General features: G+C 33.0%; 2 protein-coding genes across 2 annotated transcripts; both read right to left on the bottom strand.

Moving 5' to 3' along the window:
• Positions 1–278: 278 nt before the first annotated feature.
• LOC124372508 (homocysteine S-methyltransferase 1-like) lies at positions 279–15,837 on the bottom strand. The gene is made up of 5 exons (XM_046830909.1): positions 15,707–15,837; positions 13,100–13,263; positions 5,023–5,172; positions 2,138–2,410; positions 279–403 (listed from the first exon to the last, which is right to left on the bottom strand). Exons 2-4 carry the CDS (start codon positions 13,254–13,256, stop codon positions 2,340–2,342), a joined length of 378 nt encoding a protein of 125 aa, XP_046686865.1. The 5' UTR covers positions 13,257–13,263; positions 15,707–15,837; the 3' UTR covers positions 279–403; positions 2,138–2,339.
• Positions 15,838–29,137: 13,300 nt separating this feature from the next.
• LOC124372509 (homocysteine S-methyltransferase YbgG-like) lies at positions 29,138–58,496 on the bottom strand. Its single transcript, XM_046830910.1, has 6 exons — positions 58,424–58,496; positions 57,531–57,695; positions 53,935–54,084; positions 44,010–44,281; positions 34,358–34,572; positions 29,138–29,424 (listed from the first exon to the last, which is right to left on the bottom strand). The coding sequence occupies exons 2-6, from the start codon at positions 57,682–57,684 to the stop codon at positions 29,268–29,270; spliced, it is 948 nt and encodes a 315-aa protein (XP_046686866.1). The 5' UTR covers positions 57,685–57,695; positions 58,424–58,496; the 3' UTR covers positions 29,138–29,267.
• Between the last annotated feature and the right edge of the window lie 1,627 nt (positions 58,497–60,123).

Here is a 60,123-nt window from a genome sequence, read left to right as displayed (position 1 = left end):
TTTTTGAAACTTTTCTCCAATTCACAAACTGTGGCCCCATTTATGACCCCAATTATTTTAACTTTACAGCATTAGTAACACAAGCAATAATTAATGAAATTGTACGCAAGTATTCTGGAAGAAGTTTGTATGCTAAGGGACTACAATAGATAATAACGATCTCATTCCACTATTCTGAAAAACTTACTCTTTGGTAGTTGTGTTGAATATTTCAGTCGTGTTTGCCTTCACAAACAGAGGGATGTTTGGATTTGGCCTCTTTGATTTCGAGCGCAGCAGAGGTACCGAGAAAACGTGGATGCTGACAGTTGACCCCGATGGCGAGAATCTGATCAGCTGCCAACTCCCAACACCGCTGAGCCACCTCTGACATTTTCTCCCCGTGGGAAATAGTTTTCTCGTTCTGTAACAACCATGAAATTAAATTTTTTAATGGTTTTTAGGAGTTTTAAAGTAGCCATCAGCATAAAATAAGCTACTTGTATGGTCCATTTAAGAAACGGTTTCATTTAGCTTCTTACTCTAATTTACACCATATTTTTCTTAATATGGTGTTCTGAGGGGGAGGAGGGAGGTAGCAGACCCTCCTAGAAGCAAAAGATTATTAAATGGTTTATAAGGTGATGATATGAAATAAGATTTGGAATGGCATCTGTGAATAATAATTTATTTACCACACTGAAATTATGCTGTAATAATATTTAATTATTTTAAAATTTGTGTTACAACCAGACTGCTCCCCCTCACCCTAGTTTTGATTTTGTGTATGCCCATGCCATTCAGCCTATAAAACCAATGGCAACTGTTGAAACAAACTTCGGAAGGAACCACTTCTTAAAAATAAATATTTGGCATGTAAACACAGAATCATCAAATAAGCTACTCGGTAAGCCCTACTATAATGGTACTGGAATACAAATAACCTCTTGCACCGTTTAATAATAAAACAGTATATTGTTAAACAGTATATAAAACAGCTATAACATAAAATTGATCCTTAAAAATGGGAAGAAATAGGATCAAAACTTTAAATAGTGTAAATTTTAACTTTTATTTATTAATCCATTCCTAAATGGTAGCTGTTTGAGGAGAGTGTGTTTGAGAAAGGACTGCCTAGTTTAAATTTACCCTGGAGTCTACACAGATTATTCTAGTCCTATGGTGTTTGATTCGTCAACTTTCCAACTTTTGTTAATAACAGGCCTGCTTTGACATTGAGAATAACAGAGCCAATGCCAAGTTCACGTTATTCTGTGCAGTGCAATGAATACTCTGCAATAGAAGGCATAATGTTATATTTGGCTTGTGAAAATTGAGTCTGTTATAATAATACAATCTAGTATGGTGGTGAACCACCTACATTTAAAACTACGCTTAATTGGCTAAGGTCTTCCAAGGTAACCTATAGTGTTTTAAAAGCAAAATCGCCATGTCAATCGAGAACTTCTGAAGCTACTTTTAAAACGATCTACGTATTGTTTGTCTGGACCCCCTCCCCCAAATATTTTCCTCGCTACGTTCTTGCCTATGACTAACTAATCCCTCCTAATGCCTCCTAATTATCTTTTAAAGAAAATTTGTGTACATCAGAAGAAAACCGATCAATCACTTTCCAGGAGACCGGAAGAGATATAGGGAAGAAGCACAGATCTCATAAGGCTGCCAGAGAACAAAATAAGGAACTTTTCCATTGTTGAATTTTTAGTTTCTTACCTTTAAAAAAAAAAATAGTGTTTCTACATAGATCACAGCTTTGTTCAGGTTATTTTAACCTTAATCGTCAGCACACAGTAAAATCCTTCATACTCACAGCCATTGTTGAGATGTGCCCCTTACGGCCCAACAATTGATATCATACGACTAAATGAGGCTACCTGAGAAAAAATAAAAAACTTTGCCACTGTTCAATTTTTAGTTTTGTATGTGTAAAATATAATATTCAACACAGATCACAGCTCTATTCAGATTATTCTAGCCTTAGCTGTAATAGCTTCCATATGCTCTTACACTAATTTACACCTTTGAACTTTTACCATTTACCATTTTAACCATTATATTAATCAACCTTCTTTTTTCTACATAGAAAAGAAGTATCAGACTAAGAACAATTGGACCATGAAGAATACAAAACTGTTACCTGAGCAGAAAATGACAAAATAAATTTCATTCCAGGATGCTCCTTAACTACTTCAATAATTGCTTCTGCTTCTTTAAGAGAAGGGATAGTTGCAATTATCAAGCAGTCAGAACCTCCTTCTATCAGGGCTTCAATCTTGGGACGATGCCAGTCTGCCAACTCTGTAATCGTCATATCATCGGCGTAGAATCCTCCTGCATATTCACAGCCGTTGTTGAGGTGTGCCCCATATGGCCCAAACAAGCCCCATGGTTGATACAGAGCTTTTGTGACCTGTATGACACATCAAGACTATAAATCAAATCATGGCTAGCAAACTGTCTATAGCTCTATGTGGTCAGTGACATTTAAATCAATCATTTAAAACTGTTCAACATGTCATTAAGAATTAATGTATGGAAAAATTACAGAACTATTTGGTTACATCAAATAAATACAACTTTGCTTTTGTTCATGGTTTTGCAGAATAATCAAGTGTTCTTTAATACATTGACTTCGTTGGATGCACACTACTAGGTCACTACTTCCACTGACCTAAAGTCGGTTCATGGCTCATGTTGAAATAAAGGTGTTAACATGTAATGTAGCTAGAGATGTGTCATAGTATAAAACAATAACTGGGGTGGACGCACACTACTAATTAGCCTTTAACATGTAAAAAATGCATGAAGCTGTAATGATTCTAAATTAAGTAAAACAAATCAAATTAATTGACTGGCAGTAATCATATTTCAAAGAAAAGGAACAGCATACATGACAGAGCCTAAAAATAGCTAGATGTCCCAGAGTTGAAGTGTGAGTGTGTGTATTCTAAATAAGGTAATGTAAATTTTCATTGGTCAAGCAAAACCTGCAACAGTCTCGCAAAATGAACTGCGAAGACGAAGTGTATAAAAAAGATTTTAACGAGTGTATGGGAGAACCAATATGTCTATTTTGAACTAAGGTTTTGGTTGAAGTACCATGTTTTAAATTTACCTTTAATAATGAAAGTAACTATTCATAAATTGTATTCAATTAAAATTCATTTACCAAAAAATGTAGTGGAATTGGTATAGAAATGCAGCAAACAGTAGTGAATGTCAGAGTTTGTTTGTCAGATTTTGGCCAAAGTACTGTCATCTTGATTTATTTTATGATACTTCTAATGTTTTTGAAGTGAATTTTATATGGGAACCTTATTGTGAAAAGGAAAATCAGTCACAACTAATTAAAGCATCGCATTAAACTTCAATAACTATTATTAGTCATTCAGGAGAGAATTTCAGTTCAAAAACACAAAATAAAATTACATAATTTTGATAAAATTCTGCAAAAGTATTATGATAAGAGCAAAAATATTTATTGCTCTTTTGAGGTATTTAGGATTTAAAAAACATTACTGATGTAATATTAGTTTCAAATATGACGTTACACAAACATTTTGAACTGACAATAAAACAATAGACTGATCATTTATAAGTTGTGATTATAGATTATGATTTAATCAAATCTCTTCAACACTTTAGATTGTGCTTTAATCAAATCTCTTCACCACTTTAAAGTTAAGTGGGACTTTTCAAATTTTCACGAAGTACCTAGCCTAATTTACAGCATTAATTCTTTGTACCAATATACAAGAAATTATTTAAATGTATTTGAATTTGGAACTGCAGCTACCAAATAAAAATTTGACACACCTCATATGGAGCAACAACGTGACTTCCACATTAAGTTGTATTGAAATAACAATTTAATCAATTTGAACCTGATATACATCAAAGCTTTGACTCCCCAAAATATCCGAGTAGAATAGAAATGCATAGATAAAATATCAGTGAATTCAAATTACACCTATCTGTGTGCAGTGTAATTGTGATGCCTTGCTCATCCACTCTATGATGTATTTAAACAGGAACCAACACTCAGATCAATGCAGTTAATTTAGTAGCTAATAAATCATATTAGACACTTTTTATAAGATAAGGTAAGTCAAAATTAATTTTGAAAATTAAATTTAATATCAGGTACAAAATGATAAGATATAGAACAAACATACTAAAAATCAAAATTCTTTTGATCTCAACTAAAGCACTGGATTGGTTAGTGTCCTACTTGAACAATAGGAATCAAATTTGTAGGCATTTCAAATATTTTAGAATAAAACCATTGTTGGTCTCTTTGAAGATAACTAATATATTTGGAGTGGCCACTAGGTTCAATATTGACCCCCTTGCTTTTCCTGTGTTGCATTTAAAGCATTGTCTAATAAGTTCCTGTTATCCCGAAGAATGATATTTGACTCCATACTGATTTCAGTTTCAATTCATCTCTTCAGCTAAGGGGTTTGTGAAGAAGTAGCAGATTTCAGCTACTACACACTTCTACCTTAGGACAGGTTTTGGGATGGTAAATAATCACTTTACCTCGGGGAAAACGTTTTTAAATATTTGCTATCTTACATAAAAAGAGAATAAATGACTACAAAATTGAAAACATATATAATTGATAAAGCTTACATTCTTTTTAGTACATTTATGAGGTATAATTGGATTAGATTTCAAAAATTTCAAGTTTAATTACTTAAATAAGCAGCATTATATTGTTTATAGCAAGTTTTAATGTAGTAATTTGCATACATATTATATATTGAATTTTAAATATATTATAATTATCATTATTTGATCATACACGGTGCAGGGATTGAATAAAGATATTTTGAATTTGGAATAACTTAATTTTTTCTGAAGTAATTAACCAATGTTGTTTAATCTAGTGTCAAGGATTTTACTGAGTTGTATCCAAATGTTCACTACTTCTTAGACAATATCAATGCATGTTTCACATACTTCATAACGTCTTTAACTAGCTGAACTAACCCTAAAAACAAACAACTAAAGTCTTACCTTTGAATTTCTCGATATCTATTGCTTCCTTGCAGATTGTAACAGCTGATTTGATCATTTCCAGGGTCTTTTCTCGATCGAATCCAAGGTGTTTCTTGAAACCATCTATAGTAACTTGGTACGTGTTCGTCTGAATCATATCCGATCCACCTTACAAAAGTGCATATTTATGTGCAAGAAAATTACAGTATTAATACAAATAAAATAGCATAACCAGATTACTATTAAATTAATGACAGCAGTGTTAAAAATTACAACCAATGTTGAGCTTTTTAATGTTTCTTACAATTTTTTTCTTACATTTATAAAATAACATCAAACATTATACCCAAGGAGGTAGCCAACTAGGGGGTCCAAGGATTCGAGACCTCTTCAAGTTTTCATTTATTTCAATTACTTTTTTGAGTTAACGATTATTATTATTATTATTTAAATAATTCAGTATTACTGACACGTACTGCTGAAAGATCGTTTTCAACGAAGAAATGGGTCAAGAACTTTTAAGGAACAAAATGGGGCCTTACTCTCTGCCTACTATGGGAAAATATCAGTTGTCTGGACCACCCCCCTAATTTTTTTCCTCCCGATCTTGATTATACCTTGTAACACTTATTGATAAAGGAATAACCAATATTTAGGATTCAAAATTACTTATTGGCCAAAATACGACTTTGCAATAATTGTACCATATATGCAGATAAGGAATAACACAGAGCTACATAAATATGTTTGGTCTATGCATAACAAGTCTGTCACTTGGTAATTATTGTATTTACACTAATCACACTTTACATGTAACAATACAACAGAACAGACTAAAGAAAGCATAATGTCATAAAATAAAATTAATCAGTTGTAAAAATTATTTATGTTCTAAAAACAAGAGTTAAAACCTCTGATGAGTTAATCCGTTGTTCAACAATGGCCTGTTTTACTGTAAACAGAACCATTGACTATGAAACATTCTGAGAAGATATTATATCTTCCCTACGGGACAGACGTGAACAGCCAGTGTACCCGGTTTTACGTGGTTCGCGTACCCGCCTCCAGAGTCGCAATTCGTCGCTTGCCGATCACTAATAGCGAACGTGTGTTTCTAGCGTTAGCCGCTATGTGGCACATACGTCGAGAGATTTCAAAATGGAAAACAACTTATAGAATTGAAAAGTTTATCTTTCCAGAATGATTCATAATCAAGGACAGAACGTAATTCACTGTTTTTGTCGCTAGATGGTGTGGGCATACTGTATGGCTTACTTGATGTATGCAGTGTGCTTAAAGGATAACGTTCACCGAGAATTGCATCACCAGTGTAGAATTGCAATGTAGGTTTGTGTATGACTTTTTGCTTCAAGGTTTCCCATACCGAAGAAAACAAAACAAGCATTCAAAAACGAGTGTGCGTTATATAGGAGTGTGTTATCCGCGACTTTGCAGGAAATTTAGTAGGATTTGCACGTGTATGAGCACTTCAGGTTCGAGTGAATTAATTATAGCCAACGCCAATTTTAGTTTGCCTTGTTGCCACGATCAAGGAAAAAGGTGTATATTAATGACCATTATAATTAAATCAGGTCTTTACATCTTTGTGCCTTAGTTGATTTTGCCTTGTTTCCCCAATTAAGAAAGTACTTTCGGTAACTGTATTAGGTATTTCTGGTGTCAAAAATTGAGTTTGCTTATTTGCCGCCGATCAAGAAGATAAATATACATAAGCAGGTCTTAAGTATTTAAATTTATAGTAACAGTTAGATGGTAACTTTGTCTTTGATTTGTTATGTATGGACTATTGTTTTTATTCCAGCTGTTTTATATTTTGATTTTACACTGTTGTATTTATAAAAATTGTCCTATCATAAATGTACTGTAAATATAATTTTATTATTTAGTTAAATTCAATACGTGTGCTTATTTTCAGTTACAACAGTTTTTGGCGGATGGAATAGAACGACCCACTGTGATTTGTTGAAATAGCTGAAACATGTAGTAAGATGATTAAGTATCTTATCATAGTCACTTAACCTTGTCGATTCGCTTTTAGTGCCATTTCCTACTGGAACATATATTGTTTCCCCCTACTTTCTGTCATTTATGGCTAGAACTGTCAGTCATTTTAAAAAGGCTTAAAGAGACTTAACTGGAAGTCCAATGCATATCAATATTTTAGTATTTTAATAGCACGTTATCAATGAAATAATACGTCTTATTTCAAACTTGATTATCCATACATTAATATACTAAAAAGTCACCCTAAAATAAAAGTGTTATATTTTTGGACTGTGAATCTTTATAACCTCCCCCCTTTTTGATACCAACGTCCGAAATTTGGACGTTCACAAAATATCTTTTTTCTTTTTTGAAGTGACTACTTCTCTTTGAGGGTTATGGATGTATGTTTTGCACGGGGAAAACTTTCGTTTCGCGTCACGGAACGTCATGCATTTTTGTTATCCACATGATTTCAAAGTAGAATGAGGATTACGGGTGAGGTGGTCACCCCTCCACCCCCCTAACCCGCCACTGTGTTAAAGTAGACGTATACAAGGCACATCTTCATATTAGAGTTGTCAAAGATAGTAGTTCAATTCAAACAATTTTCACTCACAGTGAAACCATATCATATGAACCGATTTAGCTTTGAAATAAAAACCGCACCTGCTGAACCTTTGTACAGACTTTCCAAATCCGGACCCATTTTTATTATATAATCGTGCACGGAAATACTCTTGAATAATTCACAGGAAATCTACGGGGATTGTCAAATACTTCGAGCAACATCTGAAAAAAGAAAGCGTTCATTTTTCACAGTGCATTTTTATTGTCCTTAAGTACTGGTCGTCGGCTGATTCCTTCATCGGTATCCACCCTTATATATTGAGTCACATGGATTGAGCTGAACCGCAGCCTTGTCATCCCTTACAGGCCTAGTGAGCTATTTCCCCTTTTTGTGAACGTTTCCGGTTGTACATTTCCAGTTTCATAGACACTGCTAGTAAGTCTTTGGAAAACCTTCCGCCGAATGATGATCACGGTCCGGGTTAGCGTTGTGTGTACGGAGCAGCAGCAGCTGTGCAGTTCTGTAGACATTCACCTAAAACCATTAACATCGAAAAAAACTTCCTCATTGATGCATGGCATGTTCTATAGACAATAATAGTCTACACGTCTTCTCGGACACGGCACAAAACTAACTGAAAGATATAAAATCTGATTTTCTTCTTTTATCATTTCTCCCAAACCTGTTCAAAAAGATTCAGTGATTTTGAATATAAGCTTTATCCATGCGGGTAGAAAAGTAACTGAATGAACAAACACGACCGTGTTTAGATTATTAAAACATAGCCTTTTAAACATAGGCCTTGCTATCAAACAAACCTGTCACAAGTCACTAATAGATAAATTGTAATCAACGTTTAAATTGATAGGGATTTGCACTTCTAGTATACTGTACCTCTCATTATACGGAGTGTCCTTAAATACAAGTGGTAGACACTTCTGAATACCACAAAGCAAAGGTAGAACACAACGGCGTACTAAATGCAAAAAACGTCGTGAAAATTAGTATTTTTGGCGCCATTTCTCAACCATCTAAGATAAAGCCTAACTTTAAATACAACAAAATTTAGTTTTTAAAACAGCTATTGATAGGTGTAAGGAAATTCACACCTTGCTATGTGACTTTTTAGGTTTTACGAGTTTGAAAATATCCTAAACTTTAACTATTAAAAAAATTTAAATGTGGTGAAACGTGAAAATTGAAACAAATTTTTAGAAAAAAACACTTTTTGTTAACCTTGGATAGAGATTTGGATTTTCTAAAAACTTTTAGCGAGTTAGCATTAAAACATATCTGAAACCGTACACATTTGATATTTTGGAGCAATGTGTATACAAGAAATAAAATAAATTAAAACTTTTTAAAATTATTATTAACACGTTCACGTCAGCGTTTTTCCGGACTTTTTTATTTGCCGTCGAATGTTTCAATAATTATGGCATAATTTCAATAAAAATACCTTAGAAAATAATCTAAATAGATGGGAGTTGACACTTTTTGACCAAATTAGGTTTTCAAGACTCATATGCATATTATTGCATAGGCTATATATTGCTTATATGCATATAATTAGCAAAATACAATAAATACAACAAATAATACAACAAAAACTAAAATAGAACCCGCCAACATTCTATTTACGTTATACATATCTCAATTATGGATACTGAGATTATATGTACCTGATATGTCTAGTTATGTTTTAACAATTGTAGGGTTCCATCATACTACATCATAAATAATGCTTTCACTAAGAAAGTTATGACCTTCTATTTTGAAAATTGCGTGTGAATCCGCGGGTAACTGCTAGTTTTGTATAAAAAAATAAATGACCAATAAATTAAAATAAGTAATAAAAAATAAGCATTTTTGTTCATTTTTAACAAAACATTAAGGGGAGTTGAACGGTCCATAAGGCCCAATGTTAAAATAAGGTAACTTTATGTACCTTTTTCTCAGAACTCATAACAGTTAGGAAGTTGAAATTTTTACACAAGGTGTAGGATATAATATTGTATTTATACCTCTAAAATATTTGTACAATAATTGATACAACTAAAGAAAAAAATTTTTATATTTGTGTTATTTTTTTCTAAATATTTATGTATTGATTAAAATTTGATAAAACTAGAGCTACATACTTCTAAAAGGCTACTTTATAACCAGTAAAAATTTCATGTGTGTAGCATTTTTATAGTTTTCTGAGAAAAAGGTACATATATATTAAAAACCGGTAATTTTCAAAAACAGCGGAAAACAAAAAATCAAAATAATTATAAGTTTATATTACCTTTAGAAACCTCCAGGACAGTAGCTACCATCCATTTCCTCTTCCTCACCTAATAACTGTCTCCTTTTCTTTATTCTTGCTTCCTTAGTCATTGACTCTGCTTTCAGATCTGCCTTCCTCATCCAGACTTCATCGAGGCTCTTCAATGTGCTTACGGTGTATTTGCCACAGTCTTTTATTCCTAACTCCTTTAAAACCTTGATCCTTCCAATGTTACCTTCATTGAATGTTAGAACAGCATCATGAACACCTAATACAAGAGTCTCTCTTCCAACAAACACATTTTTGGGATTCGGTTCCACACTACATTGTTGAAAGATTTGTTCACGTTCTGGGTTTTACCGTGAAGACATTTTTTTAGTAGATCTAATCTTGACAAATCTCTGTATGTAGGTTTTATTGCTGTCAATACAGTTTGAGGTAGAGAATGTTTGTGATTGTAGGTAATTTCTTCTTCATTTACTTCTGCTAACCTGTATTTGCACCAGGTGTTAGGAGGCGGAGGGCAAAGTTGATGCGAAATTTGTTATGTAGTCTTATATTTGAAAAATCATAGAAGCTCAACGGAAAGCCATTTTTATGTAGGGATTGCCGTAAATTGTTCAGAAAGAATCAAATAATAAAATAAAAAATAAAAGCGAAAAAAACATTTTTTTACCGATTTTTGCGTTCAACTCCCCTTAAGAGGACCAACCACTTCTCAAGTGTGTTTTTTTCAGGAAGCAACTGACATCGGTAGATGATTAAAAAATATATATGCCAGTATATTTAAAGTTATATTGAGTAATCTATATATAAATGAATGTTTGTCTGTATGTCCTTTATAGTCTCAGAAATTATTTGACCGATCATTAATAACATTCGTATGTACATGTATTTTTCCACGTACAAGGTTTATACGCTATGCCCATTGATAAAACTCACCACCATGCGGCGCTGCAAAATATAAAAGTTATCAAAACGCCTGCATATTATAAACTGCAACTACGTGACAGTTACGTATATTAAATAGCCAAACACTATTTGAAGGCACTAAGTTTTGATGCATATTTGTCTTTAAAGTAAATTTCTGGTTGAACTTAAAGCTTGAGTGTTAGGTCACTTTATAATAAAGTACATGTATGTGTGTACGTGGCAACCAACGAACTATACTACTGGAACGCGCACTGCCCATAAGCCACATGTTGTGTTTTCCGGTCACACACAGCTGTGCGTTTCGGGTGTATCCACGGACTTGCAGGCGCTTAAAGTGGGCAAGAACTCAATGAGTTGTGCGGCGATCAACGGGACGATACGGTATCACGCCTTTTCATGCCGAAACACAAATTATTGTTGTTATTTGCGTTGTTGGCAACTCTTCCTGTTTAGTACGTCAAGACGTCTGATCTGAGCAACTCAACTAGTTTGTTTTATTTTTATTTGTCAATGTTAGTAATATTTGTTATTTCGTGACATGGTGAAGAGTTGCTCTGCATGCAACTGCACGTCCAGATGGACTAAAGGCAGCCACATTTCTTTTCACAAGTAAGTTCTTACTATATCAGCCATGTCAATATCTATTTGCAACTTCCAAAATAGTAATTATCACCAATATTATTTTCTTTATTGCCAAATTATTAACTGGGTCACCCAAATAATTTAAAAGTATGGTAAGGCTGTTAATGAGTAAATTAATACGCTATCGTTTTTTAATCATGAACAATAATTATATAGTTGAGTAAAACATGCTTATCACTCAATTATTTCATCCGCATTGATCCAAAATATCAATGCTGATCGTTATAAACCACTGATAAATGCATAAATTTATAAATAATTGCTAAAAACAATATCTACTGACCTACTCTACTTTATTATTATTGGATGTTTGTGATTTTCAGCTACCTGTATTTTATTATTTCTTAATTTGTTTGTTTTAGCTTTCCATTGAATGATGACAATTTATTTAAAAAGTTGATTACTCTGACAAAGAGAAAAACTTTAAGCCAATAAAACATACTCTTTTATGCAGTAAACATTTTACCGAACATGATTACCATTTAATTTTGCCTGACACACTAAGAAAATGTCTAAAAAATGAAGCAGTTCCAACATTTTTCTATTTTCCATCTCATATGCAACGGCCATTGGAGTTTGTACATTTTATGGAGTTTACTTTGAAATAAAATAATGCCAATAAAAAAATACTTTTTTCATCTGGAAAATATTTTAATGTCTGTAATCTTCGTTTCCCGGCTTTATAAGTAAAATACCAAGTCAAAATCTCAGTTATTTTGATATTGTACAAAAATCTGTTTTTTTTTTAAACTAAAAATAAAAATCTACACTAAAAATCAGTTATTTTGTAATAATAAAATTACTGGGGAATCTAACAATATTATTAAGTCTACTTCTAGACTTAATAATATTGTTAGATTAAAAGTGTTAGATAATAGTGTTAGATTGTTAGTGTTATTGTGTGTTAGTGTTAGTTATTGTTGTGCGTTTTAAAGTGATGTTAGATCATTACTATAATGCTGCTAGCCATGGGCGGAGCGAGTTCTTGCCCATTTCCAGCGCCTGCAGACTCGGAACGCAGTCCAGGATTTCGGCTCGGTTTCTCCGGCCCAGTGCGCGTTCCATTAGTATAATTCGTTGGTGGCAACAAGACTAACTCAACAACTGGATTGAAAATACAATTCACTTGAACCAAAAGTGCTGATACAAAGACAAAGCTTAAGAACAGCGTGTGAAGCCGCGGGAAATGGCTAGTAGTATGTAAAGCATGATAATTTCTGAGTTTCGTGTTATTTCATGTGTTACAACAACTATGATGTACGTTAACATGACAGGTACAAAGAGGACTTTTTTACATATAAAAGTCTTGTTCAAACAACTATTCCTGGATTTTATTGGTTTTCATTACTATGTGAGCAGTTTTTAGATTGTTACTTAAATAAAACACAAACAACATTTTTTTGGAAATGTGAATTAAAAATCTCTTTCCTTTACATTGTTTTGCATAACTGTCAACAGAGCCATATACCCTTGCGTATATGGTGCCTCATATACGTAATAGTACCTCATTAATTACGTGTATGTTGCTACATGCGTTCCATTCATGCTCTAGTGAAAATAGAAAAAATAAGCAGCTGTATTGTATTATTACAAAATACAAAAATATTGAGTTACATTTTAAAATCAACATCGATCACTCAAACATTACCATTTTAGTTTTATAAAATAATTACATTGGATGTAGTCTTGGTGCGCTTTACGACATGCTTCAGGGTTCTCTACCAGGTAGCGGCAGATCCACAGCGGGTGACCTTCAAAGCCAGAGCCCACGTATTTCCTCAGCTGCGTCTCAAAACCACCATCGACCAACACAAAGTCTGTTTCTGTCATAACTAATCTGCAACAAATGTTACGAGTCAATCTTTGATTAAATAAACCAAAGGAAATAACCAATGCACATTTCACTGTAAAACAGTTGTAGGCTATTGTTTAGGCTTTTCGCACGGAACACAAGACTCAAGATTACAGATGTCCGGCCGCCGGCAGAAAGAGGGGCGTCTTTTTCAAGAACATCGGGCTATCCCTTAGAGCACATCCCTTCTGTATTTTCCGTGACCCAAGAGGCAAGAACTGTAATATTTACTGATTTATTCAGTCGTCTCGTTGTTATATTCAAATAAAAGATGTTCCGGCAGTTCAGCTCTTTTAAATCACTCACAGAATGACAGCGCGTAGGTGAGGTCAATGTTTCGTAGATGGGTAGTACAGCCTCGGCCGCAATACTTAAAAATCTTAAAATAAAGCAAACCTTTATTTGTATTTTCATATATATAAACAAAATAAAAAACAAATCATGTGATTTTAATTACATATTTTATTGGAACATAAACCCTTTTCAAGTCATGCAATCTTTAATCCACTTCGATTTAATTAATTTGTTATTGTGCTAATTGATTGATTTTCATTGACGGTTTTAAATTCTGATTAGATTAAATTAAATTTCAAGATTTCTTGATACTTCAACCACAACTATCCATATTGAATGCCCCAGTTTTAAAGGTTTTAGATGAATTACTTAATGTCTTCTTTCATATGATAATATATAACTTCTTGTGTGATAAGGTTATTTTCCTTAATCTCCAACTTTGCATACACGTTTGACAGCAGCTTCTGATTCGCCATTGCTTTGTGGGCATTTAGAACTTGTTGTAGAGTGTTTAAAACCATAATTTCCAGAAAATAGTGTACAATTAGAATACTCGAGCACCTGGATTTGTGAACCAGAATCAGATTAGTATATCATGATAGCAAAAGAACATTTTGCATTTAAGTATACTAGTCTTTACTGATGTTAGTGATTTTAATTATGCCATTTCAAAATATCTTGAATAATAATCTGAACTGTAAGTAACCACATTTCACATGTTTTTAAAGCATCCCTGGCAAGAACATTTCATAATATCTTTGGAAATTGTGAGGGAATCAGGGGCTTTCACGTTATTTTTAAATTGAAATTGCAGGTCTTCCAGATAAGATAGAGAACTGAAATTTGTGTCTTTTTAAAACTAATGACATTTAATATGATTTCATTTCGTATGAAATATATTTAAAAATACACAAGTTTTGATTCTCTATTTTGTCTAGAAGAGCTGCAATTTAAATTTTAAAATGACAAAAATTTCACGGTTTTTAATTTTAAAAATACAGTTTTTTGGAAACCAATTGAAATATACTGTAGATCTGAATTTGGTATTCTTTGAAGTCTAACATTAATGCACCTATGTATATGTACAAAATTTCATATTCGAACAATTACTTCGTCTTTTTAGCTTCAAAAGTATGTATGAATATACATAATATGAAATAGCAATTTCAAACGTTGTGAACATTTTGTTTGTATTTTTGACTGACTTTTTTGACTTGTATTTTCACTTTTAAGTAGATAGGTACTATTTTTTATACGGTATGTACTAGAATAAACCAAAGATTTTTCATTATAGCCACAGTTTCATACTGAATAAGAAAATAATACATGCTTTAATATGTTATATTTTGCCTTATTTTTATTACTTCTTTGAATTTTAAGAAGAAAGCTTCAAACATTTATAATATGACGGAATTCTATACAGTGAAATTATGAGAGGAAAAGGCTCTCAAGCCAAAAGACAGCTTTAGCTTGAGTACAAATATTTTCACATTTTGCAGATTTCCCAATTCTTTATGCTTTTATGTCCCCAAACTAAACTGAATTTTAGTAGAACGTTAAAATTAGTAGCCTACTTATTTAATGGAAATTACTATTATTGGTTACATACTATTTTAATTTAAACTTTATTTATGAATGAACTGCTTAAATATTTACTAGGGACAGTCCTGCCACTACACAACTAAATTTTTAAAACATAACCGTATTTAATAAGATGTTACACAAAAGCTTATAACACCATAATAATATGTATTGCATCGTTCTCTTAAGAAATAATGTATTATACACGTACAATGTTATAATAGTACTTATGTATTTTTACTATATTTTTAAAGTACGTTTAAAAGACAGTCATAAATGGCCAACCAACTAGGGAAATCTTTAACGAGTGATTTTATAATTGTTCATTGATCATAAGTATGTTTACTGAGCTAAACTTCAAATGTAAAACGTTTGTACCGGAAAATAAAAAAAAACCTTAATATTTTCCATTAAAGAGTTGAATTAGCTAGTTTGTCAGTTAATCGCTAACTCATATGACTAGTCTGCCACGACTGAGTTAGTTTTAATTGCTGTACAGAGAAAGGCATAAACAAAATGTGATAATAACAAGTAAACTAATTTTGTTTCATACCAGGTTATTGGTCTTTACCACGTCAAATGTCACTGCCTCTCACACAGCACTAGGAAACACAACTGTGCGGCGGTGTTGAAGGTCAAAAAACAACAACACGGACCACGAATGTTAAGTAAACAGCGAACTGAGTTAGTTCTAGTGATGCGAGAATCGAATACTTAAAAGAATCGAAGACTGTGTATTCAACAGTACCCTTGCGTTCGAATATGTATTCGAATACTTTTTTCTAACAGACAAGTCTAAACTTTCTTTCCTCCCGTAATTCATTGTTTCTTTGTTATTTGGAATTGCCCTACCAAAAAGGTGGGGAAATCCTTTGCCTTGCTGTGCGTCCTGCAAACATGTCATATCCATGATTTATGAACTAAAACAATATGTGTGCTACTTGACTTCCCGTCTAAAATATTCTTTTCTACTGCAGGTAATGTCGTCACCAATGATCGTAGAAATATATTGAAGTCAAAAACCTGAATAATATTTTGTTTTTACACAACATAAAATAAACATTAATTTTTGTCTTTATTGTTTACAAATGTATTTATCAATTGAAACTTTGTACAATTACACATTTTGTCAAGTTTGAAAATTTTTAATTGTTAATTCCAAATTACGAATCTCCCCTTAAATATTCTTTTTATAGTTTTGTACACACACACACATGTATATATATATATATATATATATATATATATATATATATATATATATATATATATATATATATATACATATAAAAGCCTCCAATGAATATATGTATATGAATACAAATACAGCTATTGAAGATTTTATTTGAATATTATTAGTCCAAACGATTGAATACTGTAGGTTTGAATTCGATTCTTCTTCGAATATGTGAACACCCAGGCTGTATTCGAATAGACTACTATTCGATTCTCCCGTTACTAGTTAGTTCAACAAGTGATGGGCTTAATCAGTACGAACCTGTAACCGTTACTTCTGATACCGTTACTCGGCGATATTGAGTACAAATACTGGATACTTGATATCGGTATTTCCGTACTGGTAACGTTTTAAATACTGGATACTTGAAATCAGTTTCGAACACACACTTTGATGTAATTAATACTATTCAAAGTACAACGCAATTATGTAAATTATGCATAAACATAATTTATTATTATTTAAAAGTTTATATTTTTTGAGATGTAATTAATGAATTGTACGATAAATTGAACTTCTGCTTCTTTGAATAGAGTAAAATGGATTGTTACACTATGTATTCTTTAAGGTTATGAACATAAAACTCTATTTTATAAGCAATTAAAATTTCTTTTGTGCATTTTTCGTACATAACACAGTTTTGAATTACCAAAAATTAAATAAACTCTCATTTTAATTAAAAGCATAAAATATCTAATCTGTTTAACTCAATGTATTATTTAAACTGTTTAGTTGTCTTTGAAAACATATATATATATATTACTCAATAACTAATTCAAGAATATCAAACTGACACCGAGGTTAAAAAGTGATTTAGATTGTGAAGTAGCAATATTTTGCAGTTGGAGCGTTATGATCGCGGTATTTGTTTTGTACTTGTCAGCTTCAAAACAGTATTTCAGTATTCGGTATCAGTGAGGACTAGTAAAGTAATCAGCACGAGAAAATATTTATATCTTGTAATTATATGGAGTACTAGATACAAAGTATCTGTTATCAGTATATTTGGTTCTCAGTAACCGTTACATATACTGGAGAAAAATTATGGTTGCCTGTAAAGTCGGTTTTACGGGCGAAGATTTTACGTGACAACGTCTTTTTCTCGGTAGAATATTTATTGATATGAATATTATTAAATTGCACAATAGGAACAAGGAATTGAATGAAAATAAGAATTGCACAAATTTTAACTATAGAAATATATTTTGCTTACTAAAACATTGTACATAATTTGAAATTAATTAAAATTTTTTATTGTAAATGGTAAAGTTGAATAAAAACATTTACTAAAATTGGAATTTGAAATTCTTGCTAAACACAGTTAAATTCTAACTCCGCGCGTGGTGATTGGTCGGTTTAGTTCGTTTGTTTGGTCGCACTGTTATGACAGGTTAGAGGTTATAATTTGTTATTTTAAATGTTTTACTAGCAATACGCGCTGTTTCTTCTCAATCGACTGAATTACGATTGATTGCAGAGTGATTTAAACTAATAATTTACTTAACACTATCAACATTTGAAGAGGTGGCCGTAACAACGTTGTAACTTCCATTTTTCAACAAATTGATTTAGTGGAGGAACAACGTTGTAAGTGTCTAAATGCAGGCTTCCACTACAAAAAAAACCTCCCTACTTTATATTTTAAAGGTTATTTCAGCTGTTGAATGTTGGTCACCCTGCAGGAGTTTTGAAGACGCTCGGGGAACAACGTTGTAACTTGCAAAGATGGCTGACTCCAATACAGCCCATTTGTCATCTAATGCAATAAAACATCTAAACAGGGCAAAAAAAACTAGAGTTAATATTTCTAAATGGAAATCTAATGTGAGGAAGAGGAAAAGAGATAGTGGAGAGGCATATATTTCATCCCGAAAAAAACGAGTGAGTGCTTTACTTCCACCAACTGAGGTAAGTGTCAACAACGTTGTAACTTCCTAGGCTAAACGAATTTACTGCTTTGATTACAAAACTGTTTTGTCGTTATAACAGTAATAAACTATTGTATATTTTACTTTTATTATTATACTAGCTGTCTCCCTTGGCTTCACTCTCTACTTAATATTGAAATTTCCAAGATAACTTTATACCATGACATGGAAACGGTATGTCTTCATTAATACTAGGTTATGTAATGTAAACAAACGCTGTACCTTCCTTGGCTACTTAATTTTCATACTGGATGTATCTTGTTTTAATGAAGTAGGCACAATTAAATATTTATATCTATTTAGGCTGATCAAAAACATGTTTATTCCTGAATATATTAAATGTAATATAATTTTAAGTTGATGTTAGAAACAAGATGAAGTTAGCTTAGGGTAGCTTGTAAAATACCTTGCATTTTAACAATGCCTTCATTGATTATTGTCCATTCATTATTAGCCTATTGTTAGTTTTGTTTTGTTTCAGGGTCCTATATGCAAATGCCGTGGGAACTGTTATGCTCACAACTTATCCACACAAAAAAAACTGGAACTATTCCACCAGTTCCGCGAGAAAACCTATGATGAACAAACTTCATATTTGGCATCAAACTGTATAATACTAGATGAACCAAGAAAACGAGTTCAACATGAAGATATATCACGGAGGCAATGCACTGTAAGGTATTATATACCTTCAGAAATCGGAGGAGAAAAGGTAAAAGTTTGTCAAAAAAATGTATGCAATATTTTTTGTGTTACTCCACGAAGAATTCAAGTACGAGAAAATGAAAAACAATGAAGATCTGACTGACCAACGAGGCACACATAGTAATAGGCCTAACGCCATTTCTGATGAAGTTATAATGAAAATTCAGGAACATATCGCATCCTTTCCTCACCAAGAAAGCCATTATAGTAGAAAGAAAACCTCTAAAGAGTATTTATCGCCTGATTTAAATTTGAACAAGATGTATGACATGTTTACCGAGAAATATCCTGATGTAAAACTGTCCAAAAAACATACACTGATGTTTTTTATCGTGATTTTAAGCTGAAGTTTGGGCTGCCCCGCAGTGACACGTGCAAAACATGTGATTCATTTTTTCTGGAAATGAGTCACACAGCAGATAAAGAAAAACTGAAATCTTTAGAGTTTTACAGTAAAATGCATCATATGAAAGCTGAAGCTGGTTATGAAAATCTTAGATTAGATCAAGAAGCTGCCAAAAATAATGATAATCTTGTTGTACTATGCACTGATCTTCAGCAAGTGTTATTTTGTCCAACTTTAACACATTCTTCAATGTTCTATCAGAGGCAGTATTCTACATACAACTATGCAATCCACGATTTAGGTACAGGCCAGGCCACAATGATGTTGTGGCATGAATCTATTGGAGCAAGAGGGCCTACTGAAATAGCTTCATGTTTTCTAAAATATGTCACTACAAAGTTCAGTCGTCTTGAATGCCACCTTGAAAGTAGGAGGCTATTGTTTGGTCTGATCGTTGTGTTGGGCAAAACAATAACTGGACAATGTTAATCATGTTCCAGCTTTTATTAACCTGTACATATTTTACAGAAATTAATCAGAAATTTCTTGTAAGTGGCCATAGTTTTCTTCCCTGCGATAGGGATTTTAGTTTAATAGAAAGACAGAAGAAAACTGCTATTGTACACTGCCCTATGGAGTGGAAAGAAGTTCTTCTTGCTGCTAGGCCTAGTAATCCCTTTGACATAGTTTGCATGGATCTGTCAGATTTCAAAGATTTCTCCCCTGCAGAAAAAATTATGAAGAAAACTGGAGGTTTGAAAGTAACCAAATTTCTATGGCTTAAGATAACTGCTGATGATCTAACCACTGGGATGGCTCGAAAATCTCACAATATTTTGCAGCCTTGGGAACATTATCCTCTTACGGAACCTCAACTAGATGACTGTGAAGAAGCTAGTTCTAGCCAGAAGAGTCTGAAAAACGTAAAAAGAACTTTGTAGGTCCATTAGTAAATAAATCTCCACATTTTAAAGATTTAAATATGTTAAAACCAGCCTATGACTCTCCCTTACCAATTAAAAAAGGAAAGAAAAGTGATCTCCTTGACATGTGTAAATATTTACCGCCTGATAAGAGAGTCTTTTATGAAAATCTAATCACTGATAACTAATGTTTTCTTATATTTACACAACATGGTTAATTTTTTAAACAATATTAACAAAATATTAATTTAAAGTAAATTTTGTTTGTAATTTTTAAAACTGACCATTGTTAAATTATTTTAGTAGTACTATAAGTATTTGAAACTAAGATAACCAAGCTTTGTTGTGAAGAGCCAGAAGTAATCTGTGAACTAAGACTATCATATTATTATTTTACATTAATTTTTCTTCTACGTAGGATAAGATATTAAATAAGAAGTATAGTATTAATAAAACTAGATCTGTTGTAAAGGCTGTATGGAATAAACTAAAAATGTTCAATGCCTCTTGTATTATCTAAACTCAAACTCATTATTTTTGTTTCTAAGTCTGCATGTAACAGTGGAACAAGGTTGTAACTTTTGATTGAACTGCAACAACGTTGTAACTTCCATGATGTTACAACGTTGTTGCCTGTAAAAAATTCCATTGTTACTTAAAAGTGTTGTTTAATGTTTTAAATGGCAATAAGCATGTTTTTTTATGTACAAAGCAATTTGTTTGAATTTTGTAAAAACAAAAATAACATTGTTGCAACAAATAATAGGTTGTAGTCTTTGTTGCTCTCTCCTGAAAAGTTATGAGTTTGGAAGTTACAACATTGTTATGGCCACCTCTTCATTTGTCAATAGTATGACATAACCTATAAACTCAGTTTCTCAACTTTTGTGTCAATCTAACAATTAATCAATCAATCATAGTTTACGATAATGAAATATCAGTGTACAATTATTTACCTTTATTGTTGTAGTTGTTGTAAATGACGAATCTAAGCACTCCACATTTTCACGAATAAACATAGTTATCTGCTTTATCCCGTGCGGCGGACCCACAGTTATCTGCTTTATCCCGTGCGGCGGACCCACTGGACGGGCATCGTAACGCTACCGGGCGTTACACTTTTTCATGAGTGACTCCGAGCCGCAACCTAATTTAAGACGTTGTCACGTCAAAAGTAATCGTTGCAAAGTACTGATTACTGAAATAACGTCACACCTCTAATGTGAACCAGTGTGTAGCAAGCAGTGTTGCAAGCGATTGTGAAGTGTCGTTCGGGCTGATCACGATCTATTCGAATTACGAATCCGGATCACAGTGCTGAAAAGATTAGTTCACTTTATTTCTTCCACCTTTTTACTGCCAAATGAATTCTATATTTCGTTTAAAAAAAGTTAATAAGAAAATTGCTTGAATGTACTATAGTAAAGAACACTTTAAGAAGTATATTGATTAAAATATACAGCCAAACAAAGCATAAAACTTCACTTCGTAGCAGAAATAACTGTTTAGAGTCAAAGCTTATCAAGATGTAGTTGTGTTCCGTTTTCTTTGGCAGCACCATATCGCGCGCTATTACCTATGTTCACTGCCAGATAGCAGCACCGCACTGATCTCACAAGCATAGTTCCTTTATATCGGTGGCCTGCTATCCAACTCCTCGAATACGAAATATAAACTTTTCTTCTTGTTGCAATTTTTATTGAAACGTGAGGCATGAAAAATCATAATTATAACGGTGTGTATAAATGATCAGCCATTAAAGGTATGTTTATTTGTCATACTTGTATTATCTTATACAGAGTATTCAGTAAAAGTGTTCCAATACTTTCGGGTATTGTTCTACACATAAAAATGACCAAAAATGATCATATGAAGGTATGTCATAAAACCTTGAGTTTTCCGTCTATCTGTCTGTATGAGTTAAAAATTATATCTTTTGAACCAGTTCAGAAAAACTTATGAAACTTGAGAACTGTATTAACCTTTTGTTGACCTTTTTTAAAATAAAATATTAACAAAATCCTTTTACATGTCTCAAAATGGCGTCTGTTTAAAATTGTTAAAGTCAAATAACAAAAAACCCGGTATAGTTATAAAAAAAACTTTAAAGATACGCCTGCACAAGCCGGGAGAAAGAAACAATTGAAACATCTCAACTGGGACATGTTTGCTATAAAGACAAAATCTTACTCAGTTGTTCCGGGCTTATGCAAGCATACCCATAAAGTGTCCGTGTTCGCTTATGTGGTGACGGATTTCTTCAAAAAAGGTACCGTTGGAGTTGGTAATAAAATGACTAAATAGTTGGTATCCTATGCATTTTTTAAAACTACACCCACTACTTTTTTCATAATTGACTTTGCAGTCCTGAGAGGTACTCGCTTGAACAATTGTTCAGCCATGTTTTCATTCAAACAACTTCATACACTTACAATCTTGTCTTTTCGAGGCTTTAATGCTTGTGAAACTTGGATGTAATTGAGGTTGACTTCTATTGTGGGCGTACTATCTGCATGAACACCTCAGGGTACACTTTACAGGACTGATCAGCATTCAGCAGAAAACAGTGAGGGTGGAGGGGCCCCTCCAGCCAACTACAGGCAACCTGTGTTCTCGAGATTACATTTATTACCTAGCCAATCTATTAAAATGTATCACTGTGTTTTCAGCAGAAAATCTGAGTTAAACACCTTCCATTAGTTCATTACAAAATGAATATATTTCAGTTAATTACATTTTCAAGCTAGAGGTTGCAACGATGCAGCCTAATTACATTCATTAAAACCTTGGGTTTTTACAATTTGACAATGACCTATGCTCCCGGAAGTTGATCAGGTTTTTAATTTTTGTTTAATTACTTATTCTTGGTTGAAAAGTGGTGGGATTCTTCATACCCTAACACATGAGGCAAGCCAGTGCATTCCCGAAACACAAGCACAATCATGGGCGCACACCTGGGAACTGCCTGATCTACTTCTTGTCTTCTAACAAATTCCGATCAGACTGAGGTGAACTGGCGGGTTTCTTTTCTGTCATTTATCACCCCTTCAGTTCGTTTCAGTCTACCCTCAGCTATCGCGAAAATCTTCTCCCAAAAATCTAACTTCTACTATACTTTTCTACAACTGATTTATTCTCTCTTTCCAAGCCAAGGTGGAACAGCATATGCCGAGGGCTGCGTGGTCAAGCGAGAGAGCTTGATCTCAAATATAGCCCTTGAATTCCCTAAACTCGTTGGTGCTGCAAGGAAAAGAATGGCATGGTTTCGAAAAAGATGTGGATATTCTCAAAACGAAGCCAGGGATCTGTCCTTCAAACCAATCGTGGAAGAGCAAAATATAGAGAGGGCAAGCCAAAAAGACTTCACTCTGATGGCTCAACCCCGGAAGCTCAAGAAATAAAGGACAAAGGGTATTTATTATGAAAGGAGCAATCTGCACCTCCCCACAAACCGTCGTACAAACAAATAACCGAGGGCATAAGGCTGGGAATACTACACTCCGAATTTCCGGAAAACCTACTCACATCTTAACAAATGGAAACAATAGAGAACTTCATTTTGGAAGCGATCATGGAGAGAAGGAGAATCAAATTCTCTAAGCTTCTATGGTATAAAAAGGAGACAAGGGATTCTGATTTTCATCTGTAAAACCAGGAAACTGTGGAATGGATTAAGGGCAAGAAAAATACCCTAAAACCTTGGTAGGGAGCCAGTCTGAGGATTGTGCCAGAGGGAGAAATTTCTTGTACAAGAATCGCGACTTACTACTTCCCAAAACGACTCTGCCGAAAAGATAATGAAGTTCTTAAAGGCAAAAAACAAAGAGCTAACGGTTGGGGAATGGAACATACGTGCGTGAGTAAAAAGGGTAAGTCAGTGCTGTGACTCTGGTTATCGACTGTGCCACAGCAAACAAGCTTGAAAAAGAGGGTCTTTGGACCAACTAGTTTGGGAAAATTCAGCTAAAACTGAAAATCAGTGGAACACTAAGACCCCAAAATATATTGTGATTCTTGTGAGTGGCAAGTTCAACACAACAATCACGGAACTGACCAATGCTGCTCTGAACATGGTGGGAAACTGGTGTGGTAAGGTTGGCCTCACCGTCAACCCCACCAAGGCTGCCGTGGTTGCCTTTACCAGGAGGCGACAGATGGAGGGCATTGGTCCCTTTCTATTTAAAGGCTCACCCGTTGAGCTGAAGCCTGAGGTCAAGTACCTGGGCGTGATCCTAGATAGGGTTCTAAACTGGGGACCTCATCTAGAAAGGGTCATTGCCAGGGGTAAGTGGTCTCTAATGCAATGCAGACGTGTGATAGGTGGGCCCTGGGGACTGAAGCCGAGGCTCTTGTACTGGCTTTATGTTTCCGTGGTCAGACCTGCACTAATGTACGGAGCTGTCGTATGGTGGCCAAAAACGGAAGCCAAGACGGTGGTAGCACGTCTGGCAGGTATCCAAAGGATGGCCTGCCTCGCTATCACAGGGGCTTTACCTAGTGCGCCAGGCGCGGCTCTGGACTGTTGTCTTAATCTCGCCCCCCTGGACATTGTCATTCGAGCTATGGCCAGGAAGAGTGCCTTCTGTCTTCAGCAGACGGGACTCTGGTCGGGCTGCAGCGGTGGGCACTGCAGAATTGGCACTCTGATACAGGAGGATGTTTTGCACATGATCTCTGATCAGATGCCACAAAAGTTTTCCTTTGACAAACCCTTTAGGATTATTTTACCCTCAAGGGATGATTGGTCAGAGGGGAAGCAATCTCTTCCACCAGCGGAGCTCGAATGGTACACAGACGGCTCCAAAACAAAAAGCGGCACAGGCGCTGGAATTCTGGGAGTGAGACCATGTAGGGAGCTGGTGGTTCCTATGGGTCCGTATCCGACAGTCTTTCAAGCGGAGGTCGCAGCCATTATGGAATGTGCTCGTGAGAATCTTCGTCTGCGATATAGGGGCAAGACGATTAACATTTTCACGGACAGTCAGGCAGCGCTGATGGCGCTGGATTCTTGCGCAATCAAATCCAAACTGGTTTGGGATTGCTATCAGACCGTTTCCTCCCTTGCCAGAATCAACAATGTAACCGTTTGTTGGGTTCCTGGGAACGAAAGAGCTGATGCCCTGGCCAACCAGGGCTCAGCAACAATTATGACGGGCCCTCAACCATTCTGCGGTGTTCCAAGGTGTGAATCCTCTAGGGTTGTCTCGAAATGGATTCGCGCGGAGCATGGGAGAAGGTGGAGGTTGCATCCGGGTTTGAGAGTGAGTAGAATGGTATTACAGTCACCTTCCTCCAAGGTGGCTTCGGACCTTCTCTCATTAAACAGATCAATGTCTTCTAAGGTCATTGGTCTCATTACGGGGCATGGTCACCTGAGGAAACATCTACACAGAGTTGGCATCCTTCAGGAGGATCCGCTCTGTGGAAGGTGTAATGAGCAGGAGGAGACTGCTGAGCACCTGCTCTTTGATTGCCCTGCAATAGCAAGAGAGCGGTATGCCATCTTTGGTAGCTTGAGCAGGGGTGGCGAGTTTTCCCAGGAGGACTTGATAGGTTGTTTTCGGCGGTTTGTTGAACTGCTGAAGTTGTAGACTGGTAGGCCTCATGGTGTTTCCGGGGTGCGCAAAAGGCCCTTGAGGCTTAAGTGCATGGCAGTAGGCCGCCCCAAGGAAAAAAAAGACCCCAAAAAAGTTTTTGAGACCTCAGGAAAGTCTAAGACCCTTGCCAAAGAACAGGCCAACGCGGAAGATATGCAAGTGGAAGAGACCACAAATGTATCAGGCGATTCTGTAAATACCCTACCTGAGAAAGTCTACTACAAAAGACAGTGAAGTGCAAAATGGTACACTAACATCTTCCTTTTCCTTAAGAAGGGACCTACCCTGAAAGGACCATCGGTTTCGGCCAGGGGGAGGAAAGGAAGCACTGTTCCCAAATAATCCAAAAAGATGGATAGGGGTGGACCACTTTGGGGAGGTGGTGAAAAGGTGTAAGTATACGCCTCATACAGGTAAACCTCCACCATGCTAAGAGTGCAACTAACATCTTGGGAAGGAGGTTTCTCACAACAGACCTGGATATCACCCTAATCCAGGAACCTTGGATCAATAAAGGTTACATCAGGGGCCTAACGACTCAGATCTTATATATGATCGATGAAATTAAAACCTAAGAGTGTGTGTTTTACTTTCAAACCATATCATTGGTTTTCCTGTTATTCTAATTACAAAAGACCTACTGGCAGTTGCAGTGAAAGTAGTCTCATAACAAGGAGAAAAGAGGTAATTCTTTCCTCAGCATATGTTCCTAATCTTTCAACACACTAGTTTCCTGCAGAAATACAAAAGCTACTGCGGTACTGCGGAGAAAGAGTCAGAGAGATTTTGTTTTGTTCTGTTAGTCCTAATAGGACTTTAGTGCTGCTTCCGGAGTAACGGGATATTCTGGATGGATAAGGGTTGGGGTAGGGGCAGACTCTAGGCAAGATCAATGAAGAACGGTTTGGGTATTAATTTCGGTCATGTGTTCTGGGAAGCAGGGGCTAGCTCTGTACCAGCCTCAGCTAAATCAAAGTAATGCCATCAGTCAAAACAATAATAGTAGCAAAGCTTTAGAATTTTTAAACCAATACCTGTCTAGTCATTCTAATTTAGATTTAAAGTTTAAGTGGCATCACATTACAGAATTTGATATTTTGAAATGTGTATCACAGTTAAGTTCATCTCAAAGTGAGGACATATATGGTTTTTCAAACAAGGTTGTAAAAGAAATTATTTATGTTATATTGGAGCCACTATTATATCTGTACAACATGATGCTTCAGCAAAACGTATTTCCAAATGTTATGAAAGTAATTAAAGTGATACCTATTTATAAGAAAGGAGATAAACTGAATCCAGCCAATTATCGCCCAATATCTTTGGTACCTATTTTTAGTAAGATTTTTGAACATTGTATAAAAGAGCAGCTGTATGGATATATATCACAGAATGGTCTTATCTGTGATGAGCAGTTTGGGTTTATACGTGGCCGTAATACTATCAAGGCTGTAGAATCAGTAGTCAGTAAAGTCTTAAATAGTTTTGAATGTAAAACCATATGTTATGCTACACTAATAGATCTATCAAAAGCATTTGACTGCATTCCACATGACTTGCTGTTGAAAAAACTAAATCAATATGGTGTTAAGGATGGGAACTGAGACTTTTTTCATCATACCTCACTGGTAGAAGGCAGACGGTGGTACAGGCTAATGACCAATCTGATTTCTGTAATGTAAAAATTGGTGTACCACAAGGATCAGTATTGGGACCTTTCTTGTTCATTATAGCGGTGAATGACTTTGCAAATAGCATGCCTTGCAATTCAGTTCTATATGCAGATGATGCAACACTACTGAGCAGGAACAAACAGCTAGACCTTCTTATGTTGGATCAGAGCAGAGCATTAGAAAGAGCAAAAGAATGGTTCAAAGTCAACTCTCTTGTAGTAAATAATGACAAAACTGAACACATATGTTTCTCCTTAGATTTTAATGTAAGCAATAATTTTAAACCTGTTAAGCAGTTAGGTATATATTTAGATAGTAGGCTAAGCTGGGACTTTCATATTCAAACTATTTGTAAAAAATTAGCTAGAGTAATTTATTTATTACGTAAATTAAAAAGCTGTGTAAGTTCAGAGATGCTGTTGACAGCTTACTATGCATTCTTTCATCCTCATCTACTGTATGGAGTGGTGTTATGGGGTAATAGTAGTGCAGCCAAGCAAGTGTTTTTATGGCAAAAAAAGGCACTAAGAGTAGTTAAGGGTATACCAGAAAGAGAGTCTTGCTACCCAGTTTTTAAAGAATTACATATAATGACTCTGCCTTGTCTATTTATTTATGATTGTTTGTTAAGAGTTAAGGCAAACCTAAGTAAATATCAGCTAAGACAGGATGTACATAGTTACCCAACTCGATATAATGGAAAGTTAGATGTTTTAAGTGTTAGATTAGAGAAAACAAAGAAAAGTCATATATTTATTGAAATAGAATTGTTTGATAAACTACCAAGAATAGCTTGGTCAGTCAGCATGGTGAAATTTAAAAATGTACTGAGGACCTGGTTTAAAGAGAAAGCTTTTTATTCTATAGAACAATATTTGGCAAGTGATACTAGTGATATGAGATTTTAAATTAGGATAATACATTCATTACTGTTGATTTGTTGTAGTTTATTTTAAATTGTTGACTAATTTTACCAATTTTATCTCGATTATTTTAATTCACTAGTTATAGGCTTTTTGTTAGTGTTTTGTTATTCACTGTTAATCTTGTTAATATTTTCTGTTAATTCTTGTTGTTAGTTTCTTGTTACTCTATTTAAATTTGTTAATTAATTATTAAAAATTAAGAAATTGAAAGAAGCTTAAGGAAACTGAAATAAGAAGTTCTTAGTTTAAATATTTTTTAAGCCATTCATATTACTGACGATGTTTATTGCATGTAAATCATGTTTAACAACAAATAAAGATCTTGAATCTTGAATCTTTCTTTCTAGTATAAGTGGACAGGGCTGGCACGCCTTTGAGTCAAGACTACTAAGTTCCTTTATACTTAGGAAGCCTCACATCTCCAACAGTCATCCCCCGCAGTAGATTAGACCTAACTATTTAACTTGCTGTATTCAGTGTAGGTTTAACTGGAAGGTATAAACCAGCTAAAAGCGAAGGATGTGTGTTGTTGCCTCAGTAATCTGCCGGTTTGTACGTTCAAAGAGTAATTATCATTTGTCAATGTGGGTTAGAATTATGTTGTAGATTTTGGAGGTTGATGGTCTTAAGCGAGAATAACTATAAAACATCAGGTATATAGATATATTTAAAAATAGATTCAGTATAACCTATGTACAGAACATGAAAACAGTAAATATTTGTGCACTTGGCACCTTTCTCTAATTTAGATTAAAAATTCTCTTCTGTCCATTTTCTATTCACTTATTTTTGATTGTGAATTTTCTGATCTCCTCTCTGAAGCTACTGATGTCATCAACTGTAGTTCTACAACAACCTCCGATATACTTCACTCCCAGTTCTAACCAATCTCTGCAGTATTCTTGCAAGGTTTTCTCATTCTCTGTCAGTTCCCACCTGTACAGTTAAAGAAAAATAAATTACAATACACAAATAAAACACTGTTTTATCGTATGGATTAAAATAAATTGTAACATTGCTATAAAGAGGTTATAATAAAGGTTTGGTTTGATGTCTAAAATCTAATATTAGATGGGTAACACAATAATATATAAATAAATTTGTAAACAAATTGAATATACTCATATAAGATTGCAAAATGTGATATCTTAACATATGTAGCCAAACTACCCCAACATACAGACAGCCAAAATCATACCAGACACGGTACCATTGCAGTGAGTTCACAACAGCCATTGAGTGGTTCCAGTTAACAGTTCCGTTGCAAATATTATATTTATTTGTCACATTTTGTTGTGTTGCATATATTGCATTTCTTTAATTTCAACATGAGTTATTCCGATCAAGAAAAACAAAATTTTGGATCACACAGATCTCGGAAAACTTACTTTGGTTAAAAAAACGTATATTTCCAGTCTTTGAGATATATTTCAGGTCTAAGATATTTCCAGTACCATAGTAGAGTTTGCCTTGTTATTCTGACGAAGAAAAAAAATATTTATACTTACGTAGGACCGAGATGCTTACTTCGGTTAAAAAGTGCCTACTTAAGACCGCCTACAAAAAACTCTCCAAACGGAGCATACAAATCCTATGGGGACTCTAGTAAAGGACAATGGAGACCTAACAATGAACAGGAAGGAGGCCTTAGAACTACTTCTGGAGACACACTTCCCGGGGGGTCAGCTAACTCGTAATGAGGATACTTATTCTCTATATGGGGGGGGGATCCAGTCGGGAGGTGGCAAAAGCCAGACAGTTGTCTAACAGACTATTCACACACGAAAGAATTAAATGGGCGATAAGATCGTTCAAGCCATTTAAATCTCCTGGGGCGGATGGAGTTTTTCCAGCCCTTCTTCAAGAGGGGCTGGATATTCTATTAAATACCCTTAGCATTCTATTTAGAAGCAGTTTCGCCTTAGGATATATACCAAAGAACTGGAGGATAGCACTAGTGGTGTTCTTGTGAAAAAATGACAGGGATCCAACAAAACCCAGTTCGTACAGACCCATAAGCCTAACCTCCTTCATGGTGAAAAACTATGGAAAAAATAATAAATAGACACATAAGGGACATAATATTACTGGAACACCCACTTAGTCCCACACAACACGCATACATAGAAGGAAAATCAACCACCACTGCTCTCCACAGTTTAGTGAGAGAGGTGGAGAATACCTTCGGAAAAAAGGAAGCCCTAGTCAGCGTCTTTATGGACATTGAAGGAGCTTTCGACCGAGTAGCATATCAATCCATGAAGACTGCGATGGAACGTTTTGGAGTTTCCCCAGACGTAGTCAAATGGATAGTAGCCCTCCTAAAAAGCAGACAGGTGAAAGCCAAGTACGGGGACGAATCGGCTGCGATCACGGCCCAAAGAGGCTGCCCCCAGGGGGGAGTCTTATCTCCTCTCCTGTGGGCGATGGTAGAGGATGATCTCCTAAGAAAAGCAGAGAAGAGGGGAATAAGGCTACTATGTTATGCGGACGACCTAGTGCTTATGATTAAAGGGAAAAACATAGGCAGGCTGGAAACGCCTAATACAAACAGAACTGAACTTCATAAGCAACTGGTGTCATGGGGAAGGTCTGCGGATCAACCCATCAAAAACTAATATGATTACCTTTACCAGGAAAAGGAAATTCCAGCTAGTAAAACCGGTCCTGGAGGGAATCAGCATTAACCAAACAAAAGAAGTGAAGTATCTGGGTTTAATCCTGGATGAGAAGCTCACTTGGAACTCCCATATTAGAAACAAGACATCCAAAGCAATAATGGCCCTTGGGGCCTGTAAGAGACTCTTTGGATTTAAATGGGGACTTAAACCCAAAATGATATATTGGATTTACGAAACCATAGTAAAACCAATGGTCACATATGCTGCTCTAGTGTGGTGGCCGAAGGTTGAACAAACAACAGCTGCAAGAAGGCTACAGAGTCTTCAGAGGTTAGCTTGCTTAAGCATCACGGGAGCAATGAGCTCCTGCCCAACACTAGCAATGGAAGCGGTTCTGGGTTATACTCCTCTTGGCCAGGAAGTGATGAGAACAGCTGCGATGAGCGCAATGAAGCTACTAGGAACAAAGGTAATAAATGCTACCTCCCTAGAAGGCCACATGAAGATATTGGAAAATTTTCCTGAGGCTGAAATGCTAACCAAAGTATCTGATACTATGGTTAAGAAATACTCCTTTGAAAAATTATATACGGTCTCTATCGGAAGTAGGGAGGATTGGATTAAAAGGGAGGCCTACCCTAAAATAGGAGTCCTGAAGTTTTACACCGATGGTTGACTCCTAGACTCTAGGGCAGGATATGGAATACATGGACCTGGAGTTGACATGGCTGTGCCCCTAGGAAGACATGCCTCAGTTTTTCAGGTGGAGGTCATGGCAATAGATTCATGTTCTAGAAGACTCACACAGTTGGGGACAAAAGGATTATCATACCTAATACTCTCTGATAGTCAGGCTGCACTGAAGGCACTGGATACCTGTTCGATTGATTCGAAAGCGGTCTGGGAATGCAGGAATGCTCTAGCAGAGCTAGCAACAAATAACAGAGTAACACTCGGTTGGGTGCCGGGTCATGAAGGAATTCATGGGAATGAAAAAGCGGACATCCTCGCCAAAAAGGGAGCAGAATCCACATTGGTGGGGCCTGAGCCAGGTTGTGGGATATCCTTCTCCAACATTAAAGCTCTGGTTAAAGATTGGGAAAAGAGGACAAGATACAAGAATTGGAGCAGAGCCTCGGGTTTAAGAATATCCAAAATGTTTATCTCTCCTTATGCAAAAGGGTGGATAGCTCTCCTAGACCAGAATAAGGAGGATATAAGACTGGTATTAGGAATGTTGACAGGACATGGCCCTCTGAGGAAGCACCTTTTGAAGGTAGGCCTTAGTCGGAGCAGCGAATGTAGACTCTGTGGAGAAGAGGAGGAGTCAGCAGAGCACATTTGGTTGGATTGTCCTGCCATCGTAGAGACTAGGAAAAGATACTTGGGAGCATATCTCCTCAGCCCCAAGGACATCAGAGAACAGGAGCCCTTAAATCTGATTGGTTTTTGCAAAAGCCTCGGTTTTTGAGGGCACAAATTAAAGTAAGGGAGGCGCAAAGGTCCTTTTAGGACTAAGTGCGGGGACAAAGTGTCCTCTTCCCTCAGAAGGAAAAAAAAAAAAAAAAAGACCGTTTAAATTCACTTACCTACTATGTCACAGTTTAGCTTGCCATACTGCCTCGATCGAAATATTATATACGTTCTATTATCTAGTTCTCGGAAATCTATTTTGGACAAAATTGTGTTGACATAGTTGAGTTTGCTTTGTCCTGATGAAGAAAATGCACACATAAGTAGGACTGAAAAGCCTATTATGACTTAGGGGGAAGTCCTACCTACTTCTTCTGTACTTTCGGTATAAGGGGGAAATCCTTATAAGGTTATGCAACATTCCAAAATAATCCTTATCAAAGTTTTGCGTTACACTTGTTTTTTGGACTGCAGCCAGGGAAAGAATGAACTGTTGAGGCATGTTAGTATTCATTTCTCTGTTTTTCCATAAGCCATTGTTAAAATTTAGTATCTTAATGTCAAGGAAACCCACCAGTTTAAAGTAACTTATGTGAAAACATTCATAACTTTGTTCATTAACGTTAGTTTTACAGTATTTAACACATTAAATGATTTTAATTTGTCACTGGTGCAATCTGGAGTAACATTTATATATTAATGTTTTATTTACTATCCGCATTACACTACCGATCAAGCACTGTTTACTTATTATATATAAAATTTAAATATAAGCAGATGTTTCAGAAAGTGTCGAACTATAGCTGTCAACAGCTGTTTAGTGCCAGTTTAATTTGAATTATGAAACGTAAAAACTACAATTTTGTCTGAGTCCCAAAATATTCCAGGTAACTTTTCTTAACTTTTTCTTCATAAAAACCTTCCTCGGATTTCAATGGACATTTTACAAAAAGAATTAACCTAATTGGTCCAGCCGTTATTGAGATTAGCGCTCACCAACACATTTCACCATTCATTTTTATTTATAAGATGGTATGAAATCAAAGTAAAGGAGGAAAATATTTTTAAAATGTGTATAACCACAGAATAAAATTGTCAATATATAAAAGCTATAAAACATTGTTTCGAATTAAAAACTGCTATATGGAAGTAAATTCCCAATCCATAATAAAAAGTATTGGATGGAGAGGAAAAAGGAGTGGAATAAAAATATAGACTCTCTGGACTCGTAACATACAGAGTTAGGGTTATCTCATTCTTTTAATACAAATACCTGCCCAGAATCCGTTACAACGATCTCGTGACAGACAGGCATTCATTTGCAACAGCCGCATAGTCGCATTAGCCCCAGTGAAAAACCTTTTACTTTTTCTTAGCAACGGTTGCGTTGTCATAGCAGCTCCATTGGAACCTTCAATTTTTTGATGCAGCAGGATGCACTCCTTGCAACATTTGTGTTGTTGCTCCAATGAAACCTGTAACTTTTTTGTTACGGTTTCCTAATCGGTATAGTTACGGAGAGTCAAAACAAGGCAGTTCCTGTTGCAACAACCTTTAGTTTGAACACAGAGTAAAAAAGAAAAGTATGTAGACATTTATTATTTAAAAACTGCTATGAAATTCAACTTAATGATAAAAAATGTGAATGAATTATGTGGCAAGATATTTCGAGAAAGATTTCATATGTAGAGGTTAAATGTTTATAATAAAAATCGCTGTCTCACACAGAAAAAGGTTTAAATATTCTAATTCCTTCATCAATATTCTATTTTCAACATGGTAAAACAATATTTCTATTGAGAGTTCCTTATAACTCTACCTACACTAACACTTACTTATATGTCTCAGTGTTGAATCTCTCATGGCTACTATTTGAGCGAACAAACAGAGGGATGTCCGGATTTGCTTCTTTGATCGAGCGCAGCAGAGGTACCGAGAACCGTGGATGCTGACAGTTGACCCCGATGGCGAGAATCTGATCAGCTGCCAACTTCCAGCAGCATTGAGCCACATCTGACAATTTCTCTCCATGGCAGATTGTCTGTTCATTCTGATTTGAACAATTACGAAACACAGACTTAAAAAAAAAAAAAATTAACCTTATGGTGTACAAAAGTGTGTAATAAAGTACATTGAGAACTCTGAACTATATAAAAATCAAATATTCTTGATTAAAGCTCATTATTGACTGTTAATGATATATAAGGATTAATGGATTGTATAAGATATTATTTGATATCGATATGTATAATATATATGTATATTCTTTCTTTTTATTATTTTTACTAATGATCTCCCAAGTTTCTTATCCAGTAATTGTGCTTTATATGCTGATGACACAACATTGTTAAATGCAGGAAAAGATCTTAATATATTACTCGAAGACAGTGAAACCACATTTAAAAAGTCTTGCATATGGCTTGAAAATAATAAATTATTACTTAATAAAAATAAGACTGAAAGAATTGTTTTTGGGCTTAAAAACACTGAAAATAGATCTGTTAAACTCCTAGGAATAAATCTAGACTGCAAGCTTAGTTGGAATGAACATACAAATCAATTGTGTAAAAAATTGGCTAAAGTTCTTTTCTTATTAAGGAAACTAAAAACATGTACTAGTAGGGAACTTATTTTAAATGCTTACTACTCTTTTTTTCACTGTCACCTATTATACGGTACAAACTCTTTGGGGAAAACTCCTCTGGGGCTCAACAGGTTTTTATATGGCAAAAGAAGGCGATTAGATGTATAGTGGGAATTGGGGACACTGAATCATGTAGACCGCATTTTATTGATCTGAGTATTCTAACGTTACCCTGTGTGTTCATGTTTCAATCAATTGTGTATGTTAAAGACCATTATGCAGAATTTAATTTACGAAGCAGTAAACATGTATATAACACCAGAAATAAAAACCTTATTGATGAAGAATTTGTACGTCTAAGTAAGACAAAAAGTAATTACATACATATTGGCATAAAGCTTTTTAAACAAATTACCTCTAAATGTAAAGTCTTTGTCTGTAAATAGTTTTAAATTAGTTCTTAAGAAATGGTTTTTTAAAAAAAGCTTTTTATAGTTTAGACGAATTCTACAATGTTTCATTAGATGACATAATATTTTAGGTGTAATATTTATATATCATAATTTATTCTCATATTTTGTAATTTTGTATTATTTTGTTATTGTATTATATGTATTTATTGATTGTTAATTTTATTAATTGTTATGTTTGTTAATTGCTATATTTGTTAATTGTTATATATTGTTAATTGTTATATTTAGATTAAGACTTAAGACACATTGACAAACAACAAGCTATCTTACATCAAATTTTCACTGAAGTCAAATGTCTGCTATTTTATTTGTATCATTGTGCTACCATTTAATTGACTAATGTGACAAAGCCTATTGTAACATATGTTATTTAACGGCAATAAACGAATTGAATTGTAAGTAGCGTGTTTTTTAAGTAAATACTGTTGTGAAAGTCCAACTTTGGGGTCTGTGTCATATGCATGTACAATGTGTACCTACAACTCTCATAGAGCAAAATGTTATTGTTACAACAATCAAATGTTTTTGCATTTGTTTATGCCTTCGCAGATTGTGAATTCTGCTGACTATGAAATACGCACTATTATTAGTTTTCTTAGTGCTAAAGGTGTGAAAACCCATTTGTGAATTGTATGAGTTCAGTGATCACTGCCGATTTGGTGCACAAAGTGAACGAAAAAGTGAAAAATCAACACTACTTTTTGTGGATTCAATAAATTCAAGAACATACTGTGAGAAATTACAAATCCTGCTCTACGCTGTTAAAAAATAAATGAGTTACCGTATATAAAGGGACCGTTTTGCTGCAAGCAATTTTTTTAAAGGAGAGGTTGATTCCCATTTAAGCCTTATTTTGTCCAACCTCTTGTGCCACTGTATTGTGCGAGTATCTTATCAAACAGTATAATGAAGAGAGTCAATACAGTGCAAGTGGATGGTACTGATAAAAAGTAGCCACAGCCAGGATTTGAACCTGCGCTATCTGTAACTCAGATCCAAAGTCAGATATCAGATTGCTCTGCCATCCACACTCCCAATGCCTGTCAACATGAGGCAAAACAAACACAAGATCTTATCACATCATAATTTGGGTTGAAGCAATTTGATCATCCTACATACAGCTCCAATCTAGTGCTCATTTGTTTGTCAATATGTAAACAACGTTTGTTCGATATGTAAAGCGTTAATAATTTGGTGCCAATTATGATAAAAGTATGTGCTTTCATGTCAGTTTACTTGTTTTTTTAAATAACAAAATAGTATTTACTAATTAAATCACCTGGTTTGAAAAAGTGTTGGAATCACATAAACTGAAGTGCATACCGCAGCCACTACATCTTGGAGGCATTAATGTAAACAGTATAGTACGGGAGCTAGCAACGTTTCTAAAACAAGAATTTCAGGTCAGCTGATTTTTTGATATGCTGTCTTTCTTGCTCTTTCGGTTGGAGTCCGGGCTATCTGGCTGGCGGTAGTGGTTGCGTTTATTAATGCGCATCTTACCTGCACAGGTAAAAATCCTAGAGTTTAAAAGAATTTTATTATGCGTAATTTTAAATTTTTTCCCTTTAGATTGATCTACTAGACATTCATTTTTTATTGCCAGACATTTTTACTGTTGTTAATTATGTGCCATACGCGAAATTTTATTTTTTTTAATTAAAAAAATTCAAAGTATTTTAGAATGTCTGTAATTTTTATATTATGTTATTTAAACCTAAAATAATCTAAAATTAATTTGCCAGACGTTAATTCGATTGTTAAATATTAAATATATATAAAAATGTAATGAAAAGTATTGCAGTATGATGCTTGTGGTTGGAGAGAGACAGTTTGAAGTGCAAGAGAGACAGAAAGCGACGGCAGCGCTTCGGCTAATGTATAACAGAATATTTTTAAGAATGAGACAGAAAATAATTGCAAAAATACATTACTTACGCTTGTTCTTGTAAATACAAGTTGGGATGAAAAAATTTGTAACATAAAAATTAAAACAAGTATAAATTGAAAAGAATGGAATTAAAAACATAGCATAGAAGGTTTAAAAATTACATTTTTTATTCAAAAGCGATTATAACATGTAAATTACAAATATTTAATGTAAAGTTTTTGTTCATAAATTTCAAATTTTTCATTCTGTAATAGTGTCACAAAAAAAGGTGGCATCTTCATAATAATCATCATCATCATCATCTTCCCTGTTACTGTCAGAATTATTTATATCATCGTCTTGGGAATTGTCATTGTCTTCCAATACTCTATCATCAGTAAAAAAGAAATAATTAAAATTTCTGTAATTCTTTTTGTTTTTTATATAATAATTCAGTTTTTATTGATAAATGTTCTATTTTATACTTACTTTGAATAATAACATCTGAAACTGTGGAAGGTAATTTCTCTCCCACAAACCAGATAAAATCATATTTATCATTGTTGATGGTCCAACCGGAATCAACTGGAGATAAAGATGTTGGATGTTTTAAGTGAGCATTTCTCCATAGCTTAGTCACATAGCAAACTCTTAATAAATGTTGAAGCAATTCTGCTTTACAGGGTGGCAAACTGGATGAGTCGAAGTTACGATATTTTTTTTAAAAGTTCTCATCGGATTTTTTTTGACTGAAAAGTGCTTGAGAATAGATGAAATCGAACATCATTAACATTCGAAGAATTTTTAACTCCATACATTTGACAAATAAACTTCTCAAGGGTTACAAAGGTAGTTTCAAGTATTTCTTCGTCACCCGTAATAATATTTTGAAAAGCTAATTGATATTCGTTCGATTTCTCTAATATTTTAAAAGGTCTAACTTTCCCTTTTCTAAAAAATGCTGGTGTGTAACCACACCCGGTGATTGCGTGGAAGCATGGCAAAGCTTAACATAAAGATACTCCAAGTATTTGGTATATTTCATTGACGTTTATGTATCGTTGATGATTTCCTACGCCCATATCCATCCAGATTTTTAAAGATGAGTTTAAGTGATCCATATTTCCCAGAAGTATAATTAAAATATCAGAGTCAGAACAGCGTATAACAACTTCAGCGTCAAAATCGATTTGACAAATATGAAAAATGATCCTAGAATCAGCTTCTTCGTGTTCTTCACATGATAATGATTCTTCAGTTGTTTTAATCCCTTTGTTATTTGAAACCTTGTAAGAATAACATTTATTGTAACTTACATAAATATTTTTATTAGCAATAAAAGGTACCATATCTTCACTATCCCAGTGATCTATAAAAAAAGTTTACTAGAGCTTCTTTAAATTGTATATTTTTATGTTCTGCTGCAAAATTATGTGGTCGAGCTTGATTTGAACCAATTGATACTGGACTGGTTGCTTCTTCTCGACGTGAACGTTTGCAATCTTTGATAGACGACGAGAAATACTGGTCAAAGATAATGTCAATACGAATAGATTTCATTTGGGAGATAGTACTCATAAACTTTTTAGATATACCATCATACGTTTGTGGTACATCTTTCATGAGATGCAACAAAAAGAAACCATCAACAAGACAAACATCAAAAGATGACGGTTGTTGATATATAGTGTTGCCCAATTTTTTTTCGATGAGCTTTGCTTATTGTGATATATCAGTTTTTACAGATTGAACCATCTGGGTGACACATTGATGTTGGCATAGGGGTGAGTGGGAATGTCAAAACCTTCTCAATGTGAACCTTGTGAGTCAGAGAAATCCCCAGCATTCTACCAAATAGATCTCTTTGCATTCGCAACTCAACGACTTTATTTCCTAAAGTCAACTTCTTTTTTTTTGGCACCTCAGCAAAATTAAAAACTTTATTTTTAGTTATCGGTTTATCAAATCTATTCCCATCTTCAATGCATTCTCTGATAAATTGGTTTCTTAGAGTCTCACCATTCTCTTCAATATTTAGTAAAAAATCAGTAACGTCAGGAGAAGCAGGCTTTAAAGTAGCAATGTTGTATAGATTTTCTTTGTCTAATTTTGGATCAAATGGATTGTAATTTTTATCGAGAATTTCAATAAAATCAGCAATTTGTTTTTCCATAGATTTTAATTCTGTTCGGTTGTAATTCTGCCGTAACATCTTGTAAGTATCTTAAGCCACAAACATCCAAGACATGTGATATTAACGCTGCTCTTATGCTGTGACTTTTGGTCCAGCGTTGACGTGCAGCTAAAGAATTAGTAAAGTGAGCAATTCCGCTCAGTCGTTTAGCTGCATCGGCATTTATCGTTTGCTCCAGTGTAAGATCTATTGGTATTTGTGAAAATGGCTTATCAGTTCTTTTGACTCCAAAACATCCTTTATTAAAATCATCTTGTAGTCCAGGGTGGTTTTATCGACATTATTTAAATAATCTGAATATTTTACACAATAACGAGCGTAGTTAGGTTGATTTACAATAAAAAACAAGTTAGTCATTTTTGGAATTACGTGCGTAAACATTTGAAAGTCACCCATACGTATACTTCTCAAAAGATTTATGTAATAACTAACCAACTGGATGTAGATCATGTAGAACTGTGCTGTTTTTCCATGGGTACCTTGCCTGGTCTTTGCTACGTATTTCTTGTATGAATTGAGCAGTTGCGATAACATTTTATTAGGTAATAAATCAGTGTCCGTTGATGATGAGAAGGAAAATTTTTTCTCCTGATATTCTAAAAGATCTTCATAAATTTGTCCTTTTACAAAATCATATTCAGCATTCTTACTTTTCAAAAATTGATCAAAATGTAACATCTGTAAGCTTAATGCCATCAATGGATGTAGACGTTTGCAACGATTAAAGTGTTTACCCTCAATTATTCCATTTACAGACCCTGAAGCAATGATTTTACTCTCAATCATAATGTGGGATAATCCACACTCATCGATGAAAGTATCGACAGCTTTAAAAAAAGCCATCATTAAATGAAACGATCCAAGATGTATAAAAAGATTACTAAACTTGAGACCTTCTGTTGCTTGAAGTTTATAAGCTATTTTAGCAATTGCTAAATCGTATGTGACCTGTACATAAGTTTGACCACATTCTTTACCAACTGTTTGTGCTTGTTCCATTGTAAACGCGACCACTGATACATTTGCTGGTGATAAATTAATAGGAGTAAGATATGATACTTTCTGTTTTGGAGTATTGTCTTCTATCATTCTGCCATTAAATCCTGTCCAAGATGGTGTATTTGGCACACAAAAAACATATGACAGCAAATGTAACAGATCAATGGTTTGTAAAGATGAAACATTTTCAGGTGATGGTGATGATCGATCAATTTCGACCGGTGTTAAGCGACCTGCCATCTTTAATTGCTTACCATAGGGAATTATGTCGGGAGTGAAGTCTGTCAACGATCGTTTTCTTTTTTGTGATGGTTCTGTTGGTAATAAATCTTCTGAATTATCATTAGCTTGATTTAGTTGAGCATGTGAATTATTATCAATGTTTTGGTATATGATTCCCACAGTATCATGCAAAGTTTCTTTTCCATTCAAGGTATCAACGTATCTATCAAAATTATCAAAAGCTACACCAGTACATAGTGAGGGATTTAAAATGATGTCTGGAGGACAAACTTGTGTTCGATGTACTGATGAGATAGTTGCTTCTGTTTCCAATTCTTCTAGAGTAGTATAGTTACAGCAATGTCCAAATCTATTTAAAATATTTATTATTTTCTTACTACTTGTGAGACTTTTTATAGTCATGCCAAGAGTAATGTGTTTGGATGGTTTAACGGTACCAATTCAATACAAAAAATTGCATCAGCAGCCATTGAAGAACTCAATCTACTACAATTTAAACCATTTCTGCGTCTAATATCTTTACCTCCAATAAATGCTTTGAAGAATCGATGTAATTTATCAGGAATCACGCATTCACCAGTAATCAAGTCATTTGTTTTAATTTTTGATGGTAATTTTGATTTTTCAATTTTCAAAATTGTATTTCGTAATACTAACGCGACTTTATCAATAAGGTTGTTTTCTTCAAGTTTTGTTAGATCATCTTCTAATAAACTACAATCCTTATGAATAATAATTTTTTTCTTTTGCTTCGATATAATTTTGATATTTTTCTTGAAATATTTTTGTATTTTTTCTTCCAGATAATGATTAGTTATTAAACTTATATCTGTCTGAGGCTGAAATTTCTGCTCATACTTCAACTCATTATTGTACATATCACAAAGAGATGATAGCGATACACAATTTTTTTTCATTAAAACCTCTTCGTTTATTGCTGATACAATATGATTGAAAATTTCTTTATGGATATTACGATTTTTATGCCAAGAAGTACATGGAATGTCTGAAACTACTTTATTATACTCATTTAAATAATTTAGTTCACACAAATGATGATAAAAAATTGGTCTATTTGTAGATTTTAAATCATTAATTTTTTGTAACAACACATCATTATTAAGTTTCTCCATCCACTCAGTAATTTTTTTGATAAAGTTTTGCATCTTTTGATGAATGAAGATTTTGTTGTTTTTCTTTATTTTGTTTACGATCTTTGTCACAATAAAAACAAACATTTTTGAATTGTCGACCTGCTTCAAAACATTCAATATTTGTGTCAAGATAATCATCACAAACGTTATTTTCGTTGATACTCAAATTGCTAACAGAGCTGGAAGCAATATCTCCAAGCATTCTCTGACTATCTAAACTTACAGCTGCATCCTCTGAAAGTACCTCATCGTTAAAACTTGGGTTAGGATGTCCTGACATACACTGATTATTTACATTTTCACCAGCATCTTCCGGTATTATTTTTTTATTTAAACTCAAGTCAAAATCATGGGATGTTGTCTGATGAATTAAACTTGAAGCAGCAATCTCACTTACGATTTCACTGTTTGTGTTACTCGTAATAGTATCACTGATATTTGCTGGAGTGTTTGATGACAAATTATGTGGAATAGATTTACTGGTACTATCTATTTCAGTCGATGGATCACGGTATTTTGCCATTAAAGCTGTAAAACTGCTATAACATTGTCTGTGGTATCCATCTGTCTCATTTATTTCAGTAGGCAGTTCAATGTCACTGTACCTTAATTTATATTTTAAACGTATATTCAAAACTTCCTGGCACTTCTTCAGTTTATCAATCACGAAAAGAATTATTTTACCTTTATGTCCTTTACAGAAAACACATTTCGTTTTACCACTGGCCCTTGTAGCGAAGTTAATAAATAAATATCACAAATAACACAAACACAACACAAACATGTGATTTTAGACTGACGCCATGTATTGTTGTCCATATGCCGAAGCGCTGCCGTCGCTTTCTGTCTCTCTTGCACTTCAAACTGTCTCTCTCCAACCACAAGCATCATATCGCAATACTTTTTATTACATTTTTATATATATATTTAATATTTAACAATCAAATTAACGTCTGGCAAATTAATTTTAGATTATTTTAGGTTTTAAATAACATAATATAAAAATTACAGACATTCTAAAATACTTTGAATTTTTTATTAAAAAAAAAAAAATAAAATTTCGCGTATGGCACATAATTAACAACAGTAAAAATGTCTGGCAATAAAAAATGAATGTCTAGTAGATCTATCTAAAGGGAAAAATTTAAAATTACGCATAATAAAATTCTTTTAAACTCCAGGATTTTTACCTGTGCAGGTAAGATGCGCATTAATAAACGCAACCACTACCGCCAGCCAGATAGCCCGGACTCTAATCGAAAGAGCAAGAAAGACAGTATATCAAAAAATCAGCTGACCTGAAATTCTCTCTAGAAAATATTGCTAGCTCCTATACTAGTATGTGATCTAAATTTTTCAGGTTAAAATCATGCCTTCTTCAGTTTAGAAATTTACTTTAATTTTCTTCAGTATAGCATTGTTGTTTTGGAGTGAAGTAATCATGATTACAATTACAAAATGTACCAGTGCATTAATCCCAGATGTCTTTTCAAGGTAATAAAATTTCCAATTGAATGATTTCCAATTTTTAAAGGACCTTTTAAGTGTTCATGTTTTATAACATACACTGAAATCTTTAAAATGACACATGATTTTTGGATGATCAGGATATTTCTTTCACTTAAGTGATGTAATAATGTTTGGATTCATCTTTTTAAATTATATTTTGCATCAAGCAGCTTCTATCTGCTCTCAAATGATACATGCATTACTGTGAATCAACAATCAAAATTGGCGTTTCACTATAAGCCAACAATAGTTGTGATTTCACATACGCAAAAGACCGAACCTACAAACTGTTTTTTAGTGATTGATGGTTGCTCCAAACACAAATCTTTAAGTTCCACACACTCATAATCGTACATTCAAGTCACACCCTGATTGATTGATTGTATCACAGAGTCAGCTGCCATACTAATTGAATTGGATATAAATAGAAAAAAATAATATGTCTGATCATAATATCAAACCTGGGCAGAGAAAGACAGGATTGCTTTGACACCAGGATGCTGTTTTAAGACTCGTATGAAAGCCTCCGCCTCCTTGAGGGCAGGAATGGTGCCGAAGATCAAGCAGTCAGAGCCTGCCTCTATCAGAGCCTCGACTCTTGGACGATGCCACTCCTCCAACTCTTCGGTGGTCATGTGATCGACATAACTTGCTGTCTGATACTCAGAACCGTCGTGCAGATACGCTCCATACGGCCCAATCACTCCTACAACTGCCACAGGTTTGGTGTTTCCTATAATAAAATTACAAATTTACAGAATATTATCAGTTTAAATAAACTTTATGATAATTTAAAACTTAAATTGTTATATATCAATCAATCAATCAATCAATCAATCAATTCAATTTATTCACGAAAAAACATCAAGTTACATGCATTGCTTACACAAAACTACAAAAACCTAAAAAGGTTTGCCTGTAGTCAATACAAACTAATACAGGGTGAAAAAAAGTACGGACACACAATATCAACTTTTTAACAACCGCACTTACAAAAACCAAACTCAATATTCATCTAAGGTACAAAACTACAATTTTCTGTTAGTGTCACAAGATTGCCCCTGCCCACAAATTATAAAATTTTGGACCCAACTTAAAAATTATAAATGTAATGTCCTATTAAGTTACACATTGTTTGTGTTGGTCTTTATGAAGGAAAATGAACAGTGAAACTTAGAGGTTGCTACCTCGTCATTACAAATCAACGGCTAATTCAAATTTTAAATGTTTTTATTCGGGGAAGTATTTAATATTTATTGTTTAACACTGATCAAAACCCACAATAACACTCCTAGCAAGCATTGACCTCCCCGATAAACAAGGATCTCTGGTCTTAGCTGTTTGACTCAAGGGAGGTGATTTAGTTTGTTGATGTTTACAAAATTAAGAAGTAGTTATTTATTGAGTTATCAACTAATTGTATAGTATGGAACTCAGTGAACATGAACTTACAATGATTTTAATGATGCGTGATTATGAAAATTGAATTAGATCTTATGGTGAGGTGAGAAATGTATTAGAAAAACTTATGCTATTCAAATCAGAAACAGAATAATTTTTTACTGTAATTTTCTTTACCAAATCGATAAAATCAGTTGAAAAACATATGTAATATTACAATAATGTATAAAACATAGTATAATAAGATATAAAAAACATTGTACATGTGGATAAACTAAAAATTTAAATCCACCTCTGAGTTCAGAAGTTCATTTACAGAGTAAAAGATTTAAGTGGTGAGCCATTTGGAAAGTTTTTGTTTAACTATAATACTGTCCATTCTTCAGGTATTTTCTTTAAGAGCTTGATTTGCACTTATTTTTTAACTCTTACTGTATTTAGTTAATGTATTTGTATGCAGAAATAAGTCATTGGCATGTATTTTATGACGGTGTATCTCATTAAAGTTTGTAAAATATTTTAAATTCTCTTGTACATAAACTAAATTATGGAAAATGAAAATGCACAGAAGATTCAGTATATTAATATTAATAAAATATAACTTACAAAATTCTTACAACCCTCTTCTGCCATAGGAAAACCATCTCTGCACATATACTATTACCTCACAATATGTTTGCATACAACATATGAGAATGGAAAAACTGCAGTAAGCGATTTTAAATCATTACTAACACTGCCTTTTAGTTTTCGTAGTAAAAAATACACTCTCGACAGCTTCGAAATTAAATTAATTGTGTGTTTATCCCATATAAACCTGTGCTCCAAAGTAACTCCTAAGAGATTTACCGGATTCAAAATAGTCTTGCATTTCAATATTTCTTAGAGGGAAAAGTATGGTTTCAGTTTTATTTCCATTAATTTTTGATATATTAGGCTCAAACCACAAAGCGGCTGTACTGATTGTGTTACTATCCTATTAGTGTTACTAAATACATTATCTATACGGTTGCCTTTTACTATTGTAGAGGTATCGTTCGCATACAATACAGTATTACAGTAAAAATTGATTGGTGAATTATTGACATTCAGAATAAATAAGAGGGGCCAAGACAGAGCCCTGTGAGACCCCAGTAAGAATTTATTTTAAAGACAAATAATGATCACCAACACTGACCATATAATAGTATATCACGTAAGTAAGTTCTGAAGAATTGTAAGTTATCATTACATAATCACTAATATTGTAATTTATTCAATAAAATGTCAAAAGAGATACTGTTATTGTAGAAATGTTGAGTAGCCCATCCTAAACTCAAACTGGCTATCTGAAAAACAATTTGATTTTCATCTAGAAACTCCATGAGCTGATTCTTAACACAAGACTTAATATTTTAGAAATTAAAAGTACTCGTAACAATGTTAAATTATTCTATATTTATCTATACAGGATCTATCACCCTTTTTAAACAAGGGGATACTTTTTGAAGAGTCTGACAATGAGTTTCACGAACTGAGATTACTAGTTATAGGAGCAATGAATTTCAGTATTTTATTGGATAAGCCAAATATATCCTCACACTTGGATGGTTTTAACTATGGCACATATTATTTGTTTTTCATCTACTTGTTTAAGAACAAAACTAACCTGTGGGCTTTGAGCATTAATGGAATACAGTGTGACTTATTCTATAATAATATTGTATGTAAATCATTGCAATTCATCCTTAATATTTCCAAATTTAATTCAATATGCAATTAATAACTTTGTTTTAGTGAAACATCATTGAAAGATTTAGAATTGAAAACTTTTATGGACTTAAACTAATTTGCACAATTAATTAAACAAATATATAAAAACTAATATAGCAAAATCTAATTTCAAGACGTTTTCTCGTTCTCTTGTTCCTATTGAAGACACTAACATTTGAATGTTATGATTAATTCAACCATAATTAAGGAGGTAAAATTATCTAACTCTGCTTTAATGAAAAGTTGAATGATAATGAATTGAAATCATTGACTTTTAGAACTTCTGACCTTGCCTTGTCTATAAAAATACATTTTACAACATTTTTTTCTTTTATAGCTCCGAGGCCATATAATTTATTGCCAGAATTAGTCAAAAATAGTAGGAACATAAATATATTTTCTAAAAAAATTAGAGTATGGTTGATCGGTCAAAATGATATTGAGTATATGTTTAAGATAATAAATTAGTGTATGGTTAGTCTTGTCTGCTAAGTTATAATAATATTTAAATAGACACGGTAGAGCATTATAAAATTATTATTACTCATTAACTGTTGTGTTTTTTTCATTTTAACTGCAAATCATGCATAAATCCTTTTTATTTCATACAGCACAATATTTATACTAAATTTAAACTTTGAAACATAATAGTACATTATTTACTACATAAGCTGCAATAACTCATTTTTATTATTTCATTTTTGCTCGTTTCCGCTATTTTTATTTTTTACCCTTTTTGTATATAGTATCCCCAACAAAGGCACAGCCTTATGGGGTACCTAAATTTCCCTTATTGTGTAAATTTATTGGCCTAATTATTAGTTTAAAAAAAGAAAGAAAACCCTAAAAGGATGTAACCTACTTTTTATATTTTATTACTCTAAGTACATAAATTAGAAATAAAATAAGTAGAAAATATATTTTTTTATGTTATTTACTGATATTGTAAATATGTTATGTCATAGTATTATTTATTATTAAGCACTGGCAATAATCTTTGTTTGTAATGTCCAGTTTGTTATTTTGGGGAAATATATGATTTATTATTATATATTTTAGAAGCAATATTGTATTCAAAATTTAAATATAAAACATTTGAGGAAAGGGATTACCACAATCACAGTACACAATATATATATATATATATATATATATATATATATATATATATATATATATAAAACCCTTCATCTTATCAACACAGACTAAATTTATTTGGACATTTTCTGTCACAAGTAGGAGTCAAATTTTACAACAAACTCCCACGATTTACTAAATAAGAAACGAATAACAAATCATTCAACATAACCAAAAACATTTTTGTTATCCAGGGCATCCTACACAATGGATGAATTCATGGAGCACTATATATAAATAACTAAATTCAAAGCTTAAAATTAACATTCTATACATTTTTTAACATTTTTGATCTAAAATTGTTTGGAAATCTCCAAGGTTATATTTTATTTCTTTATTAATGATGTAATAATGCAGAAAACACATCCAATGAATAAACATAACCTATATTCAATATTGACATTGATAACACAACTTAATGTTGTTATATATAAAAAATATTTGTTTTTTAATGAGATGCAGCACATTCACCCGCCTATCTCTGCCAGACTTCTGATAACTAAGGTCTAGGTCATTTATACCAAAATTAGCAAAATGTGCATAAAGGCGTATCTCTACTAAGATGGTGCAATCTGATCTGATGGTTGCAGTTTTTCATAGAGGAGGAAAGATTTTCTTTTTCCCATCTGTGAGTGGCTCAGAATTAGAAGCAAAGGTCATTGTACAAGCACTGTCAACAGCATCTCCTCATAAGTGTTGGCAGCAGTGTTTCCTCATAAGTGTTGTCAGCATGTGCTTAATACGATGAATGCAACTGTGAGCAGTACTCTTGACAGTGAGTGTGGCATGGGTTGTAGACACGTCTACTTCCTGGGTCTCATCCAGAACCTCACAAATTTGTCTTGCAATCTAGTGCTTGCCTCTTATATTTAAATGGATTCCATGGCGAGTTTATAAATGTCTATCTGCTCTACTTGCCTTAACCCGAGAAAGATTGGGGAACTCTTGACTGATATTTTCAAACAGATTTTCCAATCTCTTTATTAACACACAACCAAATTTTTAAGTCATGCTCAGTGGATAAGGCTAGTAAGGCTATTTTAGAACCGCTGTATTCACCCATTTCTCTGATTGTGATTGAACTTTGTGCTTCATTAAACCCACATGCAGTTGCAACTAGGGTACATCATCAGAACCAGTTTTCCATCATCAATGTTGTCAAAGTTCAAAATCTGCTCAGAAAACCTCCAGGCCTAACAAAACCAACAGCATCCAATGACTTAGAAAGTTTATTTAAGTCAAACGAAAAATAATAGTCATGGCTGTCCTTACATTAAGCAGTTTTTGTTTAGTTCTGTAACTTTCTCTTACATAAAAGTGACTTCTTTCTTGTTGTTGAGCATACGTGACTTTTCCATAGGTTTTTTTCTCAGGTATGAGACTGTGGATGTATAATTGAGGTACAATCAGAGTTAAGAATGAACACTCACACACCATCAGACTTGTCAGATTTAGTCATTCTGAAGCACTTCAAAAAGGGTTTTTGAAGTTAAATTTGGTCCCAATAATGCCTTAATTACAGTGAAAAATAAAATTATTGTTATCCTAATGCTGCAGATTGATATATAATGTAATATAATCTAGTATCTGACTAAGTCAAATTTTGCAAGTTAATGATGATGAGGAGTATTAATGATAATACTGTAGCAATGTAAACCAGAACAACTGCCAGTATTGATCTGACGTTAATGATAACTGGTTGGGAGAGCAACATACTCACTATCCAGAAAAATAAAATTTTAGTGTTGGACCCTTTTTATTGATGAAAACCTTATTTCCGAAATATTTCTGGAAATGTTTGTAACAGCAAATTATTCTAGCTGTTTGATTAGCAACTTTAATTAAGTCTGCTTCCAATAATATCTCCACCTCTCTCTCGTGTCTGCTTCACCTCTGCACTACTGTCCGAGATGTCCAGACATCCGTACTTATTTAGATAACACCTATCCTAATCGCTGGACAGGTAGAAGAGGAGCTTTTGAGTGGCCTGCAAGGTCACCTGATCTATCATCATTAAACCACTTTTTGTGGGGCCACATTAAAGACAATGCAGTGCATAAATGAGTTGATAAATTGAATTGTACAAGAAACTCAGAGTTCCCAACTTGGTTCTTCAGGATTTTACAACAGTAGCACATTGACAGACTGTCAACAGCGATCAGTTTGAGCGTCTGTTATGAAATACTAAGGTTAGATGTCGAAAGAACTTCGATTTTACAAACATTCCTATCTGTAAAACCTATTTGTTCAACTTTCATAATGAGCAAAAATTCATTCAAATGAGTTTAAATGTCTTACCTTTTTTTTTTACAAACAATACACTTATAGCTAACATGGATTGCAATCATCCAACTTGTTAGTCAACCTCGACTCTAAACTACGCCTTTGTTTTAGGAAAATGCAACACAATTTTTATCCTAGTCATGTCTTGTTGCCATATCAGTAGTTTGTTTACATTCTTGTTGGAAATAAATTATATTATCTGTGGAATTTAATAAAATTGTGTAAACAAGTGTTGGGAAATACAGATATGATAGCTTTAACATATTTGGTATTAATGAAGCAAATAAGTATTGCTTTTATTTCCATTTGATTTCTACTCTATACTTTGGACATGATATAGCTTATTTATTATATACTCTTGTAAAATTCACTGTTTTAGATATAAAAATATATAATTATTATATTATTATCTGCTACAAGGACCATGAACATTTTCAGAATAATCCTTCATTAAAATATTTATTAATATAAGCAAGTTAGTAAAATATATCCAAACTGCCATGGTCTTTGTGGTGCACTTGAGTATCTATTTAATTTGATGAGATATAAATAAAAGTTCATTTTATAGCTACATAACTTTTAGTTACATAACTGATTTATTTAACATTATTAGGAAAACAATACATGACTTGGAATAATCATGGAAGAAGTAATAATAATTGTTTTTGATATTTTTAGAAAGTAACATGTGTTTGTTTGTATTGAGCCAACATAAATTAATAATAGTACAATAGTTTAAACATCTGATTGATACACTACACAAACTATACATTTTCAAAGACTGGATAACATTTTGGACAATTTTTATATTTTAGAATTTTTAAATTAACTACTGTATATGATCTCTCCCTACAACAGAGAAAAGTAGCGTTTAATCTTAGTTTTTCAAAAAGTAAAATTTTTGTAAAAATCAATATGATTTTAAAATATATTTTACAACAAAAATACCTTTATGAAAAAATTATATATTACAATGTATAATTTAATATAGTTAAGTATGGTTAACACATTCGCTACCGAAATGTAAAAACTTTTTCGTTAATATGGACCGGCTGGCACACATATGTGCCGGCTAGTTGATTCTTATAGACCGATGGCACATATTTGTGCCGCTCGGTACAGTTTCCAGTGGACCGACGGCACATATTTGTGCCAGTGTAGTATTATTAAATAAAAGGCTGTGGTAACGATCGGTCCTATTCTTTCGACTTCATTCTTTCATATCGGTCTACAGGGATGTCTGGCACATATTTGTGCCGCTTGGTCTCTCGGTATGTTCACTTTTTCTTCCTTGGTGCAGTTCAAGGTCTCAGGTCAAAAAAGCCATGACCCAGTCAAATTGAACAAGAGGCTACGGTGTCATGTTTGTAGAATAAGACAGAAAAAGCGGAAAACAACTTTCTTCACATGTTCCAGCTGCACAGATGAAAAGGACAATAAATTCGGACTCTGCATGCCAGAGTGTTTCAATGAATTTCACAAGTGAAAAAACTAAAACAAAATGTGTGTTACCTAAGACATTTTTATTTCCTAACTGTTTTATGTCAAAGATAAAATGTAGCTCATTACATAAATGGAGTCATAAATAAGAGACATTTGTGTGAGTTTATTTTAATAACATATTCTGCTATTTCCAAAGTGTTTATCCAAAGATCTTGTTTTAGTTTGTACAATAACACATAACTACCATGTCAACACTAGTTTTTATTATTTTCCCAATGTGTCCTAACACAGTTATGGCAATTTTTACGTGACTTTCAACTAGAAAAAGTTTATATTTGAGGTTTAGCCTAAGCCTAATTTTTTACTACAGACCGACCGGCACATATATGTGCCACTAGCCAAAATGTATACAACGTAAAAAAGGGATGTGGAATCAAGTTATACGTTTGCCTAAGGCTATAAAATGATATATAAATTGATTTGAAACAAAGTTGTACTCTTGGGCCACGGTAATGACCACACTACTTTGAGCTGGTCTGTGAGAAGTGCCCAACTCACACAATGGTGGTCTATCTTGATGGACCTACCGGCACATATATGTGCCGGTTGGTAGCGAACGTGTTAATAATTTCTATAAAATATACTTAGAAACCAAGAAAAATATCCAACCAAAATAATTTACTCAATTGATGAGTTAAAAGAAGTCTAAAATATTATTAACACAGCAATCTAAATACTCAAATTTATATTTTTCTTTGTTTCAAATCATAAATATTTACAAAAGTTGAATAAATACTCCATTTAATACAATTTAAGTGGATAATTTGTATTTTGGAATATCCAGAGAAAAAAATTTTTCAGAAATTATTACAGTAACATACTGTGTAAGGTATTCATTCCCTTAACCCTCCAACAGCCCTTAGTATTTTACTTAAACGCCAAGCCATTTTTTCCCAGTTTTGCAAGCTTTCTTTCTAAATATAGTTAAGGATAATATACTTAAATTTATATTATAAATTTCAAATTATAAGGTATTCTAAGGTAAAAACATTTAGTCTAGTTTCAGAAAATGTACAGTTTTATATGAGTCTTTGGGGTAAATAAATTAGTTTTAGCACAAAAACTGGAAGTTTTACAAGAAACATGGATTTCGTAATCAAAAACACATACATTTGTAAAAATGTTTATAAATTGTTATTAACTGTGAATCTAACTATATTTGGTATCATTTTATTTACAAAAAACTAGAGAACACTATAATAATAAATACTGTAGTGAGAAAAAAATTGTGTTTGTTATTTTATATAGCTATTAGAAACCAAATATGATATAATACATTTCTGAAAAAATTTATAATTATTTGATGAAAACAGTAATTATAATAATGTTTTGGGGTTTAATAAAAATTTTGAATAACCTAAAGGTCATAAATTAAGTATAGTTATATATATAAAACTATATATATATATATATATAAATATATATATATATATATATATATATAGTAATATTTTGTTTTTGTTTTGGAGCGTGATGCAACACAACGTGGTCTGTGTATTTAATTACATGTGTTAATTAATTGTATTTGATAAATTCACATCGCTATCTTTGTATTCATACCCTTCCATGGAAAGGTACAGTGAAAACTCCTCTAAAGGAGGAGTGAATAGTGGTATAATTTATAATATTTATAAATTATAAATATTATAAATACTGTAAAATGTACCATATAGTTTTTATTAAATATAGAATTACTTTTTAGCAGTAAAAGCTCAGACATTTTCAGTGCGATCTAATGTTAAAACTACTTTTCTAAATAAATTAACTACTGTTTAGTAAATTGATAATGATTTACTTGGAAACAGCACCAGGATTTGCAAAATTAGATATTAGAGCACTGGGTGATATCACTGTTATCCCTAAATATTAATGTCTACCTATATACTTATCCTGCTACTAATATCCTGACATCATTTACAGTGAGTAAAGAAATTAACATTTAAGAGTTGCAAGACTAAGATTTACATCATTGGTAGGAAAATTAGCAAGCACACTGATGAAAACTTTCTTTTGGGGTTCACTATTTAAAAGAAACACATAAAAGAAACATAATTAATTATATTCAGTAGAATGTTTATTGCACTGAAAATCTTTCTCCACCAGCAGAGATCATACCAGTTGTATGATCATGTGTTTTTCGAATATGTGTTCTTTCATGTTACTTATTAGTGGACCCTAAAAGGAATTATTCCAGATAAGCCTGCTGATTTTTCTATCCATTAAAATAATCCTGGGTTTTAGCTCTATAAACTCCAACCTCTTTCATTGTTGGTCCACTAAAAATAGATGATTCAGTAAAACTACTTTTACCCTTAGCCTTCTCCAACTCTACAGCATCTCTGGCAATCTTCACTCCTATTTTGATGAGTTCCAAAGCTTTTTCTCTGCCCAACCCCATGTGTTCCTGGAAGCCATCAATAGTTGCCTGATAAGTGGGAGTTAGCACCATCTCTGCCCCCACTAAAAGCAATAAAATAATAGATAAAATATATACTCAGAGAACAGCAAAAACTGTATATATATATATATATATATATATATATATATATATATCGGGTGTTCAAAATTTCATGCACACTGAAGGGAAATTAATAAACACAGTATTAACTGTCCTTACTGCAATCCAAATTTGTTTAAACAAATATTGTAACCAACATTACAACTCTAAGAAACGTTTACAAAATACAAAAATTAAAGACAATGCATTTAACTGTCTTAATGCTTGGGCAAAGAAACATATATAATTTTATAAATTTGTAATTATGAAAAACTAAATGCAGCAAAACTTAGAGAATTAAAGAAATTTTTTAAAGAAAATAAGAGCAATCTAAGTGTCATAATATGTCAAACTATGACATTCATTTGGATATATAAAAGAATCACCAAAACAATATTGAAACTATTCATCCAATTTATTGCAAACAATGATGAGAAATATATAAGTTACTCTGTAAATTCTGGTAATGGATATGAGATTGTACGTGATAAGACTAGAAAATTTATTAAAGTCTCATTCGTAGTTACATTTAGATTTATAGCTTCATCTATAGAAAAGTTAACAAACAATTTGAAACAAAATGACATGCTAATAATTTTATAAAACATGGTAAAATTTTGAATTAAATATGTCCTTATGAATTTGTCGATAATACATAAATACGATAGTGACCAACTTCACTTTAATAAAAGTGAGGTTGGAGATTGGTCGAAGGGGATTTTCCCCATTTTGGTCCAATGTTGTACAACGGTCTCCCTTGTGACCTTAAATTGCTTAAAGGTCGCCATTTTAAACTTCAGCTAAAGAAGCACCTCTTTTCACTGGAGTGAACGTTTTATACTTTTAACTTTGTACTTTTAACTGTTTTAAATAAGTTTAGTGTCTAAAATATATTTGTATCATGTTGACGTGAGTTATTATGAAAAACAGATGTATCTGATAATCGCTTGAAATAAAAGGCATGTTTATTTATTTATTTACATAAAAACTTGATTGTACTGGATTATTAAAAATTCAAGATTTGTATTCAATTTTAATAGATGAGAACATTTCTGAAACAGATTAACAACATTATTTTAGTGTATGGAACAAATTAAAAGTTAAACATTTAGGAAATTATTAATATTTATACAGTATTCTAAAAGTTTTATTGCTTACATATATATTTTAAAATTGTATATCAATGGGCTTAAGTTGTAATAAATTGGATCCAGTAAATTATTAATCTGCTCCAAATCTATCTTGGGATGCATTGTTAAAATTAACCAAATTTGAATTACAACTGATTCATGATTACATGTATTTAATGATTGTAAGAGGTATTAGAGGTGGATTTGATCAATGTGTTAAAAGCTATGTTAAAGCAAATAATATATATTTAAAAGATTTTTATGAAAATAAACAATACAATCTCTTATTATATGGCATTGCAAATAATCTTTACGCTGGGCACTTTCACAAAATTTACCTTCTGATAATATAAAATGGGTACATCCAGAGACTTATACAGTTGAAGAATGGAAAGAAATAACTTTACAACTTACTGGTAATAAAACTTATAGGTATATACTTGAAGTTGATATAGAATATACAAAAAATTAACATGCATTCCATAAAAATCTACCACTTGCTCAAGAATATTATAAAAAATAAATTATGTACAATTATTCTTAATCAAACTGAATATGCTGTGCATTTATGAAATGAAAAATATTTTCATTTTTGTTATAATCTAAAACAAAGAACGATTTTGAATCATGTTAATAGTTATTAAATTTTATTAGAAACCTTATATGTAAGAATATATAAATAATATATAGAATAATACAAATATGTGAATTCTAGAGTGATTTTGATCGTTAATAAACAATTTACAACTTTTTGGAAATTAATGGAAAATGTTCTAAATAGATGTGATATTACACTAGAAAATGAAGAATTTCAATCTGCCGAACAAAGAAAACCTATTTTAAATGCTTTAAAATATTTGATGAAAACATCACACATGTACAAACAAAAAGTGAAATTTAACAAACTTAATATATATTGGATTTTGAGTTTTTAGACCTTTCAAAAGTGCTTGTGTATGAATTTTATTATGAACTTAAACAATGTGATCCAGATTTGAATCTTTGTTACATGGATACAGACAGTTTATTTTGTTGAAATGAAACAAGATCGTTATAAAATCATACAAGAAAATTTTAATAAATTTAATTCAAGTGACTATCTAAAAAAATCACAACATTTTCAATGGTAAAAACAAGAAAGTTATAGGAAATTAAAAGATGAATTAAATTGTGACATTTTAGAAGAGTTTTTTGGATTGTGGAATGTGGAAAATGTATTCATACAAATATAAAAAATTCAGATCCACTCAGATGTAAAGAAGTTAAGAAAAGAGTTTTAAATAAAAGATAAATATGGATAATTTAAAGATATGTTTATTTGAAGACCAAGATGAAAGCATCTGCATTCATTGCATTAGAAGCTATAATGATCAATTATAAATATTTTTATATAGTCGCTATAAACAGATAATCACTGTGTTCAAAAGATAATAAAAGAATTGTATTGGATAGCAAAGTTAAAACAGCTCCAAGTGGTTATAAATACAAAATAAAATTTAATACTTTAGACGATTTAAAACAAAACTGGTTGCTTGTAAAATTACATATATTAAATGGTTCAAGATGATTTAATACATTGTCACTATGAATATGAATTGAAAAAATGAAAACGAAAAAAGTTCTTCAATGTAGAGATTCAGAAGATATGTTCAAGGAGTAAAGAATTAAAGCATTTAATATAATTTAATAAAGATAGCAATAAAAAAGATGAATTTAAAAACAGACATGAGATTGTGAAAAAATATGTAAAAGAATTATATGATAAAATGGAAAACTAAATGTGTAAATTGATTAAATTATTAAGTTATTTTGTAACACCTAAATGTATGTAGTTAAAATTATCAACCTTATCTATACAACCAGAAATAAAGTTTTATTAATTCATAACAGTTATAACATTTACTGTATTATGGAATGTAGATGTAGATTCATGTTATTAAATAAATCTTGATAACATGAATATGTTATTACAGAAAACTCAAGTTCTGATGAGATACTTTATTGGAGCTTGTATTGGCCTTTGCACAGTTGATTTTCTTTAGATTTCATTAGATGTGTTATTTATTTGAAAAAAAAAAAAAAACAAATGGGTTATGTTGAATGTTCCTAGAGCCAATTTTATTGTCCTGTGGGCTTATTTATGTTGAATATTAGAGTAAATACAAACGACACTTGGGCCTTTTCAGAAATTAGTAACCGATCTAAATGGCTTTTGGGTCCCAAATAGTTAATCATTAATAAAAATACAGTATGTAAGTCTGCAATTTCTAACTACTAACCTTGTATAAAGTCTTGTAGCACCTTTGTATAGGTCTCTGGACTCTCCAGTATGAATTGGGCCATGTGGAGGGGGTGCCCGTCGAACTCATCGGTGTTGTTATACTTCCTGAACTGGGTGTCATGTCCACCGTCTGTCAGTACAAAGTCCTTCATGCTTCTGTATTCTGTAATCATAACCAAATGTTAGAGAAAGAGATTTATCCTGGGCTACAAACTTAACACACTGTTTCTGTTTATAATAGCAAATTTATTACTTCCAGGTGTAAACTTCCAACTTCTGCCAGAAAGACAGTGGTGTTTAAGCCCAGTGCCTTAGTGTCTGGCTCAAAGATTGCCATTATTACAGTAATCTTCATTCTTGAGCCATCCATGTAGAAAATTAGTAGTATTTGACCTTCTTAAACTAATCTGTATTACTTACAATAGACCCTCCTCCCCCCATATTGTTTCTCTTAAGTGTTCTTGTCAAGTCAGATGTTTTTGTCTTTTTCAACTGAGACAAGGTGATTTAGAAGCAGCATGAAAGTAAATTTTAGGACTTGACCCCTCTGGAAAAATATGTAGCTGCGGCTCTGCCTAGTGTTAATCAACGTCAGTTTTAAATGGAATAGGCCAAGTTTGAGGCAGATATCTCAGTGGTAAGTACCAAGACTAAGGCAAATATCTACGAAGGATCCAGGAGATCAAAAGGTTTTGACTAACCTCGCATCGTAATAGTAACAAAGGACATTTTATATTAGAGCTTTAACCGGTTAAAAAAATGAGCTAAAGTACTAACATGATAGCAAAATATAAGTAAGTTAATGTTACTTTTTAGTCTACAATATTAATTAGAATACAGTAAGTAGCATATTTTATCATCTACGTAAACAGAAGATAATACAATACCCACCGACACAAGAAGAATGTCAAAGGAATGATTTGATTTCAGCTCTCTCAATCTCGACGAGCGTCCTCAGGAAGAGGATGCGCCTAACAGGACTGATTTGTGGATTAGCGGGCTTGGGCAAAGAGTGTTTGAGGGGGGAGGGGGATAGAGCATAGCAGTTCCGACTATCACCGATAAACCCCGAGCATCTACGAGCCAGAATCAGAATGGAAATCGGAATGGATCTGACCCATTTAAATGCTTACCAAGAAAGACGTTTCAGTCTATTAATTAGTAATGAATTTGTCAAGTAACATTAATGGTCATGAATAATTATTGAGGTTTAATTATCTATTACGAATAAATGAGAGAAGTAATATGGTTATAATTTAAAAAAGATACAAAAACATTTGGCTTTACAATTAATTTTACTGTAGGCTAATAAAAAATAATTGTTATGTTTAAAAACCAGTATTACAATACAGTAATATGTAACATCTTCAGTGAAGAATAATTTTTTATACAGTATTTACGTTTATTTATAACAATTTATTATTCATACAACTATGTTTTGTGTACCTCCGAACATATCTGAAAAAGTTGAGATTATACAGAACGTATACTGCAGTAAGGTTATCCAATTCATTACATTCAATTAGTTATTTATTGGCAAGAATGTATTTTTAATTACTGGAAATGCCTTATTTGAACAGAATTATTTAAACTTTATTTAGGCTAAACGACTAATTTTAATTATGAAAACTGATTTGCAAAGTAGATAATCATAAAATGCTGTGTATATAAGCAGAACATTATTTTATTTATAATTAACAAACTAACTTCTATTAAAACTTGAAATTGAAAATTTACATGTGGTGGTTTTGTGAGCAATAATTTTTTATGAATTTTGAATATTTTACTAATTGTTTTGAATATACTGATCAGAACTCTTTTTTCGTTATTTACTGTGTTTGTCTAGTATGAGTCATATTCCTTGCATCAGCAGTATTGGACTCCGCCCTTAAACACTGTTCAAATGCAGTCTATAGCTAATAACTTCCATTGCACACCTGTCCCCAAGAACCAGGAAACTATCTCATTATTGAAATTACATTATTATGTCACCATTATTTATTTTTAGCTACGGCGATTGAAACATTGTACGTTAACTTTGAAATTTCGAAATAAAACTATTCAATTTTATTAGCTGAAAAGCGTTTGACAAACTAATATGCCAGAACTACACTAACTTTAGTAGGCTATACACTGTTTAGTATGGCTAGCAGTGTCTGATGTTACAAGTATCTTCAACTTCTGCTACCAGAACCCGCGGTAGCGAATGTATACAGCAAAATATTGCTATTAATAAAAAAACATATATAGCTAAAAGCAGAAAACAAATACAATTTGGTGTTTTTGCTTGTTTTTTGTTCGTAGAAACATTGTAATATATGCTCAAATAACGGGTGGATGGTTTTGTTCAAATAAAACATTTTTATCTCAAATTACTTGTTTGATACCAACAGCTTTGTAAATTCTAATCTGACGCAACATTTAATGAATAGCGTCAAGGTATTTCAATTTCAGTTATACGTAATGCTATCAATTACTCAACAATGTGATAGTGGTTTGCTTTTTTCGGTTTTGTTCAATGGTCTTCACAAATTATTCACGATTAATACTGTGTTAATCTCTGTAAGCTCATTACTCTTAGGAGCCACTAA

The sequence above is a fragment of the Homalodisca vitripennis genome, unplaced genomic scaffold, assembly GCF_021130785.1.
Source record: "Homalodisca vitripennis isolate AUS2020 unplaced genomic scaffold, UT_GWSS_2.1 ScUCBcl_3406;HRSCAF=8931, whole genome shotgun sequence".
Classification (NCBI taxonomy): domain Eukaryota; kingdom Metazoa; phylum Arthropoda; class Insecta; order Hemiptera; family Cicadellidae; genus Homalodisca; species Homalodisca vitripennis.
Note: the sequence above shows the minus strand (reverse complement) of the source record. Positions and strands in the feature narration are given on the sequence as shown.

Excerpts from the sequence above, each read along its gene's own strand:
- LOC124372508 (XM_046830909.1), bottom strand. The coding sequence starts at position 13,256 with ATGACAGAAACAGACTTTGTGTTGGTCGATGGTGGTTTTGAGACGCAG. Across the intron at positions 5,173-13,099 it reads GCACCAAGACTACATCCAAT|GTGGATCGGATATGATTCAG; the intron begins GTAATTATTTTA and ends CACTTTTGTAAG. Across the intron at positions 2,411-5,022 it reads AGATATCGAGAAATTCAAAG|GTCACAAAAGCTCTGTATCA; the intron begins GTAAGACTTTAG and ends TGTGTCATACAG.
- LOC124372509 (XM_046830910.1), bottom strand. The coding sequence starts at position 57,684 with ATGAAGGACTTTGTACTGACAGACGGTGGACATGACACCCAGTTCAGG. Across the intron at positions 44,282-53,934 it reads AGAGTTGGAGAAGGCTAAGG|GAAACACCAAACCTGTGGCA; the intron begins GTAAAAGTAGTT and ends ATTTTATTATAG. Across the intron at positions 34,573-44,009 it reads TCCTGTCTTTCTCTGCCCAG|AATGAACAGACAATCTGCCA; the intron begins GTTTGATATTAT and ends TGTTCAAATCAG.